Genomic DNA, 72,089 nt, shown 5'->3' on the forward strand with positions numbered 1-72,089 from the left:
GATTTTTCTACCCAAATACTCATTGAAGTGTTCTGCCTCCCCTAAATAAAAGGCCTGACCTGGAATATAGACATTAACATAAATACCAGATCAGAGCAATAGTGGATTTAGCTTGTTAACGTGTTACCAACCACTGGCCAGCGCAAGTTGCTTCAGAAAGTGCAAGAAACATGCTGGTGGACAATTGTGGAATACACTGCTCAGAGAAGAGTTTTCCCTAAAGCTGAACACCTAGTGGTTGACATATGCCCTGAAATTGAATGGTTTATATACCATGTACTTGTTTACAACCTAGAAAAATGTACCTTTGAATAATCTCACTTTCCATATAAATGTCTAATCCAGGAACCGGCAACCTTTGTCACGTGGCCCACCAGGGTAAGCACCCTGAGGAGTCCAGTTCGGTTTGTTTAACTGCCATGTTCACAGGTTTGGCTGATCGCGGCTCCCACTGGCCTTGGTTCACCATCCCGGGCCAATGGGGGCTGCGGGAAGTGGCATGGGCCAAGGGATGTGCTGGCCACCACTTCCTGCAGCCTCCATTGGCCTGGGACACTGAACCGTGGCCAGTGGGAGCCGCAATCAGCCAAACCTGCGGACACAGCAAGCAAACAAACCGGCTGTGTGCCAAAGGTTGCCAGTCCCTTGTCTAATCCCTTTTTTTCCCCGAATGTTACTAAGCCTTCAGTTCAATAATATCTTCCGGCAATGAGTTTTACAGACTAATTTGTTTTGTAATATAGTAAGATAGATAGTTAAGTTAAAAGCTGACTGCAAAGAGTTACAAAGGGAACTCACAAAAACTGGGTATCTAGGCAACAAAGTAGCAAATGAAATTCAAAGTTGATAAAGGCAAAGTAATGAACATTGGAAAACATAATCCTATAAACATACAAAATGATGGGGTCTCAATTCACTGTTACCACTCAAGAAAGATACCTTGGACTTGTGGACCGTTCTCTGAAGATATCTGCACAATGTGCACAGACAATAAAAAAAGTTAATATACCAAAGACATACCAAAAGCTGATGGTTAGAAGTTGAAGCTAGTCAAATTCAGATTGGAAATAAGGCATGAATTTTTAATAGGGAGGATAACTAATCTTTGGAACAATTTACCAATTGTTGTGGTGGATTCTCCATGACTCACTTTTTTTTTTTAAATTAAGATTAGATATTTTTTTTCTAAAAGACATGCTCTAGTTCAAAAAAACATTATTTGGGGGAATTCCTCCAGCCTGTGTTACACAGGAGGTAAGACTGGGTGATTACAGTGATCTTTTCTGACCTTAGAATATATGAATCTTTTCCCCATAGTTCATTAGACATAGGAGTAACACCCCCTTCAAAAAATAACACACCCAAAAAAGAATTTAAAGAGTATAACTAACAATTACTTTTGTTAATAATTGCTCAACTGTCAGTCTATTGTCATGTTATAGTTTCACTAGTTTTCTAGTCATTGTAGAGAGTCTTCTATAAAACAGGGGGAAGGGATTGAGGACAATACAGTAATATAGAAGATATAAAAGGATATGAGTGGACTGCACAGCATTGTACAACCATGTACCGTAATTTATTTTCACATTTATCTCAACATATTTGTTACTTTTACATTCATCCAAAAGTAAACCTGACTACATTATGTTAAGCCAGGGATTAGCAACCTTTGGCATGTTGCTCGCCAAGGTAAGCACCCTGGTGGGCCGGGCCGGTTTGTTTACCTGTCGCGTCCACAGGTTCAGCCGATCACGGCTCCCACTGGCCGCGGTTTGCCGTCCCAAGCCAATGGGGGCTGCAGGAAGCAGCGGCCAGCACATCTCTCAGCCTGTGCTGCTTCCAGCAGCTCCCACTGGCCTGGAATAGTGAATCGTGGCCAGTGGGAGCCACGATCGGCCAAACATGCGGATGCGGCAGGTAAACAAACTAGCCTGGCCCACCAGGATGCTGACTATGGTGGGCCACGTGCCAAAGGTTGACGGTCCCTGTGATAAGCCAACTTCATTACTGTACATAATAGTCAGTACACTTGGCAGGAGTCATTCCACAACACTGAATGATAAAAGATACCACTTTCCAAACAATTATTAAAAAGAATAAACATGTTAAAAGACATGAATTCCCACGTACCATAGAAAAACATAATTATTCAAAAAGAGTATAACAACCTCTATATATCCTGAGGACCTAATTCTCCTATCAGTTAAAAGACAGGGAACAAAGGGTAGGAATTAATGGTAAATTCTCAGAATGGAGAGGGGTAACTAGTGGTGTTCCCCAAGGGCCAGTCCTAGGACCAATCCTATTCAACTTATTCATAAATGATCTGGAGAAAGGGGTAAAGAGTGAGGTGGCAAAGTTTTCAGATGATACTAAACTGCTCAAGATAGTTAAGACCAAAGCAGACTGTGAAGAACTTCAAAAAGATCTCACAAAACTAAGTGATTGGGCAACAAAATGGCAAATGACATTTAATGTGGATAAATGTAAAGTAATGCACATTGGAAAAAATAACCCCAACTATACATACAATATGATGGGGGCTAATTTAGCTACAATGAGTCAGGAAAAAGATCTTGGAGTCATCGTGGATAGTTCTCTGAAGATGTCCACGCAGTGTGCAGAGATGGTCAAAAAAGCAAACAGAATGTTAGGAATCATTGAAAAAGGGATAGAGAATAAGACTGAGAATATATTATTGACCTTATATAAATCCATGGTACGCCCACATCTCGAATACTGTGTACAGATGTGGTCTCCTCACTTCAAAAAAGATATACTGGCACTAGAAAAGGTTCAGAAAAGGGCAACTAAAATGATTAGGGGGTTGGAGAGGGTCCCATATGAGGAAAGATTAAAGAGGCTACGACTCTTCAGCTTGGAAAAGAGGAGACTAAGGGGGGATATGATAGAGATATATAATCATGAGTGATGTGGAGAAAGTGGATAATGAAAAGTTATTTACTTACTCCCATAATACAAGAACTAGGTGTCACCAAATGAAATTAATAGGCAGCAGTTTAAAACAAATAAAAGGAAGTTCTTCTTCACGCAGCGCACAGCCAACTTGTGGAACTCCTTACCTGAGGAGGTTGTGAAAGCTAGGACTATAACAGTGTTTAAAAGAGAATTGGATAAATTCATGGTGGTTAAGGATGGGTGGCCAGGATGGGTAAGGAATGGTGTCCCTAGCCTCAGTTTGTCAGAAGATGGAGATGGATGGCAGTAGAGAGAGAGATCACTTGATCATTGCCTGTTAGGTTCACTCCCTCTGGGGCACCTGGCATTGGCCACTGTCGGTAGACAGATACTGGGCTAGATGGACCTTTGGTCTGACCCGGTACAGCCGTTCTTATGTTCTTATGTTCAGTTTAAAAAGGCCACTCTTTAGGTATATCCCACGAATAGGGTATGCATCTGCACTATCCTTAGTGTAGGCCAGTGGCTAAATCCCAAAATGTGATTCTTTTTTATTTAGTTAGCTTGTGTGGTTTTTAGGTACATATTCAAATACTCAGGGTCTGAGCCAAGGGTTCAGGGAGGTCAATGGCCATCTTTCTGGTAATCAGTGGACTGTAGACCAGAATCCTTGAGTTTTAGGCGTATTTAGAAATAAGCACAAATGAATACATTAAAATGGTAGTTTGTATGTTAAGAATAAGTTTGCTTCATAAAAAACTCTCTTATTTAACTTGGGGTTCTAATGTAATGTGTAGGTTAGGTTTCATTTTTAGGGTTTTAATCTTCTACGTAAGATACTCCTAGGGCTCAACTGTGGCTTTGCCATGAGCCTCACACATAAGGCAATTTGTTAAATCTATTAATGGTGACATCTGAGTGCATAGAAGAGTATGGCAGTGCCTGTTGGGAGGATAATTCAGGTTTATATGTCCTGAACCCTTCTGGTTTATCCTTTCTTTCAGGATAACACGAGAAGGTCACAAGAATTGGAAGTTCACTTCATGGTCTCAGTGGTGTGGCAGCTCAGAGTCAATCTAGATAAAGGGGTGCTCTATGGGGGAGCAAGGGAACGAGTCAGGAGAGGCAATGTTTGAATCTGTAGGCACTGGGACTCAGGCAGGTAACCAGATCCCCATGAATTTCACATTTCTGTCTCAGTGACAAGGTGAGTCTAAGTTGGCAGGGGCAGGGGGCACGCCCTGGGAATAGCTGATGCTTCTCAGACACTTTGTGTCAGCTGTGAAACAACTGAAATTATTACTGCACACTTGGGTGAAAGCTTTGGGAATTTTTAAGGGAGGTGACTTAATCAGGACGAAAAGATTTATGGCAAATCCAGGATACTTTCCCCGGGTTGACTGTAAACACATCAGAAGTAATAGTATGGAGAGGAGCTGCCATGCCTCCACAGGTTGACAAGTCCAGAAGATGTGAGAATCATTGGACACAGAATGGTTATTACCCATCAAAATTATAATCTTGGGTACCCAAGTTATTCAGAGACAAAGGGATACACCTATTTGATAAGGGAACAGATATAATTTTTGACAGTGTTAGAGAGAGAAATGTTAACTACCTGGGAACCCCACTGGATGTATCTATTGGGTTTCCGGAAAATGGGGCGGGCAAAGCCCGCCCCATGCTAACGGATCCCCCCCTCAGCCTAAGGGGAGGATCAACAAGACCTCAGAAACCCACTAATCGCAGGAGACAACTAATAAAAGAACAGGGACAGGAGTGTGGTCAAAGGGTCATAAGAAGGGAGCCTGCCAGGGACACCGAGCAGAGAACCCCAGACAGCGCCCACTGCTCCTCGAAGGCGTCAAGGAAGCCAGCGGACGCCGCCCAGAGGAACTCCACCCGGAGACGTGAACGGACTAAGGATCAGAAAACAAGCCCCACAGTCGCAGGAGTCTCCATTGGCCAACTGCCTCTCCCTGGTCGCGTAGATGGCCATTTTAGCCAGGGCGAGGAGGAGGTTGACCAGGAGGTCCCGCGACTTTGTGGGGCCATGGATAGGGAGTGCGTGGAGAAGGAGGTGAGGGGAAAAGTGCAGCCAGAAATGCAACAGGATGTTGGTGAGGAACTGGTATAGGGACTGCAACCTGGCACACTCCAAGTAAACGTGTGCCAGGGTCTCCCTCATGCCGCAGAAGGGGCAGGTGTCTGGGACAGGGGTAAACCGCACCAAGTACACGCCCGTGCTCACGGCCCCATGGAGGAGCCGCCAACTGATATCCCCGGTGGGCCTCGGGACCAGGGTGGAGTACAGGCTGGCCCACCGGGGCTCCTCACCCTCCAGAGGTGGCAGGAGGTCCCACCACTTGGTGTCGGGGCGGGACACGAGGGTGAGGAAGTGAAGGGTGTGGAGCACGAGCATGTAGAGATGCTTCCTTGGCGCGGTTTGGAAACGGACCAGCTGCAGATCATACAGCCGGCTCGCGGAGAAGGGGCGGGGGGGCCGGTCGGGTCCATGGGGCAGGGGCCCGATGAAAAGATCCGGAGGGCTCGGGGTGGGGGGCGGGCGGGACGTGCCCTCACGCAGGACCCGGTCGAGGTAGGCCCAAGCAGCGGGCGGCAAAGCGGCCTTCACCTCCTGCAGTACGCGCCGGGGAGCACAAGGTCTGGAGAGCCCCATACGCCGAGCGAGCATCAGGGGATCCAGCCAGTCTCCCCGGTTGTAGTCCAGGAGGTCTCCGATCCTGGTAGCTTCTGCCAGGACCAACCTCTGGCACACCGCGGGGGACTCCGCCACCTGCACACGGAGCTGGGGGTTGTGTAGCAGGGGCTCCGCGAGGAGATCCGCCCCCTTGGTGGCCACCACGGACCAGGTCGCAGAGAACAGCTTCCAGGTCCGGAGGAGGTCCTGGTAGAAGACCGGCAGGCCAGGAGGCAGCCAAATTAATTGCTGATGCCTCCTGTGACAGATGTCCAATACAGGTATTTGTTCTATAAGGGGTTGGATTCCTTGATCAACCAGAACTAGAAATGGATTTAGAGGAGAGCATCCCCTAAAGAAATTGGAAAGTAGGACTGAGGTTCCTTTCTCCAATTCCTTCACCCTTATACAGAGGGAGAGTGGTGAGGTCCTAGCAATGGGCTGAGATCAACTGTGGAGGGGTGAGGGGGTTGAGAGCAGCCCTAGATCGGATGGAAATGCTTAAGGAAGGAATCACAACCTGCACCGTTCAAGTTATTACCAAGTAGTTCCCAGACGAGTTAATAAAGTCGCGGCCTAATTAAACCACATCTTTTGCATCTTGCCTTTCTTCTTGCTTCTCTGGAATAAACAAACAAGTGTATATCTCACTAGCGGAATCATTCCTGCGTGTCAAGTCTATTTTATTTCGTTCTAACACAGCAGGCTGTTCAATTAAAGTGTTTGCTTAGGATATTCTGTACTGGATATTGCTGCCTTTTGAAGAGAATTGTTAGGGGGTAGAAGGGTAAGTTGGTGATTATAAGGTTATTTAATGAAGGAGTCTAGTTATTACTTTCATACCAGAGATTGTTGTTTTAAAATGTTGTTTCAAACCAAGTGCTTGAAAACGCCATGATAAAAGTTCAATACGGAGTATAGAGGGAAACACAGTCCAGTTAAATTAAATTCCGAGTATGAAAATTAAACTCAATTTTTTTTTCAAGGAGAACAGGGTTGAGTTTGATGGAAGGGTGGAGAAAGAAGGTCTCTGAACTATGGTTTCACTGAGTGGAGATTTATGTTTGTAGCTTCTTTAGTACACAAATATGCATCAAAGCAGCCATGCCTCAAAGGGCTTGCAAAAATAACATTAATAAGACTCAGTGTAATAACAGCCATTAAGATCTACATTATTGGAAACAGGAGAAAGTAAAGAAGCTTCACGATGAACAAAAGAAAACAGATAGTACAAATTTCACATCTAAAAGGCAGAAATAATTTTATATATTATCCTTTTTAAGAATTTTTAAGAATTGACTTGACAAACACATTTTAAATATATACATCTGTAAAGTCTCATCAGTTTAATTTATAACTACCCAACAACAACAACATTCTAATACTCCAACCTGTCCTTGCAAGTTTCAAGGTTACCTACCAACAGATTACAGCTGTCAAACCTCTATATAATGCTTATAATGTAGTGTTCTGTTAAGGTTGCCTGTGAAACTATTAGCCTTTTCCTTTGACATTTCCTGTTCTGCATGGCTGAGTGTGTTTATGTTACTGTAAACCTCAGATTGCTTCGAAGGTAGTTTTAGTAGTGTTCAGGTTAAATTAGCTGCTAACAAGTGACATTCATTGAATTGCTTTTGTTTACACTACACACACACAAATATTATCCATTGTGGTTTCAAGGTTTCCTTTCAAGTAGTTCCTGTATATGTTTATTAATTATTTTACTCCTAATAGGGCTATTGAAAAACTGAGATCTGGATGCTAAGAATACAGCTACTGAATTAATACATACACATTAGAAAAGGATTTCATTATATTGTTTTAAATTTGTTTCATCTAGATCTTTGGGGTATGGGGCAGGGTGGAAACTCATTTCAAAAACATATTCACAAGAAACATTCTCTAGAAAGCTTCCTGTTGGGATCCTAATAGATGTTAATTTTTAGCATTTTGGAAAGAAAGGAAAATAGAAAGCAAAATACACTTATGAAGGGGGGAGACAGAACATTCAGTTTGTACTGTTGTACATTTTATGTCCACCTGGAATTTGTTTAACTAAATATTTACAATGGAAACATTTTTCTAGCTATAGCTTGAGAAGTGTTTATGTGTATTTCCTATGCATAATAACGGGAAATACTAATGCAACCAGTGGAAACTTTAATAACAATAGGTTTTTTAAGTGTAACTACTGCATTCATTTTAATAAAATAAAACAAACATACAAAAACCTTAAACAGATTTGAAGTTAACACTTAACGTCGTGCCTCTTTAAAAATATATATATATATAGGCCCCAATCTTGCAGTCCTAAATCAGGCAAAACTTGCAGGGACAGATCCTCTGCTGGTGTAAATTGTCATAGCTCCATTGACCTCAATAACAATATGAGAATTTACATTTAGTTAAGCATCTGTGGTGAGATGATTCTCTGGATCAGGAATGCAGGATCAAGTTTACAATATAAGAGAAAGTAAAATAGAATTGTATTAACAAGGTCAGTGGACTTATTCTGACTGGCAACCATTTACTAATAATCTTCATTAACCTAATAAACGAGAAACTCAATATAGTTGTTGCTCTCCTAAAGCTTTATGCTTTACTAGCATACTATTTGTAATTCTTCATGCCTTTTCAAGAGGCCAGTAGGCTTAAGATAAAGAAATCTTCAAGTTTTACACATGCTCTGGCTACATGTCATGATATCAATATTTGCCTCTGTTTCTATTCAGTAGGCAATGATTCAGTGTGGAAAATTACACAATGCATACAGGTTGACACAGTTTAACATAATTGATGAGCTGCTGAGTGGCAGCCTCAGCTGAATTAGATTGCACAGGGAATAGTTCTTGTATCTCAAGGTCAAGCTAAGAACATTTCTGAAACCACAGTATGCAGAGGGTACAATAACTTTGCAGAGAAATTACCACTGTCTTTACCTTCACAATAAGTATCAAGTCTCCTGCATCTATTTTCTGAACAGTTAAGTGGCATAAGACATAAACAAATAAACAAAAACATTTAAATAACTTATTTTATTAAAACATAAAGCTGTCTAGTGAGGCATTAAAGTAGTCATAACAAATTCATAATGTTTCTAAAATATTAAAATATTATTCAGTGATTGGCACCAAAATACCGCAGAAGCTGCAAGAATCAAAGAATATATAGTGCCTTTTGTTCTACATTTTTTCTCAGTAATTATATATCTGCTGTTCATGCATGAGTTCTATACTACATTCATAGTTGTATGTCTTTTGACAGTGCATAAAAATGAAAGGAAAGAAACAATCAAAACCAGAGACACAGGAACTGCAATCATTTGGAAATGTTCTGTCATGTTTTATCCATCTAAATTAGAAAGGGGAAAAAAAACCTTGGGTCTAGGGATTAACAACAATCTATACAGAGACTATCATGGGAAATATGTCAGGAATTATTTAAAATAGCTATTTTTTAACGCAATAGCAAAGTTGAGATGTGTGGTGCCTGTATAAATAGTAAAGGTGGATGAACAGCAAAAAATGACTCATTATTTTTGTGACTGAAATCCTCCAATTCAGTTTGATGTAAAGGCTCATATGAAAAGTGTTAAGGCAGGCATTACCAGAAGGTGCTCTTACATGTAGTCTTATGAATTCTTTTTCTTAGCATGTAAGAAAATGTTCAGTATTAGGAAGACATTATGTGTTATTGCTTTTGGTTGTGCAAGAGTCTGTTTAGAGGAAGTGGAAGGGAGCTGTGCTAGCATTAGTCAAGTATTGTCTTTTCCTAGAGACAATGCTTGAGTCAGAGTCCCTCTCTGCAAACTGGACATAAGCGTTGGGTTGAGATTCCTGGTCGAAGAGATTGTCCTGCATTCTATTTGACCACCTCATTTCAGGATTGGTATATATGTGTAAATAAAACAAGTTATATTTACAGTATACCCAGATGCCATGTCACTGATTTTTCATACACTGGCACACTGACTTGAAAGGCCCCAAACATCTGCTATCTCTTGGGCAAAGAGGTGAGGTGTCAGAACACGATGCTGGTGTCCAAAGATGTTGAAACAAATATTATTTGCAAACATTCTATGTCTTCTGGGTATTCATGGAAATATCCATAAATCTCAGACATTTCATGTAAAAAGAACAGGAGTACTTGTGGCACCTTAGAGACTAAAAAATTTATTTGAGCATAAGCTTTCATGGGCTACAGCCCACTTCATCGGATGCATGCAGTGGAAAATACAGTAGGAAGATATATATACACACAGAGAAAATGAAACAATGGGTGTTACCATACACACTCTAACGAGAATGATCAGTTAAGGTGAGCTATTACCAGCAGGAGAGAAAAAAACTTTTTGCAGTGCTAATGAAAATGGTCCATTTGCAGGGCCACCCAGAGGATTCAGGGGGCCTGGGGTCTTTGGCGGCGGGGGGCCCCCGCTTCGGCAGTAATTCGGCGGTGGAGGGGGTCCTTCCGCTCCGGGACCCGCTGCCGAATTACCGCCGAAGACCCGGCACTTCAGTGGCAGGTCCCACTTCGGCAGTAATTTGGCGGCAGGGGGCCCTTCCGCCCTGGCCACCGAAGACTAGGAGCAGAGGAAGCTCCAGGGGCCCAGGCCCCACGAGAGTTTTCCAGTGCCCCCGGAGCAAGTGAAGGACCCCGCTCCAGGGCCCCCAAAAAACTCTCGAGGGGGCACCCTGCGGGGCCCAGGGCCTGGAGCAAATTGCCCCACTTGCCCCCTCCTTGGGTGGCCCTGTCCATTTGCAGAAGTTGACAAGAAGGTGTGAGGAACAGTGTGTGTGTGTGTCGGGGGGGGGAATAAACATGCTATTTCCCCATGTTTAAAAGCTTATGCTCAAATACATTTATTAGTCTCTAAGGTGCCGCAAGTACTCCTGTTCTTTTTGCAGATACAGACTAAGATGGCTGCTACTCTGAAACAAGACATTTTATGTATAATTCTTCTAATTTAGCTAGAATAAATGGTTAAAGTTTCCTTATTTGTTATTTTCCTGTTTAAAACTTTCTAGTCATCCAATCAGGGAGTGGAAACAATTCCATGCGACTTTGGCAACCAATCATAGATTTTGAATAACTAATAGTCAAAATGATAGTTTATGAATAACATATTGGTTGAAAATTATTCATTAAAATATTATGCACGGACTTTTTTTTTTTTTTGCTTTTGTAAAGAGCTTAACCTGCTTTGTGAAACAGCCAGCATCAGCTTCTCACAACAATGCAGAGTAAACCAAAAGCCAAAACCATACAGGATGAAACCTTGGCCCCACTGAAGCCAGTGGGAAAATTCCCACTGACCTCAATGAGGCCGGGACTTCACCCACAGCATTTTGCTGAAAGTGATTTTTCCTTACTAAGCTTCTGTCTTTTTTGGCATCAGCTTTTATTATTATTTTTTTCTTTTTTTATGGAATTACTAGATTGAGCATTGTGTAGATACCCTATGTTACTGGTCAGGTGGACACTAAAGAATAGGAAATAAAATAATCAGGTCATGCATGTAGGAACAAACAACAAAAGCTTATGCTACAAGCTGGGAGCTCATCAGCTGCAAATGACAGAGGAGAGAGACCTGGATGTATTAGACAATAACAGGGTGAGCATTCTTTGTGATGCAAGTGAGATCCTAGGATGTATCAGGCAACACATTACCACTTGAGACAGAGAAGTATTAATGCCATTGTACAAGACACTGGTAAGACATCATCTGGAATAGTGTGGACAATTCTTAAAACCCATGTTCTAGAAAGATGAATGCAAACTGGAACAGGTGCTGAGAATGGCTACTAAGATGACATGGGGAAGACAGCATCTATTCTATGAGAGTAAAGTAAAAGACCTTGGCTTGTTTAGCCTAGCAAAATGAAGGCTGAGAGGGGATAAGATTACTCTCAATAATTACATCAGAGGGGTAAACACCAGAGAGAGAAAAGAGCTATTTAAGTTAAGGGGAAGTGTTGGCACGGGAACAAATGCTTGTAAACTGCCATGAATAAATGTAGGTTGGAAATCAATAAGTTTCTAACATCAGAGGAGTAAGGGTCTGGAGCAGCATTCCTGTAGGAGTAGTGAGGGAATATAACCTAATTTGTTTTAGGATAGAGATAGATAAATGTGAATAGTGGGATTCTATGATGGGATTGCCTGTGGTGGCAGGAGCTGGGCTCAATGGCCCATGGGGTTCTTTCCAGCCCTATGTCTGTGACTTAAATCTCATGATTCAGGGCTTCAGCTGGTCTCCCTCAGGAGTCAGGAAGAATAGGTTTTCCTCTCCCCCCATGTATTCTGTGTTTTCTTTTTGTTTTTTGTCCTCCTCTGAAGCATCAGAGATGGCCACAGCTGGAGATAGGACACCAAGGGGGTGCTGAAAGGTGATACAGAGGGTTCTCTTTCTTAAATACTTTGCTGGCGGCTCTTGCTTACATGCTCAAAGTAAAACTGATTGCTATTTTCAGCTCAAGAAGGAATGTTCCCTCAGGTCAGATTGGCAGGAACTTTGAGTTTTTTTCCCCTTCCTCTGCGGCATCAGATGTAAGTTGCTTGCTTGTATCATCTGGGTAAAACTCAATTAATCAATTCTCTACTATTTCAGGGGCATTGGTGCACATCAGTTCCTCCTGTTCTCCGCCTGTGGTAGACAATAGTTTAGTCTCCAAAAGGGATGTAATACTTAAGACTATTCCAGGTTATTTCATTCAGTGCAGAGATGGCTGATAGATGCTTAGAAGCCTGTTATATATAGATTACATCTGGTAGTCTCTTCTGGCCTACAGCCTGTGGGCTGCACACAGCCTGTCAGGGTAATCCCCTGGTGCAAGACAGTGTTTACATTGACTGTCCACAGGCACGGTCACCAACATCTTCTAGAGGCCATTGTTCACTGTTCCCAGACAATGGGAACTGAGGGAAGAGGCGGCCAGCACGTCCCTGCTGCCCACACCGTTTCCCACAGCTCCCATTGGCCGGGAACAGTGAACCATGGCCACTGGGAGTTGTGGGACACCATGCCTGCAGATGGTCAATGTAAACAAACCATCCCACGGTCTGCCAGCGGATTGCCCTGACAGGCCGCATGTTGCCCATGGGCAGCAGGTTGTCCATCACTGCTCTACGTGCAGCTTATTAAAATTAAGGTTAAAATTCCTGTGTTTTGACTACATCATGTTTTCTTAAATCAATACCTTTGAATTCTTTTTTTCCCAATTAGGAGAATATGAGTAAAAATACATGACCGAGAAGCTGCAATTCTCATAGATTTAGTTTAAAGAACACGTCTACAGTATATATGTCAGAGTACCTAACTGTTAAATGACCGTTTTGGCTAAACATGATTAAAATGAGTGTAGGAAAACCTAAAAGGACCAAGAGGGAAAAAAAAAGTTAATGGCATGTAACCTAGAGAAACCTAATTCCCAATTAAAATATATGCATGTGTGGCACAACAAGATGATATAATTGTGAATTTCACAATTATTTCTAAATGTATACCTTTATATGCCTAAGTGGTATAATGTTGCTGTTAAATGAGGGACAAAAAAATCAGGTACCCTACACAGTAGATTAAAAAATATATGTTTTTATAGGAGACATCACACTCATAAACAGATATGGATCATAGTCCCAGTGAAATTCAGAGGAGAAACAATTGGTCTAGTACACACAGTACCATTAGCAATACATTTAGGAATGAAAACAACAACAACAAAACAGTAACAATAATTCCCAAATTCTTTTGGACAAAGACCTATGTCTTGTTTAGAACGTCAGCTGACAGCTCCTGTACAACCCAGGCAATCCAAAGAGTGTATGATTCATTTGCCTCTGGTAGGGTGCTGTTTTGGGACATGACCTTAGAAGTAGTCAGACTTCAGAAAGAAGTGTAAATGGCAATTACTCCATCCTAATTATTAGTGATCATACCACTAAGTTATGCAGAAGCAATGTCCCGATGAACTTTAAGGGCCAAATCAATAGCAGAGACTTCCATCCACATTTTCAGAACTATGAGATTATTCAAGTATATTGTAAGAGATTTAGGAACTAATCTCCTGCTATGGGAATATTATTAATTTGTAGTAATTGCATTTCTTATAAAATTTTCCCTACAACAGCAAACTCCTGAGTTAGCTGAACTATTAATTAGAATAAGTAACAAGTTAATGAAATTTACCCAACAAAATCTAAAGCAATTAAATCACTTGTTGCCATACTTAATATCTGTATCCTAGGAGTACGACTGCTCCCCCATCAGAGGTACTACCCCTCCCTGACAACCCCATACACCCCATGTGATATGATATGATGTCGAGACTTGCGCGTGAATTGGATTAAAGTGAGGGAGAGTTGCATGACGTCAACCTCACTCTCTTCCCAGTTCCTATCTGTATCCAGTGGCAGGACAAGAGTCGAGACGGCTGGAGATAGGGCAGGGCGCAGTGGATGACCAGGACGCCTATGTGTCTTGTCGTGTTCTTGAGCATTCCACAATGCTTGCTGTCACCGCCTTCCTGACTGTTGAACCAGGTTTCCTCAGTCAGCTGGATCCAGCCTTCGCATGCAAGGGGTAGACAGGCCCTAACTCACCGAGGGTCTCAGACTCATCGGCTACCCTCACCTGGTTTAGCCCACCAGTCAAGACGGTTTCCAGGGTGTGGCCGCTGTCGCATGCTGACAGCTACTTGGAGCCACAGGTGAGAGCTGAGTGTCAAGTGGGGACCAAAGTGGATGAGTTTCTCCAGCACCCAGACAAAGTGAGCAGCTGCAAGATGAGGTAATACTACCAAATGGATACAGCAGATAGTTCTATAAGATTCTGGCCCTGAGTCCTTACTATTACTTTTCCTCCTTTATTTTGAACCATTGGATTCTCAAATCTTCTCCACTTGTAGGTGAATTGAATTGGAACTAGATGCTATACCACTAGATATTTCCACAGGAAATGTATCTTTCTTATTACCCTGTCAGTAGGTTTGGTTAGTTCCCAGTGTATTAGTGGTAGACAAGGAAAGTGGAGAGAAGGCTTTTAGTATTGTTCAATAGCATGGTTGGTCTTTTTGAGGTTTGCTGCCAACTCTGAGACTGTTTATCATCGGGGATATTCTTGTGATTAACAGTACTCCAGTGACAGTGAAAAGAGCAAGAGTAGAGTTTGACCCACTAACAGAGCCTGAATAACCCAGGATAGTCTGACTTAAAGGAGTAGCCAACTTTCTTTTATGTTATTTTATCCTTTTTTCCCAAGCTAGTAGATTATGGCCATAAGTGAGGAATATATGGCTGCACTGATCCCATACAAAGTAATAGGCAAACTGTGGACCAAAAGAGATTTCAAAGCCAGCTAGTTAAGCCATATCCCACTATATTCTCTGCTTTTAAACACCATTCTCTTTTTTTTTTAACATGACTATGCTAGTTGCCTCTACCACTGACCTTGCTAGAGCATTCTGCTAATTCACGACACAGAATATAAGAAGTGGTCACATTTTTGCCAACATTACTTTAATTTTTAATCCTAGGTTTAAGAACTCAACTTGATTAGCTAAAGCAATTTAGCAAATCCAAAACAGCAGTCTTTCAGAATCTTATGAAAAAATACTTTTATAAAGCCTTAATATTTAAGCTTTGTAAAAAATCAAATATTCAGCTTGTTTCCTTTCCCTTCTCTGCCCCTCCCAACAGCACCATACACACAGTGGACAGAGAAGTAACTTATTTGAAGTTGTAATGGGATTTGCACCTGGGTATTCAGGCCCTGGACCTCCCTCTTCAATGAGTCAGGGACACTTCAATCTGGTGCACCACCCAGGCTCTTTATTCACAAAAGGTTTCCCACCACCAGTTCCCAACTATATACAGGCTTCACAGCTACTTTGCCTACAACAGGCCTGGCCAATAACAGCCTAGAAGGCTCCCACATCCTTATATACCTGACCTTTCTATTTTCCCCTTTCTCTGGCTTCCTCCAAGCCTTTATAGCTCTGGGTTAATAAGACTGGCAGGTGCAGCCAGTTTCCAGACAGGTACAGGGCTATTCACCCAGCCCCAATCCATTCCCCTTCATTGGGGCTGAAGTGGCAGGAGCTGACAAAGGGATCCTCAGCCAGCACCCTGCTACAGAAATCAATGAGGTTACATTAGTGTAAAAATATTACAAGGAAAGGATCAGTCTCATCTGTCTTAGACTCAGAGACAGACTGAAAGATTTTTCCCTGTGTGCAAAGCTAGGCACTCATGGAGTGAACATATGGTTGAAGTTTAATATGAATGGTTCTAATGATGGTTCAAATAGGAATTAGTTTTCAGATACTACACAGACACTTTATGCAAGTGCATTTCCCCACAGCCTTCCCACACATACAAAAAAAAAATAATCTGTGAAACAGTCTTTCACAGATATGAAAGGCTTTTTAATCATTATGCAAAAAATATATGTAAGTCTAGTGGCTGTAATACCATTGTTAAGATAAGCATTGAATTTTTATTATGTTTTATTATTATTAAATAAAATTAAGCTATGGACACTCTGAAGTCTATGCTGGCACATTTTGCCTTAAGCACAACCTAGAAGCAAAAATCAATTTCAATAGCTTAGTGATTAACAACCTTGAAAAATTCAGGAACTGGAGCAGCAGCAGCAGCATCAGAAAGGGCCACTCTTGTCCTTTCTTCTCCTTAGCAAATTATGGACATACCACGACTGAGACTTGATTTAAAGCTAACAACTTGCAAAAAATTGCAACTAAACAATTTGTAAAAAATTGCAAACGATTTGCAGCACCACCTGTGCTTGCCTTATTCCAGGAACAAACAATCTCCTCCTCAAGAGCCTCAGCTGTGGAGACCTTACAATGACTTAGCACCACCGGGAACAGTGAGGGCATCATCTCTGATTTGAGCACTAAAGCTATTGTGGATGAAGTTTATTAACATAATCTAGATAGAGTGTTAAAAAATCTGTAGAGATACAGCACAGTGGTCTGGGGACAAAGCCATTATAGGTGTGAAATATATGGAGTGTTAACTGAGTAGAGGATAAGATTAAATAAGCTGCCCAGCAGCTGTGCACTTTGGTGTTTTGTTTTGTTCATTTGTTTCTGTCAGAGCAGTGCAAATGCCATAATCAGAAAGACAGGTTCAACTTTATAGTTCCATGCTGCACTCTTTGTTTCAATTAGTGCCAGATGAGCACCCTTGTCAACTAATGTGGGAGAATCTCCCTCCAGACATATCTAGCTAGTGAGTTCAGAGTCACAGAAGTGGGTGGCAAATTATACATGGCTCCACATTGGCATGACTGATACAGGTTCATTTGCAAAACACACCACAGGTCACATGAGTAGGTTGGGCGGGAGACCCAAAGGGGGGAAAAGCCTATATATAATTAAGAAATAACCAGCTGAGCACATTTGTTTTCTACCTTAATGTTTTTCCACTTAAAATGAATCTCTGGTGAGCTGAATCTTTCCATAACTATCTGAGCAAGAGCTACCTGAATAATTCAGAATGAGTGAGTTATTTGATGAATTCTACCTCTTTTTCAGTTTGTACATTTTCTGTGATCATAGTGCAGTTTCTAAAATGGATTTGCTATTTGAAATTATTCACTGGATCTTTTTGACAAATTATTCTTGGTGTCCCCTTTATGATTACCAAGAATTATTTTCAGAAATGGTCCAGTGAATAATCATTGTGAATATTTGAAATTTGAAATTCAAGCTGTTTTCATTGATCATAGAGGTCATGATAATGTATTTCTCTGTTCCTGGAAAGGACAGGGGTAACTCTAGAATGTAATTTCTAGGGTGCCTGCTCAGATTTACCAATTCAGAAATTCATCTTATTGTTATTTATTTGTATTATGGCAGCACCTATGAGTCCCAGTCATGGACCAGGACCTCATTGTGCTAGGTGCTGTACAAACACAGAACAAAAAGATTATCCTCATCCCAAATAACTTACTTTCTGTGAATATTACGAAATATTTACATACAATTTACTATTTCATCAAACACATTTTCTAGAATAGACATGGTGAAGAAACGTAACAGGGAAATGGACACAGCCAAAGTGCTTTTTATTTAAAATATGTGCATATTTGAGCAGAAAATCCTTTGCCGTATTAACTCTGCTGTGTGTGAGTAAGATAAATAGAAAAGGCTCTTCTAAAGTAATGTTGCTTTGTCGAGAAAATTTTACCTTAAGGGTAGATTGGCTGGCTCACAAGCCAGAATGTGCAGACCAGAGGGTGTGTGCTTCTTTTTCCAGTTCAGGAATTCACCCATACGAAGTGCTTGTCCTGGATGCTGGTGTTTAGCAATATTGGGATTCAGATACACATTGTGAGGTAGTGGCCACTGATATAAAAGTGCTGTAAATTGAGGTAAGTGATGGGCTTTTGGATGATATCTTGAAACTCATTAAGAATGAGTCTTGGAACAAACAGGACATCTGAGATAATGTAGTAGTTCCCAAGGCATCCAGAGTTAAAATGTCCCTCAGATAAAAACAAAATGAAACAACAACAAATAAAAGTATTGGCAGAAAAGACTAGAAACCTGAGATGTTACTTAGGTTCAACCTCTGATTGAGTGAGAGGGACAGTGGGCAATTCATCTCTGATTTAAGTAATGTAAATGGAGGGGAAAGGTGAATGCAAGAACTTTCTAAAAAAAAGTAAAAATAGATGCTGTATCAGAACTGAGATTTGGCAGGTGAAGTTATACCATTAAAATGTACTACTAGTACTACTGAAAAAAAAAAAAAAAAAAAAAAAATCTATTAAAAAAAAATATGTATAAAACAACTAAAAAAAAAAAAATTTTAATTTTTGGCATTTGAGAAAAGAAAAAACAAAAAAAAAATCTTCAGATATGGATTACTAAACTTTGGCTTCTTAGTCTTCATTTATGTCAGTCAATGAGATCTCTTTGAAAATCAGGCTGCTCATTTGGTGTGGAGATATTAATAGTCCAGCTGGGTGTTGCTAGTCTGGAGAAGATATGAGACTAATTGAAATGCAAAGTCTAATTTTGTTAATGATTTATTTTGTTTTTAATATTTGTGCTTTGTTGTACATACATTCAAAGCCTTGATACATATGTTAAAAAAACCTAAATAAATAAAAAACAAACAGTTACACTCTCACTTCCAGCCAGGACTCACTTTACAGCTTGGAATCCCCAGGTCTTTGATACACAAGCTAAAATTCCCTTTAGAATGGGTCCAGCACCCCAGTTCAGTCTTTGTTCCTCCGGTGTTTCTATGAGTCTTCTTATGTGGGGAGTGAAGAACAAGAGATGATGTCACTCCCTGCCTTATGTAGCTTTAGCCTTTATTTCAAAATTTGGTTCCCAGACTGGTGTGTGGAAAAAATACTGACATCCAAAGATGGAGTCCAGAATTATGTGGACTGGTCACATATCTTTATAGAGTCATAGCAGCCATTACTTACAGGCTGTCTGGGGTGTTCTCGGGAAGGCTAACCAGGTGGCAGATAAACTTCTCCTAAGGCCTATTGTTTTCTCTAATGGCTCAATGCCATAAACAGGCCCTTCCTAACAAACTATCTAGCCTGAAATCATCTTGTCCAGTGGACATTACCCAGGTGTAACTACATTTGAAGTACAGAGACAGTCAGTATTTATAACTTCAGATACAAAAGTGATACATGCATACCAATAGGATAATCATATTCAGCAAATCATAACTTTTCCAATGACACCTCACATGACTTATCTTGTATGAAATGCATCATAATTATGCCATAACGATATAATAATAATATTACTATGATGAATATGGGGTGCAGTATCATAAGCTGTTTATTTGTGAATAACCCCAAGACTAGAATTGTTTGCTCTTCACGGGGATGAGCCTAGGATCAAGGGGAATCCTAAATTTAAGAAAAAAAATGCTGGCTTTGGGAAGGAGGAGTTGGGGCATGACTTGTTAGCCTATGGACGTGACATACAGATTGACAGAAACAAGGGATCATGCTGTAAGCAGGACTGGCTGGCTCTTTCTTTCATTGTGTTAATTCATTTTTCCTAAGTGCTTTGGGGAACGAATAAGTAACGCTTTCTTTTGAAGATACCATTTTTGTCATGCAAATGTATGCTGTCCCCGACTCCCAAAGGTAAACTCTTACAGATTCCAGAAACAGATTGGGCCTGTGTTTTTAGCATGATTCAGACTAGAAATCCAATCTGACAGTGCTTGGAAGGTGAGTTTCCATCCAGAGAAAGGTGCAGAAAGCCCATCTTGTCACTCAAAAAGGACTAAAAGGAGTCTAAGAACAGGTTTCAGAGTAGCAGCCGTGTTAGTCTGTATCTGCAAAAAGAACAGGAGTACTTGTGGTACCTTAGAGACTAACAAATTTATTTCAGCATGAGCTTTCGTGAGCTACATCCGAAGAAGTGAGCTGTAGCTCATGAAAGCTCATGCTGAAATAAATTCTTGGGCATCTAAATGAAGACATAAGGTCTACATTTTCAGGTGCTTAGACTCCTAATCCCATACCTAGCCACCAAGTGAGAAAATTTCAAAAGCACCCAGGAGACTGTGAAACACAAGATTTTCAGTTGGATTCATGTTTGTAAATCCTCGTAAATTAGGTATTTTGGAAAGTACTGTACCTAAGGGTATGTCTACACTACGAAATTAGGTCGAATTTATAGAAGTCAATTCTTTAGAAATGGATTTTATACAGTCAATAGTGTGTGTCCCCACTTAAGACCATTAAGTTGTTGGAGTGCTTCCACACTACCAAGGCTAGTGTCAACTTTTGCAGCACTGCACTGTGGGTAGCTTTCCCACAGTTTCCACTGCCCATTGGAATTCTGGGTTGAGCTCCCAATGCCTGATGGGGCAAAAACATTGTTGTGGGTGGTTCTGGGTAAATGTCATCAGCCCCTCCGTGAAAGCAACGGCAATAAATCATTTCTCATCTTTTTTCCTGGGTTACCCACACAGAAGACATACCACAGCAAGTATGGAGCCCGCTCAGCTCACTGTCACCATACATCTCCTGGATGCTGCTGCCAGACGCGGTACTGCATTGCTACACAGCAGAAGCTCATTGCCTTTTGGCAGCACACAGTGCATTACAACTTGTAGCCGTCGTCATCTCCTGGGTGCTCTTTTAGCCGACCTCAGTGAGGTTGGTCGGGGGCTCTTGGGAAGACGTGTACTCCTGGCTGGCCTTGGTGAGGTCGGTCAGTGGCACCTGGACATAAATGGGAGACGATGATGGCCAGCGGTCATACTGCACCGTCTTCTGGCGAGCAGCCAGGAGACGACAATGGCTAGCAGTTGTACTGTACCATCTGCTGCCAGCCTAAGATGTATAAGAGAGATGGAGTGGATCAAAACAAGAACGAGACCAGATTTGTTTTGTATTCATTTGCTCCCTCCTCCCCCCATTAATAGTGAGGGGAGGGATAGCTCAGTGGTTTGAGCATTGGCCTGCTAAGCCCAGGATTTTGAGCTCAATCCTTGAGGGGGCCATTCTGTGTGACAATCCTGTAAGCCAGCGGTCAGCAACCTCTGGCACAAGCCTTACCAGAGTAAGCACCCTGGCGGGCTGGGCCAGTTTGCTTACCTGCTGCGTCAGCAGGTTTGGCTGACCGCCACTCCCACTGGCCACGGGTCGCCGTCCCAAGCCAATGGGGGAGGCAGGAAGTGGCGTGGGCAAGGGATGTGCTGGCCAAGGCTTCCCCCCATTGGACTGGGACGGCAAACTGCGGCCAGTGGGAGCCGCAATCGGCCAAACCTGCCAATGTGGCAGGTAAACATACTGGCCCGGCCCGCCAGGGTGCTTACCCTGGCGAGCCGCGGGCCAAAGGTTGCCAACCCCTGCTGTAAGCCATGTCGTCAGTCACCCCTCCCTCCTTCAGAGCAACAGCAGACAATTGTTTCACGCCTTTTTTCAGCACAGACGCCATAGTATGGCAAGCATGGAGCCCACTCAGATCACCACCACAATTATGAGCACTGTAAACACCACGCACATTATCCTGCAATATATGCAGAACCAGAACTTGCAAAAGCAAAACCAGGTGAGGAGGCGACGGCAGCGTGGTGACGAGCGTGATGAGGACATGGGCACAAACTTCCCTCCAAGCACGGGTCCCGGCAATGTGGACATCATGGTGTTAATGGGGCAGATTCATGCCGTGGAACGCTGATTCTAGCCCAGGAAACAAGCACAGACTGGAGGGACCGCATAGTGTTGCATGTCTGGGACGATTCCCCTTCTAATCTTCTCTAGCCTCTGGGAAGGAGAAGATAGCGTGAGCGTTGAAACATCTCTGCTAATATTAATATTTGTTTTGGGGTGTGGCTGGATCAAAAGATCAATCTTGTTTTGTGCTAGTCTCTCTTGGTAACAAAAATATTCATCTTCCATTCATGCACTGGAGGCACAAGCCATAACAGTATGAATTAGTATAGAATAATTATTTTATAACCTAATGCTATTGCCTTGGATGAAGCAGTTTCCATACTATTATGATAACCACTTTCACACAAGCAGACTTGAGACTTACCCTTTAAAAAACATGACCCTTATGTCATTGCATTTAGACATTTGTGTGTCATAATGAATAAAGACTTAATAGTGACTACCTTTTTTTCCTCCTTAATTAACAACATCACAAAGTTCAGGATTTATAATGTAGAGAGATTGTTTTTAACCTTTTTAAAAATAGGCTGCACATATTGTGTATGCTATCTTCAATGTCACGTTACAGAATTAAATACTGTTATGTTCATTTCAGTGAATTTACCACTGTCCCATAAATTAATAGATAAAGAATTTATATGGTAAAATAGCATCAACATAATTAAAGCATGGAATTTATAATTTCAGATGACATTTTGATAAATTGAAATTCTAATTACTTTAACTTTTTGGACATAACTGATATTGGGCAGAAACCATGTCTTCCTCGATACAGAAACTACCTCTTTACGTTAGCTCTGCAGAAGAGGGAAGGTTATTATTTGGCAGGTTAGAAGAGGTAGAACAGCATACTTACCTTTCACTAGTTCTTTTTATCAGAGTAAAAATTCAATACCACTGCAAAAAAGTTAAAGTGAGATCAGTATCTGACATAAGCGATAAACATGTCAGTGTAGGTGAAAGAAATTACATTTCTGATCTTGGCTGGATTTCTCCTGACAGATCTACATTATTTGTCAAGACAGCCCGTAATAAGTTTAGCATTGTCCTGGTTCCATTTTTTTCTATTTGCTATTTCATGTCATGTTCAGAATGCCGTTTAGTGTTTAATGAGCAAATATTAGGATTTATAATCCTCTGCCAAAATTTTGTAAGGTCATAAAGAACAAAATCAATAAAAATGGCATATGTAACTTAAATTTATCTATTGCTGAAATAAATTCCTTCATGCTGTCTTAAACGGGTTCTTTTTAAAACCAGTATGCACCAATTTAACACAATGCAATTCTTGCTTTTGGGAATAAAGAGGAGGGTGAGAAGAGTAGAATTCAGCATAATAAGCTTGTTTTAGAAAATGTGGTTCGACATTTTTGCAATGAGAAAAATATATTTTTCCACACACCTATGCCTCATTTTGCTCAATCTTTCAAATCAAAATGATTTTGGGCAAAGTCCAAGGATGGAGCATTTCAGCTCCAAAAGTCAGTTTCAGAAAGTTGTCAGTATATGGAAACTAATAGAGGATGTACAATGGAAACTGTTTTGCAACCTTAGTTTTAGTGCTTGCCGTTTCTTCATTACCTTGTACTATACACATTTTGAGCAGCTTTTTGCTTCAGAAATATCTCTGAAGCAGAAATGAATAACAGCAAAGCTTGTATGTTTACTTTTTTAATTTCGGCAGATTGCCAAATTGCAATCTGGTGTGTAACCAACAAAAGCCATAGAATTCAGACCATCTATATCTCACTGCATTGTGTTTTGTGGTGATACAGAGCCCCAGCAGCAGCTCTTGGAAGCACTTTTCCTGAGGGTATGGCCTGGTCTACACTACGCATTTAAACCAGTTTTAGGAGCATTAAACTGATTTAATGCCACACCCGTCCACACTAAGAGGCCCTTTATATCGCTATAAAGGGCTCTTTAAACTGGTTTCTGTACTCCTCCCCAACGAGAGGAGTAGCGCTAATATCGGTATTGCCATATCAGTTTAGGGTTAGTGTGGCCACAAATAGACGGTATTGGCCTCCGGGCGGTATCCCACACTGCACCACTGACCGCTCTGGACAGCAATCAGATCAGAACTCGGATGCAGTGGCCAGGTAGACAGGAAAAGCCCCGCAAACTTTTGAATATCATTTCCTGTTTGCCCAGCGTGGAGCTCTGATCAGCACGGGTGGCGATGCAGTCCGAAATCAAAATCCAAAAAGAGCTCCAGCGTGAACCGTATGGATGTGATCGCTGTATGGGCAGGCAAATCTGTTCTATCAGAGCTCTGTTACAGAAGACGAAATTCCAAAGCATTTTTAAAAAATCTCCAGACAGCGGCCACAGCAGGGACTCAGAACGCTGCTGCGTGACAAACGTAACGGAAAGCCAAAGAATCAAATGGACGCTCATGGAGGGAGGGAGGGAGGGGGGACTGAGGACTCAAGCTATCCCACAGTTCCTGCAGTCTCTGAAAAGCATTTGCATTCTTGGCTGAGCTCCCACTGGCTGTAGTGTCAAACACATTGTCCGCGGTGGTTCAGGGCATAGCTCGTCAATTTACCCCCCTCACCCACTCCCAGAAGTAAAAGGGAAAAAAATCCTCTCTTGACTCTTTTAAATGACACCCTATGTTTACTGAATGCTGCTGATAGATGCGATGCTGCAGCAGTCAATGGCAGCATCCTTGCCCCCCCCCATGGGTGGCTGATGGTACAATATGGCTGATATCCATCGTCATCATCAGCCTTGTGGCAGATGGTGCAGTACAAAAGGACTGGTATCTGTCCTCATCATCAGCCCGTGAGTGCTCCTGGCTGGCCTCCGGTGAGGTCGGCCAGGGGCACCTGGGTAAAAAACTCCTGATCATTCCCGGTAGATGGTGCAGTACGGCTGGTAACCATCTTCATCATAGCAACAGGGGGCTGAGCTCCATCAGCCCCCGCCCTTCATGTGTAAAGAAAAGATTCTGTTCTGCCTGGACTATCATAGCAGCGGGATGCTGGGCTCCTCTCCCCCACACTGCTTAATGTCCTGTCTGGACTATCATAGCAGCTGGAGGCTGCCTTCCCCTCATATCTCACTAACAAGTCACTGTTTCTTATTCCTGCATTCTTTATTACTTCATCACACAAATGGGGGGACACTGCAATGGTAGCCCAGGAAGGCTGGGGGAGGAGGGAATCAACAGGTGGGGTTGTTGCAGGGGCACTCCCTGTGAATGGCATATAGCTCATCATTTCTGCGGGATCTGACACGGAGCGGTTGTGCTCTCTGGTTCTCTGATACACTGGTTCTCTAGTACACTTGCCCCATATTCTAGGCAGGACTGATTCTATTTTTAGATACCGTAAAGGAGGGATTGACTCGGGGAGTCATTCCCATTTTTGTCTTTTGCTCCCCCAGCCGATCTCAGCCAGGGGCACCTATGACAGAAGCAGATGGTGCAGCACAAAAGGACTGGTAACCATCATCTCATTGCCAATTTACAATGGCATGGTAGATGGTACAGTACGGCTGATAACCATCTCTGCTATCATGCAAAAGCAAATGAATGCTACTGTGTAGCACTGCTGAATCGCCTCTGTCAGCGGCATCTAGTACACATACGGTGACAGTGACAAGAGGCAAAACAGGCTCCATGGTTGCCATGATATGGCGTCTGCCAGGGCAATCCAGGGAAAAAGGGCGCGAAATGATTGTCTGCCGTTGCTTCCCCGGAGGAAGAAATGACTGACGACATTTACCCATAACCACCCCCGACAATGATTTTTGCCCCATCAGGCACTGGGATCTCAACCAGAATTCCAAGGGGCGAGGGAGACTGCAGGAACTATGAGATAGCTACGGAATAGCTACCCACAGTGCAATGCTCCAGAAATTGACGCTAGCCTCGGACCGTGGATGCACACCACCGATTTAATGTGCTTAGTGTGGCCGCGTGCACTCGATTTTATATAATCTGTTTTACTAAACCGGTTTATGTAAATTCGGAATAATCCTGTAGTGTAGACGTACCCTATGTCTCCATTACAAGCTGCACTGCAGCTACATTGCTATAGTACAGACACTTACTAGCGACAGAAGGATTTTCCCCATCACAGTAGAAAATCCACCCCCTCAACAGGTGGTAGCTTGGTTGATGGAAGAATTATTCTACAATGTGGGTTAGGTCAACCTAACTACCTAGCACAGGGAGTGAAATTGTTCACAGCCCTGAGCAATACACTGAAGACAACCTAAGATTTAGGTGTAAACCAGGCCTGAAACACTCATAGTGCCCTCAGAGCTCTATGGAACCCTGATAGTGCTGCAACTTTAGGACAGTCCACCCTTAAAAGGTAGATTGAGAAAGCAATCTCAGAGGTGTGAACACCCTGACAAACATAGCTATGCTGACCTAACCAACAGTGTTAATGGACAAAAGCTTCTGTCAATGTAGATACTATTGTGCCCGGGAGGGGGTGCGGAGTGCAGGAGGGGGCTCAGGGCAGGGGATTGAGGTGCAGGAGGGGTATGGCAGGGGCTCAAGGTAGGTAGTAAGGGGTCTCAGGGAAGGAGGTTGCTGTGCAGGATGTAGTAGTGGGTCGGGGTGCGGGATCCGGCCCGGTACTACTTACCTCGAGCGGCTCCGAGGTGGTAGCAGTGTGCAGTAGGGCTAAGGCAGGCTCTGTGCATGCCCTGACCCCATGCCGCTCCCAAAAGTGGCCAGCATGTCCAGCAATGGCTCCTGGGGGTGGGGTGGGGCAGGCGGGTCCACCGCATGCTGCCCTCACCTACAGGTACCACCCTTGAACCTCCCATTGGCCATGCTTCCCTGTTACTGGCCAATGGGACCTGTTGGTGGTGGTGCCTACAGGCGAGGACTGTGCATAAAGCCCTCCTCCTTCCCTCCCCCAGGGGACACAGGAACATGGTGCTGGCTGCGTCCAGGAGCAGCACGGGGCCAGGGCAGGCAGGGACCCTGCCTTAGCCCTGCTGTGCCATGGGGCTGGCAATCCTGCAGGCCAGATTGAAAGCCTTGATGGGCTGGATCTGGCCCACGGGCTGTAGTTTGCCCTCCCCTGCTCTAGGAGAAGGGGCGATGTGAAGTCTTCTGAGACGAAGGCCCCACTTTGACACTCCCTCACAGATGCAACAGTGAGAGATTTGAAAAGTAAGATGAGTCTGAGGAGCAGGCTAGGGAGGATTTATCCCACATTATTGGTTATTGGGTAGGAACCCTGTAACCACACACTGGACCTGGTTAAATATCCAGTACATTTGTTGCAGGGGTGAATATAGCACCCATCCCAAGTGATAAGTTAATTAAGTTGTGGCCTGCCACTTGAATCCAACCCTGTGTAGGTCTTCATTCTCTTGTGTATCCCTATCAACATGTCCTTGCGCTGACGGGAGTATGAGCACTGCTGTGTTGCTTTGCTTCCTCTACATACAAGTATCAGAGGGGTAGCTGTGTTAGTCTGGTTCTGTAAAAGCAGCAAAGAATCCTGTGGCACCTTATAGACTAACAGACGTTTTGCAGCATGAGCTTTCGTGGGTGAAAACCCACTTCTACAGATGCAAGTGGTGGCTTGCATCTCTACATACAGATTCCCAGTCTCCCACCCTCTTGAAAACCTGTACAGCACTGGACATAATAGAGTGCATAATATTTTTATTTCACCAAGTGTTGTGAAACAGATGGCATAAAACTCAGCAGCAGGAGAAGCTAAGGATGGAAGGCCACCATTAGCCTGGAAATAACTCTCTTTAGTTAGTATAAGTTAGAACCTTAAAATTTTAATGTAAGTTTCATATTTAATTATGTAAAACCTTTATGGAGTGTGTGGATTTCTTCTCTGTTTCAGGGAACACATATCATCTTTATTTGATAATGTTTGTAGTCAAGCCTTGGTGAAATGCTTGCAATACAGATCTGGACACTTTTTCTCATATTCATAATTGATTTTCTGCTTCTGTATCAAGTATCATCAGACCTCTTCCATTGGTAGCAAGTCTCTTTTTTGAGGTTAAAAGCATAAGACAATGCATAAAGTCAAGTGAAAAAGAGAACACATTTTGATATTACAGTATTATTTTCTACAACATGCAATTTCATAGGTGAAAGTAAATGAGTTAAAATGATGCCTTTGATATAACCTGAAAGAAGCTTTCATAGTCATATAATTAACTGTAGATGTACTTTTGATTTCTCATTCCTCAGTCATCCTTTCCTCTATCTTCACTGTTCTTCTGGAGTAAATATATCTAGTACTACTACACTTTAGTTAGAGAACACACACACACACACAAGCTATTATACACACAAAAAAGTTGTTCTATGAATTAACAATAAGATCCTTTCAGATGATGAAACAACTAGTGTTTGGGGGAGGGGAAATTTTTTTTTTCCTTTCTCCACCTCTTTTTTTCAAGTAGTCTTTTCCAACTTTTAAGGCAGATAGTGCCAAATGATAAAGGTGGAGTTGCCATAGCAAAAAACAGCCCTTGTCGGCAGATTGACTTTACAAGTTGAACATCACATAATTTATTATGGATAACTCATTATGTGAATGAAGCAAACTCCTAGGTGCAATTCTTGGAGATGAATTGTTTGTCCACACAGCAGTCATGGGAATGCAGATGGATACCATCAATAAATCACAGGTGTAAAACAACTCATGACAAATGGAAATCAACCACAGAATTAAATACATGGCATCTCAATCATCAGTGGATTTTTGTTTGACTGTTTATTAAAAGACTTTAGGCTGTGCCAATTTATTGTGCCAATGATTAGTAGCTCAGGTTTAAAGTAAACAATAACAAATGAAACAGTCTTAGAAAGTAAATTTGGGTGATATACTCCCCTTCATGCTGAAAACTACATGGAAGGGAGTATAGGCCTCCTGAGATACACTGGTCTTGAAAGCTTCTAGTCCATTACTTTGTACCCTCAGGGCTGGTGGTATGCAATGCAAGAGGTGCTATGCAAAGTGGCAGAGGCTCAAATCTATGGGAATACATAGGCAAGACCCTATGAATCTCCAGCTACAGGAAGTATCCCACTTTTCTGTCTCCTTCACTCATGTGAAGAAAAGATCTCCTTCTTGGAGGGAGACAGGCAGCTATTAGATGGTGATATTAGCTGCCCTGAACTTCTGCACAGTCCACCCTTCCCATCTGAGATTAGGGCCTTTCTGTTCCCCTCTATGCTGCATAACCAGAGTGGAGCATCTGGCTCCATTCGAAAGCATCTGTGTTTAAATGAAATTTATTGCCCTTTCATTTTCCCTGACAGTCAATTATATTTTACATTACAGTTTGTCTTTTTTCATGATTGCAATGATGATGATTCGAATCAATAATAAATACTACACTCTCGGTTTTATTACACTGCTTATACTACACCAAGCTCTCATAGGAGTCTTACTGTTGACGCCTCTTTTTCCCTAGATTTCTAGAAAATATTGCCTGCCTAATGAACAAGCTTCCAATGAACTCTCACAGGAGATGCATGCACATATGGGATGGAATTCAACCCATCAGTACAAAAGCCCCTTAATACCCCTGCCCCCATCCTGGAACACACACACCTTTCTTGTTTTTCATTCTGTTGGTCAGCACATGATTCTGCATGAGAAATATTAGAGGGAAAACATGTTTTTTGCATAAATTTGCTCTCCTTTACCTCTGTCTATTGTACATGTGTATTTCATGTTATGACTCTTTTCTATTGGCTGTTAAAAATGATAGGTTGTTTAGAATAGTGAAAAGGAATTTCTATAGACACCCCCAACTAAGCGTTAAAAGAGGAACAGCCTATTGTGATTTTGGAGTCTGTCACAGAGACTTAGCGGTGAGACAGCTTGTAAAGAAAACAGGGGCCCCAGTTCAGACAGCAAAATAATTTGCATTTATTAGCCCTCTCTGTCTTGTGGGGAAAGGATGAATTGTGACTATCTGCATCACAGTTTCTCTCCTTCTCCAAGGAGGGAAGTAAATTACCTCTCTCTTTTGGGATTGCAACTTACACCCTACTCATGCACCCAGACTGCTACTCATCATCATCAGATGATGAGGCAGGCAGGGCAAATGCTCTTCCCTCTCTCTAACCACTTGATATATGAAAGAATATCAGGTAGCCAGAGTAATAAACTTGACTGAGCAGTTGGGCCCATTACTCAGCTGTTTAGCCAAACAATGGCTAGGGACACTCTCTAGACCAAGGGTCGGCAACTTCTGGCATGCGGCTTGCCAGGGTAAGAACCCTGCCGGGCCAGGTCAGTTTGTTTACCTGCCGCACTGGCAGGTTCGGCCAATTGCAGCTCCCACTGGCCACAGTTCGCTGTCCCAGGCCAATGGGGGCTGTGGGAAGCAGCGCGGGCTGAGGGATGTGCTGCCTGTGGCAGGTAAACAAACTGGGTCGGCCCGCCAGGCTTACCCTGGCGAGCCGCGTGCCAGAGGTTGCCAACCCCTGTACTAGATCCATGTGTTCTGATGACTCAATGAAATATGTTTGACTATTTTGGAATGTTTATTAAGCTCTTAAATTGTACAAGGTACACATATCACCCCAGCAGTGTCAATAGAAATTATGTGCATAATAGAATCATAGAAGATTAGGGTTGGTAGAGATCTCAAGAGGTCATGTAGTCCAACCCCCTGCTCAAAGCCGGACCAACACCAACTAAATCATCTCCATCAGGGCTTTTTCAAGTCAGGCCTTAAAAATCCCTAAGGATGGAGATTCCACCACCTCCATAGGTAACCCATTCCAGTGCTTCACTGCCCTCCTAGTGAAATAGTGTTTCCTAATATCCAACCTAGACCTCCCCCACTACAACTTGAGACCATTGCTCCTTGTTCTGTCATCTGCCATCACTGAGAACAGCTGAGCTCCATCCTCTTTGGAACACCCCGTCGGGTAGTTGAAGACTCCTTTTAACCCCCACCTCACTCTTCTCTTCTGCAGACAAAACAAGCCCAGTTCCCTCAGCCTCTCATCGTAAGTCATGTGCCCCAATCCCCTGGTAATTTCCGTAGCCCTCCACTGGACTCTATCCAATTTGTTCACATCCTTTCTGGGAGGGAAGGAGGAGGAACTGGATGCAATATTCCAGATGTAGCCTCACCAGTGCCGAATAGAGGGGAATAATCACTTCCGTCAATCTGCTGGCAATGCTCCTACTAATGCGGCCCAGTATGTCGTTAGCCTTCTTGGCAACAAGGGTACACTGCTGACTTATATCCAGCTTCTCGTCCACTTTAATCCCCAGGTCCTTTTCTGCAGAACTGCTACTTAGCCAGTCGGTCCCCAGCCTGTAGCAGTGCATGGGATTCTTCCTTCCTAAGTGCAGGATTCTGCACTTGTCCTTGCTGAACCGCATCAGATTTCTTTTGGCCCAATCCTCCAATTTGTCTTGGTCACTCTGGACCCTATCCCTACCCTCCAGCATATCTACCTCTCCTCCCAGCTTAGTGTCATACACAAATTTGCTGAGGGTGCAATCTATTAGTTATTGTTCAAATCATTAATAAAGATGTTCAACAAAACCAGCCCCAGGACCGACCCCTTGGGCACTTCGCTTTATACCGGCTGCCAACTAGACATTGAGTCATTGATCACTACCCGTTGAGCCCAACAATTTAGCAAGATTTCTATCCACCTTATAGATGGGGGAATGGCAAACCACCACCAAGCTGCAGGCAGCCAGGCCTGCAGACGGTCAATGTAAACACTGTCTCGCAGCCCGCCAGCAGATTACCCTGATGGGCCGCATGCAGCCCACGGGCCGCAGGTTGCCCACCACTGCTTTAAAGGGAATTTCCAACCACAGAAACATGAGTCCAATGACAAGACCACCATGGCAATGAATTGATGTATATGATAATAAGCTGAGATCATTGATATGCTAACGTATAGGAGAAGGACACTTCAACATTAGTGAGGAAATACAAATAAGGAAAAAAGGGGAAAAACCCACTGAATATGCATCAGACATAGTGGCAGCAGTATAACATATTATGAAAGTTGCATCACAGCCTATGGGCAATAGGAGAGAGAGAGAGAGATGAATCCCTTAGGAGGTGCCAGAATGATGACCACTGGTGATGTGGGGGAAGGTGATGAGGAAGACAATGGCTAACATTTCAGGTTGTTTTGCAAGGGGTGGTGTGAATATATAGATGTGCAGATGTACATTCTGTAGTATCTCTATCTACCTTACTGAGTTGGCATGTTTCTCACCATGCTAAATGTATTAATAAACCATTTGTAAATATAGGAGAGATCCTATAGCGTAAGTCTTGCATCTGTGCACATCGGGGTTCTCAACTATAATTTGAATAATAGTGGGCCTGATCTTGGGACAAGAATCTGTCAATCCTCAAAGTGATAATTGGGAAATCTTAGGTAATCAATATAATTAATACATAATCTATAGATCATCCCTCCAAGCATATCCTTTGTAAGGGAAAAGGCCAGAACATCCACAGAACCACTGATGTTTGAGGCCCAACTCTCCTCTTTACCCTGACTCAGTTTACTCTCCTAATCCCACTGCGTAATTTCATAATGGAAGCTGCCACAAAAATTGTGCTTTCTGTGTTTCCACCAGAACTGTGGTGTTAATTATTCCTAATTTACCCTAATTGTGAGTTCAACTATAAAGAGTGAGGGGAAGTTTGTAAAATGTCACAACAACCTCTAACAACAGATGCTGATGGGAAAAGGTACAAAAGGGAGACAAAAAGGCCTGCTGATATAATTTATGGACTGTGTTAAGATCATGACTTGTAAACAAGAGAAGTGTGGGAGCAGAAATCAATGAACCAAAATTGGTGTGTCAAAGATTAGGCCTCATTGGTGATCAAAATAATGAAGTGATTGACTTTTCCACCCACCACTCCCTTTGGGAATCCTTAAAAAAAATATCTTTGGGGAGAAAATCCGATATGGATGCTGACTGGCTGACTGAAAATGGGGGAAGGAGCAAGCTTTCCATTATGGATGCTACCCCCTCTGTCTCCTGGATCCTTGGAACTACTGCAACACCATCAGACCTTCTTCGTGCTAATCTTGAGATATGTTCTGACCAGACCAGGCCAGAGAGAGGAACCCAGATTACATCTCCAATGGCTTTTGTTAAATCTCAAAGCTTACCTGGGATGCAGAGTCTTGGTGCGTCCTTTTCCTTCCCCACATTATTTCTTCCCTTTCCTGCTCCTTTTGCCTTCTGTCTAATAAGGATCTGGCTCAGCTGGCTAAGACTGTATGTTTTGCAATACTACTGTAAGTCGGTGTCCAGAAAGGCAGATACAAGCAATGCCCAAAACAGTGGAGTGGCTGATAAAACCATGTACTGTGGTTGTATTTTTCCAGCAGTAAGATTGCAAGTGCGAGTCAACGCTAGGAACAAAATTTGCATTTTGAAGCTTTGCTATTCTTTTCTCTTCCTTTTTTTATGTGTTTGTCTTATTTTGTCTTCTAGGAAATGGGATTAGACTCGAACAACAGCAGCAGTAACAACAGGTCCAGCCTATTTCAACGTACTTCTTCCTTTTCCCACAAAATGGACAGTTATTAACATCGAAGAGACTGTTAAACTGGGTGTGGGGAGGAGCTTCTAAAAACTCTCTCCACTAAATGGAAAGGGAGCACAAAATGCCATTAAAATGTAACCCTTGTTTAATACTTTATTTTCAAATGCTTTAACTATTTTTTTCTTCTTCTTCTGTATATTTAATAACAAGTTTAAAATAATTTTAATGGTGTTTGGTATGACACTCAGCAGGACAAGTTTCCTATATACCAAACCCTGAACCTTACTTAATCTTGTTTAAAGTTGGATAGTGACTGTGTCATGTTGTCACCTTTGCCTCTGTGCCCATTTATTGATATAACAGAACTGCAGCATTTCCCCTGCCAGAGAGCACTCCATACTCATGGAGGAGTAGGCAGAACTTACCCCTAATGGTCAAATCGTACAGTATTATGCAGTTCTTACTCAGGAGAGATACCTGTTCCAGTCTGTGGAACTCTAGCCAGAATGAGGACTGCAAAATTTGGCCCTAAAAGAAGAGCAGACCACTTTGACACTACTATATTGGCACCACTTTAAATTAAGTGGGACCCATTAAGCTGTAAATGTTCTAATGAGAACAAAACTACATTATACATTTTATGTAATTACATGGATAGATTAACTTTACTCCTGTTACATAAATGAACCATGTAATTATACTTCCCGGTCTCACATTTCAGGATAAATTAAGAATAAACGTGTAATTGTGTATGTGCCTAACTAAATTCTTACAGACACTGAATGGCCTCACACATGCACGGACCCAGAGGCATTGACATATATAAGTGTGTGTGTGCATGCTAAGCTCGTAAAATATCATGGATGACAGTTTACATTCCCTAGTTTATACCACACCTTGCAGAGCTCTTGCTATCACTAATGGCAGGTTTACACTACTGTTTAAGTCGATCTAACTTCCATCACTCAGGGTGTGAAAAAGCTCCCCCCAAAGTGACTCAAATTTCACACTGTCCACACTAGCACTATGTCCACGGGAGACACTCTCCCACCGACATAGCTTATGCTTCTCACCAAGGTGGAGTAATTATGCCAATGGGAGAGTGCTTGGATATTAGGAAAAACTCTTTCACTAGGAGGGTGGTGAAGTACTGGAATGGGTTACCTAGGGAGGTGGTGGAATCTCCATCCTTAGAGGTTTTTAAGGCCCTGCTTGACAAAGCCCTGGCTGGGATGATCTAGTTGGGGTTGGTCCTGCTTTGAGCAGCGAATTGGACTAGATGACCTCCTGAGGTCTCTTCCAACCCTAATCTTCTATGATTCTATGTTTTTCTGTTCTTCACAAAGAACTGAGGAGGAGGAACCCATGTCCCCCAGTATCCTACTAGTTAGAGCACTAGTTAGGACATAGAAGACCCAGGTTTAAATCCACCCTCTGGATAAGAGGAGCAGGGACTTGAATCCAGGTCTTCTTTGTCCCAGGGGAAGGTCCTAACCATCACTGCATAGAGTCATTCTTACACTTTTTGGCCCTATGAATATTTAAGTATTTCATACAAAGTGGGACTGCTTCAGCAGGAGAGATTGAGAGAGCTTCTCCCACAATACCGCATAGCCCAGCAGTTAGGGTATTTCCCTGGGAGTTAGGTGACCTGGATTCAAGTGCTTGCTCCTCTCAAACAGAGCTGGGATTTGAAGCTGGGATACTGGTTGGCTATACTAGTTTCTCCTCCTTGGGCTATGTTTTGTGCAGGGCCCAATCTCTTAGGCATGCCGTAAGCACACCTACCGACTCAGGTGATAGGAATGGGAATACCTAATCTGAGATCACCAATGGGGTTTAGGAGCTAGATGATGGGAATCAGGTTTTAGGCAGCTATGCTCATGCTCAATGGCAGATTTTTAGGTGCCTAGGGTATAGGGTGACCAGACAGTAAATGTGAAAAATGGGGACAGGGGTGGAGGGGTAATAGGAGCCTATATAAGAAAAAGACCCCAAAATCAGGACTGTCTCTATAAAATTGGGACATCTGGTCACCCTACTAGGGTATTTTACCAGCGGAAACTTAGGGCTCCTAGGGAATTTAGGAGCCTATGCTGATAGATGGCAACTGAGTGCAAGTTTTGAGGCCCTAATTTTTGTATTTAGTTACCTAGAGTGGCAGTTAGGCACCTAAATCAATTTGTAGATCAAGTGCTCAGGTCCTTCCTTCACCAAAATGAAATAAATAATTACCAGTGAAGGGACAAGCACATTGTTGCTACAGTAACTCCTCACTTATCATCTTCCCGCTTAACATTGTTTCAAAGTTACGTCGCTGCTCCATTAGGGAACATATTCATTTAAATTGTACAATGCTCCCTTATAACGTCGATTGGCTGACTTTACAAGGGAGCATTGCACAAGTTCCTCTTCTCCGCCTCCTCTCCCTCTCTTCCTCCCTCTCTCTCAGTGCTTCCCCCACCGCCAAACAGCTGTTTGGTGGCACTTAGGACTTCCTGGGAGGGAGTGAGTGAGTGGGGAAGCTGCCCCTCCCGGCAGGCAGGGCAACCCAAAATGCAGGGGCTTTAGGAGCTGCAGGGCCCTGGACTAAGGAGTCACCAGGGCCCTGGCCTGCAGCTCTAAAGCTCCTTTTGGAATGTGGCCCTGCAAGCATGGGCCGGAGGACTCAGGAGGAACAGAGGCAGCCGCACAGCCAGAGAGAAGCGGCGCTTTCATCTTCAAAGCCGGCCGGAGAGAAGCGGCCCTTTGAAGGGGAAAGCGCCGCTTCTCTCTAGCCATTGGCTGTGCAGATGCCCCTGCTCCTCTTGAGTCCTCCAGCCCATCTCGCAGGGCCACATTCCAAAAGGGGCTTTAGATCTGCAGGCCAGGGCCCCAGGGCCCCCTTAGAACAGGGATCTGCAGCCCCTAAAGCCCCTGCATTCCAGGTGGCCCTGCCTGCCATGGGCAGGGTGGGCACAGCTCCCAGAATCATGGCTCCGAGAATTGCAGCCATGGGGGCGGTGCCGCGCTGCGCAGAGCCACCTGCACACCCCTGCAAACAGGAGCTGCCCCAGGTAAGTGCTCTGCACTTCCTGCCTGCCCTAGCCCTGAGCCTGCTCCCGCATCCCCACCCTGAGCACCCTAACTCCCTCCCAGACTCCGCACCCCCACCCTGAGCACCCTCACTCACTCCAACTCCCTCCCAGACCCTGCACCCCCAGCTCTGAGCCCCAGGGGTAAGCCAGCAGCACTTCCCCACCACAGTACAGTACTGTACAGTATAAAATGCCTTTTGTCTGCTCCCAAAAATTTTCCTTGGAACCTAACCCCCCACATTTACATTAAATCTTATCTGAAAATTGAATTCCATTAACAGTGCTTCACTTAAAGTTGCATTTTTTAGGAACATATCTACAACGTTAAGTGAGGAGTTACTGTACTAAGTTACATATAGGTAAAATTGCAAAGGAATGTATTCAAGAGAGGGGTTGAGGCTGGTACTGAAAGTTGGTAGTTTGTGCAGTACTTATCTGCTGTTTATACTCTTCTGCTGTCAGCCAGTAGTTTATGCATCCATGCCTCTTTCATCCACAGAAAGAATCTATGCATAGATTATAAAACAAATATACACAACTGGAGCTCCAGATAATTAACAATTATCTGGATCGAGTCCTTGAGGTGTTTTTGTGTGTGTGTGTGTGCCAGTTAAACTCTTTCCCATGTGGGAATTGCTTTGGACTAGGATATCATCTTTTAAATCACTAGTCTAATTTATTGTTAGTGATCCCTAAAATTGTTTTGGAACTCTGGGATTTTCTCTATGGGCACTGCTCTGTTTCTTCACAGAGTTGACAATTCAGACCAACAAAATGAAACCTATTTTCTTCTGACTGGTCTTCCAATTTCTACAATATCTCACCCTCAATCAGTGCGGAATGACTAATTCTGGAGTTATTCTAGACATCATCACTATATTATACCTGTACTGTACACTTCACTGAGTTCCAATCAAATACAGAATCGCATTTAAGATCCTCTTTATAATATGTCATGCTTACTTTGGTTGAAATTTGGCTTTTATTTCAAATAATATAACTATTGTCTATTCCCAAAATCTGTCTGAAATCTCACAGCTAAAAGGGGAGAATTTTACCAGATCTTTTATGTGATGTCACTGATATAGACAAACATCTATAAATTATTAATCTTAGCCTCCTGGTGTACTTTGTTATTAATGGTTGTAGTATCATTAAATATATACCATCCATAGAGTTGTATGTACCTTAAGAAAAGGAGCTGGTCTTTTGCCAGTTGAAATTTTGCATTGGGTTTACCATGTGCAACAAAAATGTACAAACCCTTAAAACTATCCAAGGACATAATATATAACCCACAAGTTAAGTGGCTGGATGAAGAATGCAGAAGTTCTTTCTATTCAAGTTTTTGCCCACGGGGAAGCTTCTGAGTTACTACAGAGAATTCTTTTCCAGGTATCTGCCTGGTGTGTCTTACACATGTGCTCAGGGTCTAACTGATCACCATATTTGGGCTCAGGAAGGAATTTTCCCTTGAGTCAGATCGGCAGAGACCCTATGGGGGTTGCCTTCCTCTGCAACATGTGGCACCAGGTTTACACTAATATGAATGGTGAATTCTCTGTAACTTGAAGTATTTAAATCATGATATGAGGACTTCAGTAACTGAGCCAGAGGTTATGGGTCTATTACAGATAGGGGTAGGTGAGAGTCTATGGCCTACGATGTGCAGGAGGTCAGACTAGATGATCAAAATGTTCCTTTCTAGCCTTAAAGTCTATGAGTATAAACTGAGAAGGAAATTAGTTTAATTAATTTGCTTTATTCAAGGTATTTTGAAATTCTACTATCAACACAGGCCTTGTGTTGTTCAGGAGTTTTTTTGAGTATGTTTATGGATTTTAGTGCTAATGGCAACAAATGTCTGCAAACATTTATTTACATTCCAGTTGGTTTGATTCAATGATGGTTTTTATTCAGTATTTTTTTATCATTCTTGTCAGTGTTTCTGTTGACATGAACATATTAGAAATAGCTATTCTTTATACCAATACATGTATTTGCATGAACAAAAGTATTGTCTATATATTATTCACGATTTGACATTTTGCCATTTCTTAAACTGCTATTTAAAAGTTTCTGTCACACAAACAAAAATCAGAAACAATACCATGTGACCTAAAAGACCAACAATACCAAGAATAACAAATAGTCAAAGATAAGGCTTTTAAAAGTTCAGACCATCTATTTTAGGGGGTCATTATGAATTTAGGAGTCGAACTTGGATAGCCATTTTTGAAAATCTTGGCAAAAGTAATCAGTTCTCAAATAACCCATAGTTTGAAAATTGTTCATATAAATCATTTTTCAGATACAGAACATTTAGATAAATCAGGATAAATTCAAAAGAGGTTCAAAAACAGAATAAAGAGCTAATTAATTAAGAATTTATTCACAAAATTGTACTTAACAAGTAGCAATTTGTTCACAATTACTAATATAGCCATGGCTTTCCTTGAGTTGGGGATTTAAGTAAGTGCCTGGAGTTCAATATTTATGTGTGAACTAACAAAGCCTGAAGACAGCTAATGAAAATTATTTGCAACTATTGTGCAAGACAATGGTCATGATAAAGGAACTAAACAGAAAGAAATGAGTTATCACCTATCTGCACTGCATAGTATCTGCTTTGCTGGTAAATCTAATAAATTAAAAGCTTTAAGAACTTCATTTTAAGAGCCCACTGATTAGAACCCATCCTGTTGTAAAGATTTCAAGGATCAGAATAGACTGTAGTTTTATCATGCTGTTGTTTTTTTAATGGGTTTGTTGACCATCTGCAGTAAAGAAGAAACATTTGGGGTTTTGGAATAATAGACTAAGGGAAATTTTGAACTTCTGCATTGGAAATGTTACTTTCAAATTTGAATGTACAGTGCAAATATATATATTTTTCTTGTGCCTTACTTTGTATTATGGTCCAAATTCAAGGGAGTCACTCAAACATAATTTTATATTTTACATTAAAAGGAAATATTTACAAGTAGACAGAAATACCTGCATGGTCACAATGCATGGAGACCCATGTAACAAGTTGGTCACCTTTGTTGTCCTTATGTAATTTTTATTGGGGCAAACTAAGAACCATGTATATATGTGTACTTATATTTATTTCAGGTATCACTGCATACTTCATCTTCAGCCTCATTCTGCAACCATTATCTATGTGAGTTACTTCTGATTTACACTAGGGTAAGTGAGTTCAGAATCAACTCCAATGTCCAAAGGCCAATTCAAGTGCAAATAACGTTATTTGTGCCCATAAGTAACAGTGGTATAGTTGGGTACTCCAAATTAGTTTTGCTCACTAGATCTCATACTAAAAGAAAAAATGTTTTCTGGAAAGTTGTAGTAAAATTATATATATATATATATATATATATATATATATATATATATATATATATATATATATATATATATATATATATAAATAAATAAATAAATAAATAAATATATAATCTTTCATGAAAAACTTTTGAGATATGAAATTTTTTGAATAGCTCTTGATATTCCCAAATAGAGATGCTCTACATTTGATGGATATTGTAAGGGAGGTACAAGTTTTGTTTTGGAAATATTGACACATGGTTGTTCTGAAACTAAATTTGATCCCTGATACTGGCAGTTGTTTGGTGAAAATGACATTCTTCAGTTTCTATGCTGCTATTGCCTTGGGAGTCAGTCAGCCTAGTTAACTAGTTAGCCTGAGAGTCTAGAAGCCCCAGGGGTCTTGGCCTTGTGTCAGTCTTTATGGCTTTGTGGAAACACATCCGAGGACCTACAGGCTTCCAGTTACATGGTGGTAAGTCTGGAAACATTAAGAGACCTCAGGATTTCCAGACTCTCTGCTATGGAGATGAACGCCTAGACTCTGAGACCATTCATTAGATCCAGGTCTCCTAGGGCTTCCAGACTGCCTGACATGGAGCTGGGAGTCAAGCCCCAGCTACAGTTGTGGCGCCCAGAATTCCCAGGCTTCCTGCCAGCAGCCTTGCAACCTGAAAGTCCTAAAAGCTCAAGCTTGGTCTTCCAAGGCTTTCAGGACTGCCAGACTCTCAGCTCTACCAGAGGAAGCCTGGAAGTCCTGAGAGATCCCTGGGCTTCCAAGCTTCTGACTCCACAGCACGAAGCCAGGAAACCCTGGAAGCATCATGCCTCTTATCCCAGTAAAGTTCACATGATGGGCTGCCCCAGATCCACAGACTATAGAAAACTGGCGTCCCCAGCATCAGGGCAGTCCACATCATGGGCTCTCCAGCAGCCAACCTGGATTGCTGGAAAGTTTGTAACAAAAATCTGCCTGCCAGCTAGGGTTCCATCAGAATCTTTTGAGGCAGAGTTCTGCTGGAACCCTGCCTGTCGTTCAGCAAAATTTTATCAAACCCAGCTTTCTTTCATGACAAATTTCTGGTTTGGTGAACTGGCATTTTCCAATTCAACTCTGTTCAGTTCCTGCTCTTCAACCCCTCATCTGAAGGAAAATGATATCAGTGAAAAAAGCTAAATCTACTAAAATCTCCTAAAACTGTAAAAGCAAAGTGACTTTTGTGTCCCATGTCTACATAACAATTCTTCCCTTTTCTCATTTAAAGTGTCCATCACTGTACAATTTAAGCTCCAGTTTTGATACACCTATTAAAGTTCAACTGTTGCCCCATTTTATGTGGAGGAAGTACTTATTAAGTGCATTTCCAAGAGGATTTATAGAGCTCTCTAGTTTTAGAGCTCTCCAGAGTTATCTGAAACAATTAGTAAGAAAAACAAGTGTAATATTTAGTAGATATGAGGCTCCAGTAATCAGGAGTCCAGGAAAGATGTTGCTATGACAGCTATGTGTGGAGGACAGTAATGCATAGTCAAGCACCAAACAGACTCTGTACTCCCTTTAAATAATAAATATTAGATTTTTTAAATCAATATGATCTTTGCAGCACTTGATAAGTGAAGTTTATTTTTAAAAGTATTGTGTGCCACCATTATAGATAAATTATAAGCTTTCTCTTCCTACACTTCAGTGCTAACAAGGGTGTGGGGGGTTTTGTTTTTGTTTTTGTGTTTTTGGTGTGCACAAATAACCAATGGCATGTCATCAATTTATCTTGTTACAAAAATAAAGAACTGTTTCTATGGAGACAAATTGTCTTGTAAATGTATTCAAATTTCTGGAGTAGAACATGGTATTCACAGTAGAATGGAAATTAGTGTATGTAGATAAATTCACCATTGAAGGTGATATTTTAATATTTTAGCTATCCAAGTGCACATGATAATGAAGTAAGGTATTTAAGCTTCACACAGCTTTATTCAATTTTCTCAGTATATAGTAAACAGAAAATATCAATGTTAAACTGTTTATCAGTCATTACTTCCAAGGAACATCTAGATTTTTCATGTGAGTGGAGAGTAGAAAACCTTCCCTTTGAGTCAGTGTTGAGCTAATGACTCAATATAGCATGGTGGAGTACTGTGCTGGTGTAGAGTGCTGTCTATCAGACAATATGTAAAATTGGGTTCCCAGCTAAATTCCAGCTCAATCAATTCTACTGTATATACATAAGCCCCCTTGGGGCAAGGACAGTCTTTTTTGTTGTTTGTACATCCTCTAGCACAATGAGATCTAGGTCCATGACATTGGCACTATGCAAATAATAAAAATAATAACAATAAATCCCTCACTCACTCTTCTTTTTAATTAGGAAAAGCTAGCACAGTATGTCTCCGAAGTACTTGCACTTCAGTGTAGGTGAGGTGATGTCTGTTCTACATAATCTATACCTAACACAAAGGGATTCTGTGCAGTTGTATTAGTTAATATTTGTACAGTGTTTGAGACACTCAGATGAAAGGCTCTGTAAAAGAGCCAAGTATTAATTCTCTTTGGAGAATTCATTTATATAACCATGTTTCTGAACAATTCACTCCAATATGGTGCAGCACAATCTGATATTTATGAAATGCCAAATTTCAGTAGAAGGCTTGTCAATTATCAACAGAACTATATTATTTACCATCGTGTGAATTTTAACAGATCAAAATGTCTTTTTTTGTTAAAACTAAAAAAACCCAAAACTTAAATTCTTCTTATAATCCCATTGATGGGTCATGCCCTTGATATTATGTTAATATAGTTATTTGGATTTATTTTCTTCATGTATATAATACTTTAGTGGGTATGGGACATTTGCAATCCCATGCTACTAACAGGAAATGAGATAAATAGTGCAACTGGCATCCCAAATGCTCCTTTGAAGATTCATACAATGTAAACACATGGAACACTGCACACCTGTCAATGATATGGTATTATCCACATAGATCTCAATGAACTACTTTCTCATGTGTGCAAGTGGGAGTTGCAGGCTGAATTGCTTTCTTGCCCATTGTGTGGAATCATTTTTTCTTTAAAATGCTGCCAATACTAGTGTGGTGTTTCTCCATTGCAGCATTACTTGCTTCCAGAGCTGGACATGTAGTAGGAAAAAGGATTCACAAATATTTTTGCAAAATCCAATTCATGTCAGAACATATTCTTTGTTTTGCTTTCCCACAAATATTTGTATAACCATTTTTAATTCACACAAATCTGGGGGGAAGCATTGTTTTGTGAGAATATGGATATCTGTGTGTGAACACCTGTATTTGTCCTGGAAATGGTCATCCTAGTAAAGAGTGTTTTCAATTCATTTACTCTCTCAGACAGAAATAACAGCAACATCAGCAGAAGCAATGAGGAAGACAGGAGAACAAGAATGAGGGATACTCAAACAGCAGAAGGATCCCTACACATGACCCAACCTCAGGTCTCTATAGTGTAATCAGATATTCTGCCACGCACAGGACCTAATAATATATGGGGGGGACAGGACACAATGGAGAATGGGGCAAGTGCCCAGGCTCCCCCTCAGCTCCTGATTGGGCCAAATTTGAATGGCATTGCAACCATGTGAGCCACATCACAACACAACTCACTCAAGATTGGCCCATTGTGATGGAAGGGAGGCTGAGAAAAATGTGAATGGTGTTTTAATCTCATGTGACACTTCGGCAGCCCTTCCAGAGTCCATGGGCAGTGGGCTCCTCCAAACTCTGGGGAGAAGTAGAGCAAGGGACAGTGGGAACCCTCTCCCACCAGTCATCAAGTGGTGTGAGTACTGGATCCAGGCTTTAGTGTTTTCTGGGGAAGAGAAGAAGCAAGAGGAGAGGATGGGGCCTGAGGCTCCCAGTACTACCTACCTCCTGGTGTGGATAATGCTCTTCAGTCTGACCACCTCTCTGAGTAAGAGCTCGGTGGTGGGTGTGGGAAAACAAGACTGTGGGGCTGCATTCAGAAGGGAAAGCTTGGAGCTGGATGCTGGGCAATGTGGCGGGAAGAGTGCAGCAGTAAGGGAGTTTGTGTGGAGCTGGGTGCAGAGGCAGCAAGAGATAGCTCAGGACTCGGTATGGGGGGAAGTGGCAGGGGAAGAGCTTGTGGCTGGGTGCAGGGCATCAGAGGGATAGCTCCAAGCCTTCTCTTTAGAATATTTTGGGTTACTGGCAGCAAGGGTGAACAGTGTGGTATTCCCCTTATTAAAACATGTGCAATCTGTATTAAAAATTTATATTATTTGTATATCTATATTATATATAAAACAGCAGAAAGAGCCCAACGTAAACTTCATCAGGCCACAGTCCTTTCCCTGATCAGTGCAAGCCAGAGACCCACCTTCCAAAATGGAGTCTAATTTTTGGTCTCCATAGCCACCCCCACCACATTCATATAACAATACGAGCTGCCCCAGTGGTGGGTGTTGCCCAGGGACCATTGATTGGGAGTGTCATGGCCAACCAGTTCAGCTGGCTGCCTCTAATTCTGAACACTTATTTTTTTAATGTGAATAGTTAATTCACCACAAAAAATATTTTTTGGTCAAATGAAACTGTTTGTGAAATTGAGTCAAATTCAATACACAGTTTTGTATGAATAAAAATGTTGGCTTTTTTAAAGTCAAAATGGTTCATGTCAATATTTTCTGAACTAAATGTTTCTACTTTTCATTTCAAAATGATGTTTTATTTCTAAAGCTAGCTAGAGTTGTAAATAATAGACAGATTAAAAGGGTTACAAAACCACACCCCACACAATAGAAAAATGAAACAATGAAATGTTTAATTCAACCCCCAAACAACTTTTCAATTTATTTTATTTTATTTTATTTTATTTTATTTGGTCACCAAACTGAAATCTCAGTTCTTTGCTCAGCTCCCCCAAACCCTCCAATTACACCACAGGGAACAAAGATAACACCAACCTAAACCAAAACCTTTGCAGTGACTATGCCACTCTTCTTAGCCACACATTGAGCCCCCAGGAAAAAGGGACCATGCTAGCATGAAGAGGGAGAAATATCCCTTCGTGACTCACCACAGTCCAGCTGTCAGTATTAAGTGCCTGCAGTTAGTCTGTTTACATGCCAGTTTAGCACCCAGGCAGTCTAACCAGTTCCTGGTTAAACTGCCTGACTGGCCAAAGCACACAGCTAGCTGAGGGGCTCAGCAAACCTGCTCCTAAGACCAGCAGCAGTAGCAGGGCATTGGCTGTTCAAAGCATTTCCCAAGGGCTGTGTTAGCTCCTATACCTGCTGGTTGTCAGCCCTCCTCATGTCCTGGACCCAACTTTGCTCCTACTTTGCTTCACTCTAGGTAACCCAGCTCTGGCCTCTGACTCAGGTTCTGAAGCTGGGATCTGATTCCTGGCTACTGATTCCTGTTCTAACCACTCGTCCTGTCTCCTGCTCTGATCATTGTTTGTGATCCCTGCTCTAACTACTGCCCATGTCCTGGACCTCTGACACTGTAGGAACCCCCAGGGAGTCCCCTTCATTCTACGAGTCCAGTCAAATTCTCTTGTTACCCCAGACAGCTGGGGTCATTGCTTTATAAATGCTACTGTCTGGGAAATGTATAAATAAACATGTCAGACAGTGGTGGAGAATCACTGGCCATCATCTTAAAATCCTACAGAAAGGTTCTTCATTAGTAAACATTAACTTTTCCTAATTATGTTGTAAGGCAATTTTGAGTATCAGTTTATGATCCAGAACATTACTGGGCTGGAAACGACAATAATAATGAATCAATGAATGACACTTGCTATTACTAGCAGGACATGATCTAAACAACTTGTTTAAAATTTCTCATTAATAAACTAAATCAGTCTAGGTCCAAGTCCTTCCAATTATTATGCAACTTTAGTTCAGTTCCTACTGTGGATTAAGAACAGAACTTTCTGTGTTTGAATTGTGAGTGGTGGAGGTAAAGGTTTTTGACAAATCTGAGCTCTTGCAGATAAAAAGCTCACATATAACTATTTTCCTGTGAAATGTTAATAATATGAACATCTAAACAGATTTCAATATGCAGCAGATGATACAACAGAAGTCATTTTATGCATCTGGGGCCCCTACTCAAATGGTCATGGTATACAATTAAATATAAAGACCCAGATTCACTATCTGTTTCTTCAAGGAAGATCAGTAAGCCCATTTACTTCCTTTTAGGTCTTGAGGGGCACTTTCCCATCTCTGTTCATCAGAAAGCCATGCATGCTTCTGTCTATTCAAGAATTTATAGTTTCTATCACTGTGCTGCCTGGCCAACAATGTGTGTATTCTCACAGCATCCCTTTGAGGTACGACATTCCCACTTTCCAGATGTGGTGCTTGGATATAGTGAAATTAAGGGATTCGGTCAAGATCACATAGGAAGTCTGTGGCAGAGCTAGGAACTGAATATGCATCTCTATAGTCCCAGGTCAATGACTTAAACCCAAGAATAGCCTTCCTTTTTGGTTCATCCTCTTTGTCACTCTTCTGGAAGTTTGAGGTTTTCTCATCTCCTTAAGGGTCTCCCCTGTATTCTCTGTTTAATTTGTTTGTGCTCCTTGCCCATTTCCCAATATCACCTATATGTTCTTCATGCCCAGTAAATCAGTCCCCACAAAAATATTTCAGTTTTGTCTCCCAAAGCTCACCTTGTATTTGGAAATTCAGGTATTGATGTAACACGCTCAACACGCCCCATCCTTTGCAAAACCTTTGAATTTTACACTGATGTATGGTGGACTACCATATTTTCTACCTCTTCCTTTTCCCCCACAAAATCTACCCCAACCATCTCAGTTGTCTTCAAATGCCAACTTGGATAGGTAGGCTTTGTAGTGTTCCCTGCGGGTCAACAAATTCTGGCTATTTCTGCCCAAGGTGGGAGTGAATAAACTTGATCAGAAATTCCATGCCTGGCTAAAACACATTTCAGAAGATGAATCTCTTTTTCACTCAGCTTATCCTATAGGACACTCAACTCTGAGTAGCTGCAATATGAATCCACTACTGATAAAAATTGTATTTGCCTTCAAAGTAAAATAGGTCAAGTCAATCAATATATTTTGCCAAGGTCACTCTGGTGCTTGCTGAGGATGTAATGTTTCTCTAGGCTGTTGTTGTCGATACATCTGTCACACTGAATGTTTCATAACTATACCATCAATCTGTTTGTTCATATGAGGCCTGTAAAGTATTTCTCTGTCTTTTCTTTTGCATAATTCCCATGCACAGATGTCCTTCAAAAATGTGACATGGCATTTCTTTCCTCATGCTCTATGGAATTACATTTTTTTCTTTATGAATTGCATTACCAATAGCTGTTAACTGATTGCAAACGGACTAACAATGATGAACTGGATATTTGACCTCTGTCTTTGCCTCACACCATCTTTCAAGTATATCTGCAACTCTCTGTTTATCAGTAAAGCTTGTAATTGGCACATGCACTTGTGCCTTTATATCATGTTCCATAGTAAATGTGCTCTAGATAGTTGCACCAAATGTACTAAATTGTTATCTGACACATGGTTCAGGTTAAACTGGTACTTTTGTAATCTCAGCAGTACTATTTCTATTCTGGAGGCTGGTCTAAATCAATGGCTATTTAACAATGGCTTTTAAGGTTTATGGTCAGTTTCTATCTCAAATTCTTTACCCTACACATACTAATGATACCCAATTAAGCCAAATACTACAGCTAACATCTCCCCCACCCTCCACACTACCAATTGGGTATACACATTATCAGAGTGAGCCATTGTTTTGGAAGCAAAAGCACTATCCTACACTGAATCAATGCTCAGTACACGTGTTAGATATTAAAAGTCTATTGATTTATATCAATTTAAATATAGTGAAATGGAAAAAAAGAAAACATCTCCTGGGCTCCAGTCACCCTTGCCATCAACTAAATAGAATACAAAACCCATTACAAAACCAGAACAGCAGCATACACCGAAACCCACACCCGCATCAATAGATACCGCAAATCTATTTTTTTCTGCCTCTCATTTTTCCCCCACAAAGTCTACCCCAATCATCTCAGTCATCTTCAAATGCCAACTTGGATAGGTAGGTTTTGTAGCGTGTCCTGCAGATCAACAAATTCTCGCTATTTCAGCCCAAGGTGGGAGTGAATTCCAAAACTATTAGAAAATGTTCTGCCAGCAGCAGCCTTTCTTTCCTAGCAATGGAGGTCCAGCTTGAGAGCCTCTGCTGATGTCAGCTGTGGCAGTATAGCACTGAGAGAGAGGCCAAATTTCCCAAGGCATTCAAAGCTTTAGAAATTAAAATCAACACCTTAAATTCTATCCAGGAGCCAAAGCGCTGCAAGTAGAGATTGCCATATGCCGGTGTTGTGTGTTCACAGTGAAATATGTCACTTAACAAGCAAGCTGCCACTTCTGAATGCAAGTCAGTTGCATAAGCTTATGCTTATAAATAGTTTTAAGCTGTGGTCCTCATGTAGAATATTTTGCAGTAGTCTAAGACAAAGTAATAAGTCACAGGGGCAATGTCCGGCTCCTTTGGAAAAGCTTGCACCTCAGCTGGGTGAATACATGATTTTTTGGTTGGCTGACAGTTGCAAAAAGGGAAAAAAAAAGTTCTGGCTGAACCAAAACTGAAAATTCTAAAACAAAACAAAACCGGTCAGTGAGAAAAGTCTACAGACATTTTGTTTCAGATTGAACAAAACATTTCATTTGACCTGAATCAAAATGTGTACTTGCACTTGGGGGCATTTTTAAACTAAAAGTGAAGAAAATGAAGGTCTCGATTCACAAAATGGACAGAGGTGATGTGGTGCTGCTGCTTATATAATCTTCAGTCCAGTGGTTGGGGCATTCACCTGGGGTGTGGAAGATCCAAGATGAAGTTCCTGATTTAATGGTTGTTTATACAAAGTGGAACAGCTCTAACCGAAGGGATTGGAATACAATTTCACAAAACCCAGTGGTTAGATCACTGTCTTGAGATGTTGGGGGGGAAAAACCTCAAACCCCTACACCAGGGATCAGCAATCTCTGGCGCGCGGCTCACCAGCACATCCCTCGGCCTGTGCCACTTCCTGCAGCTCCCATTGGCCCAGAGCAGCGATCCGCGGCCAGTGGGAGCCGCGATTGGCCGGACCTGCAGATGGGGCAGGTAAACACACCAGCCGGGCCCGCAAGGGGCTTTCCCTACACAAGTGACGACCCCTGTTTGAGAATCCCTGAGCTAAAGGTTGTAAAGGAGGCTCCACCTACTCCTCTACCCTTTTTGTGAATGGCATCCAAGTCCCTCCCCAACAAATAAATAAATAAATCAGGCACAGACTATTCAGCACATTCATGTCAAATTCTTGAATAATTTCAGGTTGACCAAAACAGTTTTGTTTTTTTTCATCAAATAAACTATTTGTGTGAAAAATTTAATTCAGCTCTACTTGCAATCTCTAGGTAAGATGCAGATGGAAAAAAAATCACTGCTCTACTGCTAAGTGATCATCTAAAAGCAGTTGGGAATCCTACCAGACTTCTGAGATATGACACTTGGTAATGAATGATGGCTGCATATCCCATGGCAGGGATGTCATATAACTTCCACCAGTTCTTCTGATTATTTTCCCAAACAACTATAATAACTCAGTCTCCACCACCTAACTCTTACTGAAGCCTCAGTCTTGCCCTGACACAGAAAGGGACACTTGACCTCACTGTGCTGGATGAGATGATGTTATAAAAATACAGCTAAAGGTTACATTACATTCCTCTTTACCCTGTAAAGAGTTAATTCCTTCTTTACCTGTAAAGGGTTAAGAAGCTCAGGTAACCTAGCTGACACCTAACCAAAAGAACCAATAACGGGACAAAATACTTTCAAATTTGGGGTGGGCGTAGGAGGGAAGGAAGGCTTTGTCTGTCTGTTTTGTGTGCTTGCCGGAGACAGATCAAGCAAGGAAGCAATCCAACTCCATTAGTATTAGTAAGTACTAGTGAAGGAATGTGTTAGCTTACTTTTATTTTGGCTTGTAATTTCCTTTGTAAGAGGAGGGAAGTTTATCCCTGGTTTTGTACTTTGAGGTTTTGCCTAGACCGTTGGGTGTATGCAGCAACAGCAGCTCAAGGAGCTGTGCACTAGCTACGCGCCAATATTCTCAGCCACACCAGAACATACCACTCCATTAACACAGGTAATGCTCATCCAATTAAAGCCCAACCTTACAGGGTGTCTCCTCAAGCTAAAATGGCTATAAAATGGAAAATCCAAAATATGCTACAGATGGGTGAAATCCACCCCTCTGACAGTGCATGGGCATCTCCAGTGGTTCTAGTTCCCAAACCAGATGGGAAAATACGTTTTTGCGTAAACTACCGTAAGCTAAATGCTGTAGCTCGCCCAGACAACTATCCAATGCCAAGCACAAATAAGCTATTGAAGAAACTGGGACGTGCCCAGTTCTTCTCTACCTTAAACTTAATCAGTGGGGTACTGGCAGGTACCGCTAAATAAATCCTTCAAAAAAAGGTCAACCTTCATCATCCATGTCAGGCTGTATAAATTTAATGTGCTCCCTTTCGGGCTGCAAAATGCACCCGCCACCTTCCAAAAACTTGTAAATGGTCTCCTAGTGGAATTGGAAAAATATGCAGTTGCCTACCTTGACAATGTGGCCATTTTTTTTGAATTCATGGGCAAAACACCTGAAGCATCTGCAAAAAGTCCTCAAGCGCATAAGGGAGGCAGGACTAACTGTTAAGGCTAAAACATGTCAAATCGGCCTAAACGAAGTAACTTAACTTAAACACCAGGTGGGTCAAGGAACTATCAACCCCCTACAGGTCAAAGTAAATGCTATCCAAAAGTGGCCTGTCCCAAAGTCAAAGAAACAGGTCCAATCCTTCTTAGGCCCTGGCCGGATATTACAGACAATTTGTACCGCATTACAGCCAAATAGCCACCCCACTAACAAACCTAACCAAAAATACAAAAAAACAAAACAGCCAAATGAAGTTCAGTAAACTAAAAAGTATCAAAAGGCCTTTAACCAGCTTAAAGCAACACCCATGTCTGACCCTGTGCTAAGGGCCCCAAACTTTAACAAACCATTCCTAGTAACCACAGATATGTCCAAGCGTGATGTGGGAGCAGGTTTAATGCAGAAAAAAAAACGAATCAGAAATTTCATCCTGTCATATTTCTCAGCAAAAAACTGTCTAAAAGGAAAAGCCACTGGTCGATCAGCAAAAAAAAAATGTTACACCGTTGTATATGCACTAAAAAAGCTTCGCCCATATGTTTGGGGACGGCGTTTCTACCTGCAAACCAACCATGCTGCGCTAAAGTGGCTTCATACCTTCAAGTTCAAAAACAAAAATCTTCTTCGGTAAAGTTTAGCTCTCCAATATTTTAATACGACACATTCCAAAAGCTTCTAACAAAGTGGCTAATGCACTCTCCCGTAAAAGTTTCCCAAAATCAACTGGTTAAAATATTGTTAATTTTTACATAATCAGTAGTATATCTAAAGGTACATGTGTCTTATTAATTCTGTTTTCTCCTAAAGGTCCAAAATAAATAAATAAATAAATCAGAGCCAGTGTGAAGCAGGCTGTCCAGCACTGTCTATAATTTGGGCTGCATGTCATAAACATACAGCTACGGGTAGCATCAAATCCCTCTTTAGCCTGTAAAGGGTTAATTCCTCTTTTACCTGTAAAGGGTTAAGAAGTTCAGGTAACCTAGCTGACACCTGACCAAAAGAACCAATAAGGGGATAAAATATGTTCAAATCGGGAGGAGGGGTAAGGAGGGAGAAGGCTTTGTCTGTCTGTTCTGTGTGCTTTCCGGAGACAGATCAAGAAAGCAAGCAATCCAACTCCATTAGTGTTAATAAGTACTAGCGAAGGAATGCGTTCGCTTACTTTTATTTTGGCTTGTAATTTCCTTAGTAGGAGGAGGGAGGTTTATTCCTGGTTTTGTACTTTAAGGTTTTGCCTAGCGGGGAGATCCTCTATGTTCTTAAGTCTTTTGTTATTCTGTAAAGTACTTACCATCCCTATTTTACAAAGGTGATTCCTTTACATTTTCTTTAATTAAAATTCATCTATTAAGAATCTGATTAATTTGTCATTGTTTTAAGATCCAAGACTTTGGGTCTGTGTTCACCTGTACCAATTGGTGAAGGGATCATTCTCAAGCCTGCCCAGGAAAAGGAATGTAAGGGCTTGGGGGGATATTTGGGGAAGGTAGGGCTCCAAGTGACCCTCCATAAATGTTTGTTTAAATCACTTGGTGGTGGCAGTGTTACTTAATCCAAGGTATATAAAAAAATTGTGCCTTGGGGAGTTTTTAACCTAAGCTGGTAAAAATAAGCTTAGGGGGTCTTCATGCAGGTCCTCAAATCTGTACCCTAAAGTTCAGAGTGGTGAAGAAACCCTAACAGATGATTATACAAATCTGCTTTCAGTATGCTATTGACATACTGAAAGCACTTCACCCAATATTTCCTTGCTATCTTCCCTAGTGACCTCACATACCCATAGAATAAGAGAGGTGGCAATTGACCTTGTGCAACTGACCATTAGAGAGCCTTCATTACTACTTTATCCATAATCTGAACCAGAAATAGAAGATTAGCGACCGAACAATATCTGTGTGGATTGTCAGTGGGAAGAGATCACTTTCTGAGCAGAGGCCGAAAAGCATCCTTCAAAACAATGAACACCTTATCCTTCTTTAGCCAAGCACTCAGTATTCTTCCATTGACCTTCACCACCCAGGGAGAAAAAAGATCCTAAACTTAGGTTGTAGCACAAATTTATGCCACTGCACTGGGAACCTTCTTATGCAACACTGGTTGAAACAGTGAAAAACACCCATCCCCTGATAATCAGGATATTTCAAAGTGTCTCACATTGGAAACGGAAAAACTGAGGCACCAAAAATCATTAGTGACTTTTGAAAATCTTGGCTTTGATCAAACATAATGCTTCAAAGTTTAGCTGCTAAAAGAGGCTGAGATTCCAGTACTTTGATAATCCAATTACTTGTAATTTCTTTCCACCGTATGTTGACATTAATTTAACTTTGGTTTTCTATTCCCAGTTGTCTACATTTTCTATTAATACCTTTTCTTCAGCTCCTATATCATATTTAAATGTTACAGAATCTTCCTTTAGTTACACACTATTGGATTCTTTACGTATACCTTACTCCAGGGGGGATTCTGTGGGATTGCATGCCTGCAGAAAATGCCCCCTGCTCCAGATTTCCTGTGTTTCCCTGCGGGGCAGGAGTTGTGGGGGGTGACCATGAGCACAGTTTTTTGGGGGGTTGCCCCCCTCCAAAGTGGTGAGGCATGTTGGTGCACATGGACTTACATGTCACTGCTTCTCCCCTCTTTCCGCAAGCGCAGAGCTTCTGCAAGAGCAGATCTGCCCAGCCGAATGCCACCTCCTGAGTCCTAGTTCCAGTTGTTCTCCCCTTCTGTGTGCTGGGAGCCTTCCTGTTTTCTGTTCTCTGCAACAGTGAGTGCCCGTGGCGGGGATAGGTAAGAGGGAGTGGGGGAATGAGAGAAGGGGGTGAGGGGGTTGGGGATGAGGCAGTGGGGAAGAAGTGAAGTGGAATAGGGCAGGGGAATGTGGGAGTGAGGGGAGGAGGATGAAGAAGAAAAGGAATAGGAGAATCATGGGGTGAAGTGGGAGCCCAGCATGTGGCATCCCCTCAGCAGCAGCTGGAGCTCCCCCATTAAGCAGGGCCATCAATCCCTCACTCTGACAAGCCCTACCCTCTAAATCTGGACCCCCCAATGAAGACCCCACCTCTAAACCCCCACCCCACTGATCCCAAACCAGCTGCACCTGTACCCGGAAACCCCTAAAGAGCCCCCATGCATCCAGATCTCCCACTGAGATGCCTACACTGAGAGATTGCTCTCACCTGGATCCCCCCACACTAAACCCCTCCACACTTGAATCCTGCTGGGCTGAGCCTGCCCACCCACAAAGTGGCACAAAGTGGCAGGGGCCCAGGCTGTTTCTGTGGCAGGCCCATCCCTTGCATTGTGTCAAGGTCAGGTACAGCCTCACTGCTGAGACCCTGTATCGGGGGAGGTGGGGATTCAGGGTGATTGTGATGTTCCCCTCTGGTGTTGTCTGGACTTGAGATCTGCTAGGTCACTCCAATCTTTGACTCTGGGAGCCAGCCTTACTCTGCTTTGCTGTGAGACCCCCCAGTCCTGGGCTGTCCATGCATAGACTCTGGCATGTTAGCTGCTTGGATTGTGAAACCGAATGACACTAGCCAATATCTCCACTCCCAGACACAACCATAGGGACCTCCATCTCGCAGTGTCCAGTTATGCCCGCTGAATGCTGAAAGCTTATATGAGCTTGTCGATTTAACAAAGCAATTGATATGAACCAGGATTGTTATTCCAAGGGGAGTCTCTGACGTTCTTCAAACCAAACACATTGCTTCAGGTAAAATAAACAAAGAAATTATTAACTTCAAAGATAGAATTTAAGTGATTATAAGTCAAAGCACAGCAAGTCGTATTTGGTCAAATGAAATAAAAGCAAAACACATTTTAAGCTGATGTTAACACTTTCAGTGCCCTTACAAACTTAGATGCTTCTTACCACAGGTTGGCTGGTTGCCCTTCAGCCAAGCTCTCCCCTTTGATCAGCTCATTAGTCTTTTTGTGGTGATGTCTGTAGATGGAGGAGGAAGAGAGAGGAAGAGCATAGCAAACGTCTCTCCCTTTTATCATGTTCTTTCTTCCCTCTTGGATTTGCCCCCCCTTTTCAAAGTCAGGTGAGCATTACCTCACCAGAGTCCCAAACTGACCAAAGGAAAGAGGGTGACACACTCCAGAGTCCAACAGATCCTTTGTTGCTGCCTAGATCAGTGTCCTTTGTTCCTGTGAGGGTGGGCTGTGTTTGTTCCATATATGCCCTGATGAGATGTGAACTGCCCTTCTGCTCTTGGAGAGTTTTGCCTGGGCCTGTTTTAAGCAATCATAACTATATACATGAAATTACAACCTATAACATTACTGAAACAACAATTACTATAATATCACTATGAAATTTTGCAGAATTTTGCAGAATTTTGAAATATTATGCACACATTTTTTAATTTTTTTGGCACAGAATTCCCTCAGGAGTGCTTTATTTCTCCTTGGTTATAACCACAGAACTCCATTCCAATTAACAGTTTATCTAATACTGCAGTTACATCATCAGATTCTGTGATTAAAGGCACATTGCTTGTTTTATGTTGTTTTGTTTTGTTTTTGTAAAATGATCCCATAACACTTACTAGATTACACAAATGTGCAGGTGTACTACATCTCCACAGCCTCGCTTTAGCCTTAGTTTACTGCTCACAGTCACTCTTGAAAACACTATTCCTATGAACTATTTTTGCTAAACAACATCCACTCCAGTCACTTCTTTATTTTCTTCCTGGTATTTGTTTGTGATGTAATACGTTCTTCAGCTTAGCAGATATCTGGTGATTTCAGAACTGATTGGATAACTTGTAACTAACAGTTTTGGTGTTGTTTGGCATTTGTTCATGGATTTTTTTTCACTGTTCCACAAGCTCTGTCAGCCTTAGGCCATGTCTACCCTAGAGACTACAGCAGCATAGCTGTACCAATGCAGCTAAGCCACTGTAAGATCTCTCATGTAATAGCTCTATGCCAACAGGAGAGAGCTCTCCTGTCAGCATAATTAAACCACCCCCCATGAGTGGTGGTAGCTATGTCGGTGGGAGAAGCTCTCATGCCGATAGCACTGTGCACACTACCAGTTATGCTGGCTACATTTACGTCGCTCAGGGGGATGTTTTCTTCACGATCCCAGGCGACATAAGTTTTGCCAACAGAACTGGTAATGTAGACATGGCCTTAGTCTAGTACACAGGGACTCTAACACATGTTGGTGAACAATGACTCTGAGGAGTAATTCCAGTCAAATCAACACTAAGGAAGGGTGGCACAATCAGACCTCTAGCAAACCCTCCTCCAAAGAGCAGTCATTCATGCCACAAACAACACCTTCCATCAGAGGATCATTGTGTATGTTCATCTTTTACATGAAATTGTGCTATACATTTGTAAGTGCGAAAGTGGATCAGTTTATGAATTTGCCAGTGTGCCAATTAAATTTTACAGATGAAATCTATCAGACTATGTTTGCCAATATATAATAGACTCCAACAGGACAATCCCTTTGTATTGAGTCCAGGGAGTGTTAGCTTACTAGGTTAATGCTGGATTCTTGATAGGTCTACTTGTAACTTGAACGGTATTTTTCAAATCTGGGCACTTGCTTATTCTTAACCAACAATTTATTAATTTACCCAGACCACATTAATATAGAATCAACAATTCAGCACTCAAATGTAGACACAACAAATTGTGGGTACTACACACACAGTATAGTCTTGCAAGCAATTATCACAGACTACAGTTGAGGCTCAGCAGTTATACCAAGGAACAATGCAAATTACCAAGGTTTCTTATTACATTTACCTATGATCAACAATTCTCAAATTTTTAGTAGCGGACACATTTATCACTCTTCCAAAGATGCACTTGTTTTAGTGGCACTTTGAAGCGTGTGGTTACGTCTCTTTGACTAGATTCATCCAAAAGGGACAAGTTTAGACTATTAACAGTTATATTTTAAAACATTTTTTTTCCAATTTCTCTTTGGCCAATTTGCTTGGACTAATGAAGGAGTTAAAATCTAAAATATAGTTACTCGAGATCTCACTAGCAAATGTAGACTCAGCAAATTAATCTGCTGTTATTTATATTAAAGCAAAGACGAGGAAATGCAATCTCTGAATTAAAATCTCATCAATTCTTCTTTTCCACCTAACCCTGGGATAGCAGAGAGGTCTTTCCATCTTACTGGTCCAGGCATCTGTCAGATTAAGATTTAGCAGCTTCTTGTTGGGTTCAGTCAATTCTCCTAAGGATATGGTGATTTAAGATTATATGCCCTTGTTTCATGACTTGTAGGATAGGGCAATCTCTTATTCCCATTAGACACATGCAAGATGAGTACTTAGGTTTTAGTTATTTGAGTTTTTTTGATGCTTCCATTGGTATCTACTAAATGGCAATGGTATATATATGAAATTTCTTCAATCATTTTCTTATCAGAGGCTTCTGAAGTTTGCTTATTTAGCAATCTTGAAATGAATGAATCTTGGAAATGTTGGCAGTTATCTTTGAGAACTCAGGGCGGATGGGTGAGGTCCTAGAGGGCTGAAGAAGAGCAAACATAGTACCTATTTTAAAAAGGAGAATAAAGAGGACCAAAGAATTATAGATCAGTTATCCTAAACTTAATACCTGGAAAGATACTGAAACAAATTATTACAAATTAATTTGCACCATCTAGAGAATAATAGGGTTGTAAGTAATAGCTAGTGTGCATTTGTCAAGAACAAATTATGCCAAACCAACCTAATTTCTTTCTTTGAAAGGGTTACTGGCCTAGTGGCTGGGGGGAAGAAGTAGATGTGAAATATCTTCATTTTAGTAAGACTTTTGATATAGTCCCACATGACATTCTCATAAGCAAACTAGGAAAATGTGTTCTAGATGAAATTACCGTAAAATAGGTGCACAGCTGGTTAAAAGACCATACTCAAAGTGTAATTAGCAATGCTTTGTGCTTTGTAACACTGGGAAGGCAAATCTAGTGGGCTCCTGCAGAGGTTTCTCCTGGGTCCGGTACAAGTCAATATTTTCATTAATGACTTGGTTAATGAAGTGGAGAGTGTGATTATAAAATGTGCAGATGACACCATGCTCGGAAGGTTGCAAGCACTTTGGAAAACATGATTAAATTAAAAGTGACATTGACAAATTAGACATTTGGTCTGAAATCAACAGGAAGAAATTCAATAAAGAAAAGTGCAAAGTACTACACTTAGGAAGATAATATCTCTCCTCGCACAAATACAAAATGGGAAATAAGTGGGTAGATGGTAGTACCACTGAAAATGTTCTGGGGGTTTTAGTGGATTACAAGTTGTCTATGAGTCAACAATATAATGCAGTTGCAAAAGAGGCTAATATCATTTCGGGGTTTATTAACAGGAATGTTACATGTAAGGCATGGAATCTCTCAGGCACTGGAGAGGCCTGAGCTGGAATATAGTTTCCAGTTCTGGGAACCCCATTTAAAGAAAGATGTAGACAACTTGGAGATAGTCCAGAGCAGGGATCGGCAACCTTTGGCATGTGACCCGTCAAGAAAATCTGCTGGCGGGACAGGACAGTTTGTTTACCTGCAGCGTCAGCAGGTTTGGCCGATTGCAGCTCCCACTGCCCGTGATTCATCGTTCCAGGCCAAGGGGGGCTTCCTGCAGCCCCCCTTGGCCTGGAACAGAGAACCGCGGCCAGTGGGAGCTGCGATCAGCCGAACCTCAGGATGATGCAGGTAAACAAACTGCCCCGGCCCGCCAGCGGATTTCCCTGATGGGTCACATACCAAAGATTGCCGATCCCTGGTTCAGAGTATACCAAAAAGAATGACAAAAGATTTGATAAACTTGACATACAACTAAAGGTTAACAAATTTGGACATGTTTAGTGTTGAGAAAAGAATACTGAGGGCGGATGTGACAAAACTTCAAATATGTTAAGGCTTTTTATAAAGAGGATGGTGATCAATTGTTCTCCATGTCCAGTGAAGGTAGGATAAGATGTAAACAGCTCAATCTGCAGCAAGATTTAGGTTACATATTAGAAACAACTTTCTAACCCTAAGGATATTTAAACACTGGAATAGGCTTTCAAGGAAGTTGTGGAATCCCCGTCATTGGAGGCTTCTCAGAACAGATTAGATAAACACCTATCAGGAATGGCCTGTGATTACTTGGTCCTGCTTTGGGGTGGCAGGAGAGGTGCGCGGGGGAGAGCGGTAGCTTAATTTGTTGACTTCTCAAGGCCCTTCCAGCTGTACATTTCCCTGATTATTTGCCCCTACTATCAATTGGGATCCCCACCCCACCCCAAGCAATTTCTTAATATCCCAAAACTATAGCCTGGTTTATATTTTTTAACGTTTCTTTTTCTTGTACCAGACAATTCCTGTTACTTCTAGAGTGCAATAATTATTTACAATGAAAACCAATAAAATCCTTATAATCTTCTCAATTTGGAGGAAATACTCCATACATTTTTTGATTGTACCTAATCATTTAATCTTATTTAGGACTTACAATAGAACAAGAGATATTTCCCATGTATGGAAGGATGTAGACCTGACTCACAATGCAAACAAATGTTCAGATTCTAATTTGAAGTGAAAGATTTTTCACAGTATATTTGATTTACAAAGAACACAATGTATAGTTTATACCTTGGGATGAAAACTCTGAATAGAAAAGCAGCATGTGACCCTTGCTTGGCAACTTGGAGTTCTTTTCAGCTAGGCTGGGAAGGAGAAAGATGTTATATAGAATATGCGTATATACGGAGAGATTCTTGCCTAGGTGACTAATTATAATCTCATTTAGTTAGATTAGTTTCAATTGGGGAATAGGAACTCCTGACCATGGCTGATCTGTGGACCTGAGACAAAGTATCTTACATAATGTGAACCTTTTCAAAACATGTTTTAAATTGTCTTTACTTCTTTGGTGGATCCTATTTGGGGATAAACAGAGGTAGATAGCTTTTCTAATTGTATGATGGCCAGAAGGAATCAATAGTTATTAATCATTCAAGTCATATCTGTCCCATATGCCCCTTACATATCGATCTATTCTTTCATCTGCCTGTTGTCTACAAATGAAGAACTATCACCTTTCCTATGTTATATTATTTTTTGTGGTATAGAGTTCATCAAGTTTCTGTAAAAATATGCCCAGATAATTTCTTTCAACCTCATTCTAAATGGCGAATTTTTTACAAACTTTCAATGCTGATCCTTACACCATGTATACCACAAGTGCACATATTTATCAGTATTCTCTTTTATATTTGTAGCCATCTGAAATAACTGTTTAATTCCCTTCATTGTTCAGCAACATTTCTGAGAGTTCTAGCTTTGAAGGTTCATTAAGCTGCCATTTTGGGTCACTCTTTATTAGGCAACATGTGGGTTAAGCCACAAGTATTTATGAAATACTATAATTCTATAATTACAATTACAGTGTGTTTTTATCACAATAAGTATTAGCATAAAATATTGAATTATGCTACTTATCATTACATTAAAGGAGGGCTTTAAACTAGGTTCACCGGGGGAAGGAGACCAAAGCCCCGAGGTAAGTGGGGAAGTGGGATATCGGGAGAAAGCACAAGTAGGTGAGTGCAAGAGGGGAGGGCTCCTGCCCCATACTAGGACAGCAGGACGATCAGGGAGTTATCTTACATGCCTATACACAAATGCAAGAAGCCTGGGGAACAAGCAGGGAGAACTAGAAGTCCTGGCACAGTCAAGGAATTATGATGTAATTGGAATAACAGAGACTTGGTGGGATAGCTCACATGATTGGAGTACTGTCATGGATGGATATAAACTGTTCAGGAAGGATAGGCAGGGCAGGAAAGGTGGGGGAGTTGTGTTGTATGTAAGAGAGCAGTATGGGGGATGAGGTGGACGAGGTGGACGAGGCTTTCTTCCAGCAACTAACAGAAGTTGCTAGATCGCAGGCCCTGGTTCTCATGGGTGACTTTAATCACCACGATATCTGCTGGGAGAGCAATACAGCAATGCACAGACAATCCAGGAAGTTTCTGGAAAGTGTAGGGGACAATTTCCTGGTGCAAGTGCTGGAGGAACCAACTAGGGGAAAAGCTCTTCTTGACCTGCTGTTCACAAACAGAGAAGAAATAGTAGAGGAAGCAATAGTGGATGGGAACCTGGGAGGCAGTGACCATGAGATGGTCGAGTTCAGGATCCTGACACAAGGAAGAAAGGAGAGCAGTAGAACAGAGATCCTGGACTTCAGAAAAGCAGACTTCGACTCCCTCAAGGAACTGATGGGCAAGGTCCCCTGGGAGAATAACATGACAGGGAAAGGAGTCGAGGAAAGCTGGCTATATTTTAAAGAATCCTTATTGAGGTTGCAGGAACAAACCATCCCGATGTGTAGGAAGAAAAGTAAATATGGCAGGCGACCAGCTTGGCTTAACAGTGAAATCCTTGCTCATCTTAAACACAAAAAAACAGCTTACAAAATGTGGAAGATTGGACAAATAACCAGGGAGGAGTATAAAAGTATTGCTCAGGCATGCAGGAGTGAAATTAGGAAGGCCAAATCACACTTGGAGTTGCAACTAGCCGGAGATGTTAGGAGTAACAAGAAGGGTTTTTTTCAGGTATGTTAGCAACAAGAAGAAAGTCAAGGAAAGTGTGGGCCCCTTGCTGAATGAGGGAGGGACCCTAGTGACAGAGGATGTGGAGAAAGCTAGTGTACTCAATGCTTTTTTTGCCTCTGTCTTCACGGACAAGGTCAGCTCCCAGACAGCTGCACTCTGCAGCACGGTATGGGGAGGAGGTGACCAACTCTCTGTGGAGAAAGAATTAGTTTGGGACTATATAGAAAAGCTGGATGAGCACAAGTCCATGGGGCCGGATGCACTGCATCCGAGGGTGCTAAAGGAGTTGGCCGATGAGATTGCAGAGCCATTGGCCATTATCTTTGAAAAATCATGGCGATCGGGGGAGGTCCCGGATGACTAGAAAAAAGCTAATGTAGTGCCCATCTTTAAAAAAGGGAAGAAAGAAGATCCAGGGAACTACAGGCCACTCAGTCTCACCTCAGTCCCTGGAAAAATCATGGAACAGGTCCTCAAGGAATCAATTCTGAACAATTTAAAGGAGGGGAAAGTGATCAGGAACAGTCAGCATGGATTCACCAAGGGCAAATCATGCCTGACTAACCTAATTGCCTTCTATGATGAGATAACCGGCTCTGTGGATGAGGGGAAAGCAGTGGATGTGCTATTACTGGACTTTAGCAAAGCTTTTGATACAGTCTCCCACAGTATTCTTGCCAGCAAGTTAAAGAAGTATGGGCTGGATGAATGGACGGTAAGGTGGATAGAAAACTGGCTAGATGGTCGGGCTCAACGGGTAGTGATCAATGGTTCCATGTCTAGTTGGCAGCTGGTATCAAGTGGAGTGCCCCAAGGGTTGGTGCTGGGGCCGGTTTTGTTCAATATCTTCATTAACGATCTGGAGGATGGTGTGGACTGCACCCTTAGCAAGTTTGCAGATGACACTAAACTGGGAGGAGTGGTTGATATGCTGGAGGGTAGGGATAGGATACAGAGGGACCTAGACAAATTAGAGGATTGGGCCAAAAGAAATATGATGAGGTTCAACAAGGACAAGTGCAGAGTCCTGCACTTAGGACGGAAGAATCCCATGCACAGTTACAGACTAGGGACCGAATGGCTGGGCAGCAGTTCTGCAGAAAAGGACCTAGGGGTTACGGTGGATGAAAAGCTGAATATGAGTCAACAGTGTGCCCTTGTTGCCAAGAAGGCTAATGGCATTTTGGGTTGTATAAGTAGGGGCATTTCCAGCAGATCGAGGGATGTGATCATTCCCCTCTATTCAGCACTGGTGAGGCCTCATTTGGAGTACTGTGTCCAGTTTTGGGCCCCACATTACAAGAAGGATGTGGATAAATTGGAGAGAGTCCAGCGGAGGGCAACAAAAATGATTAGGGGGCTGGAGCACATGACTTATGAGGAGAGGCTGAGGGAACTGGGATTGTTTAGCCTGCAGAAGAGAAGAATGAGGGGGGATTTGATAGCTGCTTTCAACTACCTGAAAGGGGGTTCCAAAGAGGATGGATCTAGACTGTTCTCAGTGGTAGAAGATGACAGAACAAGGAGTAATGGTTTCAAGTTGCACAGGGGGAGGTTTAGGTTGGACATTAGGAAAAACTTTTTCACTAGTAGGGTGGTGAAGAACTGGAAAGGGTTACCTAGGGAGGTGGTGAAATCTCCTTCCTTAGAGGTTTTTAAGGTCAGGCTTGACAAAGCCCTGGCTTGGATGATTTAGTTGGGTTTGGTCCTGCTTTGAGCAGGGGGTTGGACTAGATGACCTCCTGAGGTCCCTTCCAACCCTGAGATTCTATGATTCTATGATTACAGTTCTCAGGGGAGTGTTGGCTATAGATGTTTAAATCATATGGTTCAAATCCATATGGAAAGCTCCTTGGGGCAAGGACCATCTCTTTTTCCTGCATTTGTACATTGCCTAGTACAATGGGGCCTGGTCCATGACCATTATTCAAATAGATTATAATAATCATTACTTTGGATCTGAATGTATTTGATCTGTTTTCTTTCCATAGGTAGCACAATGTATATTTATGTCAAAACATGCCTAAATCACATGACTAGACCTGGTTGGAAAATTTCTGATGAAACTTACTTTTGTTGGAAAATGTCAATTCAGTACAGGGAAATGTTTCATCAGCTTTATTACAGATTCAACAAATCTTCCATTGAAACACAGGAGGGTTTCCTGATTTTCCCCTCTGCTTGGGGAATCACTAGCACTTCTTCAGCTTACGGAGCTCGGAGGGCAGTGGAGTAGTAGATCACCTGAGCAGCAGCCATTGGGAAAACAAAAACTTCCAGTCTGGTTCCCCTGAATTGGAATTTTTCTTTAAAACTATTTGCAGAAAGTGATTTAAAAATCTCATGTTTTTGTCGTTTCATCCCACTACAGGACAAAACTTATTTTTAAAAACTTGAACATTTTTTTGTGGAAAGGGATTCTCTTTTTCTGGCCAGCTTTACACATGCCAGGGTCACCTTCTTTCAACTTCTCCTGTTCATTTATCACAAAAGAGAATCGTGGCAGCCCATGATTTTGCAACTTCCAGACTTGACTATGGTGACTCACTCTAACAGGGTCAGGTGTAATTGGAACAAAAGGCTGAAGATGGAGTGCACATCACCATGCCTCATAAGCAACATCTGACTTGCAACTTTGGTGATTCCCTATTGAAATCTGAACAGAATTCAAAGCCCTATGGCCAGATTCTTGGCTGGCGTAAAACCACATAATTTCATTGAAGCTTGATTATTTAAATGACGTAAATGGACTTTGCCCCTAATCCTTTGTACAAGGCATGTAAAACCAGATCGTCCCACTGATTTCAATAGGAGTTAGACTCCTAAATCCCCATGAGGAGCTGGGCATTGGGGCCCTATTCATAGAATCATAGAAGATTAGGGTTGGAAAAGACCTCAGGAGGTCATCTAGTCCAATCCCCTGCTCAAAGCAGGACCAACCCCAACTAAATCACCCCAGCCAGGGCTTTGTCAAGCCGGGCCTTAAAACCACTAAAGATGGAGATTCCACCACCTCCATAGGTAACTCATTGTCAATTGGAGTAAATAATATTCATCCCATTGACTTAAATGGGCTCTGATCAGTCCCTTAATGAACTGGGACTTATCTAACTCAGGCTACTTTACCCTCTATTATCCCACAAAACAACTACACCGCACAAGATTCAAAGCCACTGGATAGTCTCAAATTCTGATTATCAGCAACTGGGAACAAAGTGGTAGGACTCAAGCTATGAAACTCCTTGTCTGAAGAGAACAGATAAAGCCTAAGCCAGATGGGATACAGATGAAGATGTAGATCAGGGGTTGACAACTTCTGGCACACGGTTCACCAGGGTAAGCACCCTTGCGGACCGGGCCAGTTTGTTTATTTACTGCATTGGCAGGTTTGGCCGATCACGGCTCCCACTGGCCGTGGTTCGCCATCCCAGGCCAATGGGGGCGGCGGGATGCCGTGGCCAGCACATCCCTCGTCCGCGCTGCTTCCCGCAGCCTCCATTGGCCTGGGACGGCGAACCGTGGCCAGTGGGAGCTGCAATCGGCCAAACCTGCTGACGCGGCAAGTAACAAACTGGCCCAGCCCCAGGGTGCTTACCCTGGCAAGCCACGTCTGAGAGGTTGCCAACCCCTGATGTAGATGATGGACTTTTTTTAAATTAAACCTTCACCCAGAATTCCCGCTCTTTAAATTAAATAATTAATCAAACCCTGCACACAAAATTACACTTCTCTGCTTGGAAGACCGGAGAGAGAAAAATTGCTCTTTTATCCCTGCTATATTTATTTATTTGACTTTTATGAGTAAAAAGACAGACAGAAAGGCAGATATGGATAGTGTTATACTGAAGAATACAATAGTAAGGCTATAGTATAGTAGTACAATATATTGTGTTACATTCTATATAGTCACTCATTCTGTAGAAATAGCATGTTATCTTGTATGTATTATATGTAACTGAAAAATCTGATACAACATAAATTATTAGTTTTTGGCCTTAGAGAGAAATCCATCTAAACTCATAACATTCTACTAGGAACAGGCAATTAAACTAAATAATCTAATTTTCACAAAAACATGATCAGTTCACATAATTTTAATCATGCAGTGTCATTAAAATTCAAGCTATTATAATTTAGCAATATTCAAGGAACTTATACAGAGCTCAAATGCTAGTTCAGTTATATTAAAAGAAAACATTTCTGTGGTATTTAAACCAGTCAACAATGACTGTTTTTGGCCATTAAAATACTTTTAAAAAGAAAACAAACTGTTTTGTCAGCTAGCTGATGATGTGAATGTTAATTGTTTCACTAAATTTATTTTATTTTTATTTCATGGACTTAGTTTAGGTATTTAATTATGGAAAGAAAGCTCAAAAGAAAAGAACTGTGATGCTACAGTTTAATTTTCTCCTCTCCCTGTATAATTTCTTCTTCTTCCTTCCATATTTGTCCTGTAATAGCCTCATAATAGCAAAACACAATTGCACATAGCCTGAATTAATCAGCTTTAGAAATGAACTTCAATAATGTCACAATCCCTAAATATTGGCAATTGTTTTATATAACATATTTAAACGGCTAATTAACCCCTATGCCCTCTCACAGTGCATCTTTCTTATTCTCTTTCAATATAAACAACAACAAAATCCCAGAATGAAATGTATTAACTTTAAATACCATTGTTATCAACAGCATTATTTCTGATGGGTGTGAAATGCTCTGGATTAAGACCACATTATTATTGTCATGGCAGCTGTTTTTTGTTAGACAGCAAAATGCACACTTCAATTAAATGGCAAATATTAACATCTTAGCAAGATGGGAGAGAATCCCATTCACTGAAACTATGTATGAAGTATTAAAAATTGAGGTATAGAGTAGCTATGATCTTGACCTATCTGATATTATGTAATTTGTATTGTAATTGCAGTAGCTATGCCGTTTGAAAAAAAGATTCTTCATTTCTTAAGTCTTTTTTCAGAATCATGTATGTATAACATATCCACAGAAATTTTATAAAAGGATGAACATCACAGTAGTCTGATGGATATAAAGGTCAAAAATGAAATAGATTTTAGTGGCCTTGATGCAAGCTTTATCAACAATCTCATGTGGCACAAGAAAATAATGAGCAGAAATATTTTGCTAGTATGAGCAGTTTGGCTGCTGATGCGAATTAATGGACTCTTAAAAAGAAGTCACATTTTGGTCAAGGCAAAATAGTAGTCTGTGTAATCTGTCTTTGATATTAACTTTGGGAGTGCAAAATATTAACAGAGACACAGAAGCAGATATAAGAGCACAGCTATTAGACAGGCCAGCTCCATGAAATCACAACCTTTGCCACCGGTCAGCCACTAGAAAAGGGACTTTTTTTAATGATTACTGGAGAGAGTTCCTGCTCTTATTTCAACTTTTATCATTCAGCATATACATTGAGTGCTAAGTGCTCTTTTATGAGGGATTTTTTCTTGTCATATTCCCAGACAGTTAAATGATACTGTTGAAAGACAGGTTTGTGACTATGCACAGCTCTGAGCACCCAGTATTGTGTAAGCTGCACTACCTCAAGGGTATCCCCGGGAGACAATGTGACTACTAGATGAAACTCTGGCTTACAGTTCCTTCCCTACTTCTTTCTTGCTCTTAGGCTGGGTTGGGAGAAGGAGAGTAGGCTTGATAAGTGGAAGAAGGAAGGAAGGAGGAGCTAGTAATTTTCTGCTGGGCTACACCAACATAAACTTTGACACCACTGTACTGGTTCAGCTGCACTGGTTTGTGAATAAAAGGAACAGAGCCAAGGCTCTACCCATTCTCTGTCCCACCTTTGCCCATTTCCTGCTCACTTGCTTCAGGATGGGGGAAGAGACTAAGAAATTAGGCAAACTTCCACGAAGGGACTTAGGCATTACAACACCTATATCCCAGATTTAGGTACCAATGCAATCCATAAAACCTCTGCTCAGGTGCTGCCTAACCCTGTTGGCACCTAAAGTTCTGTTGTAAAAGTTTCCTAAGTGCTTAATTTTCTGCCTCTGGACATGTCTCAGGCAGGAACCCAGATGCCTATCTCACGGCTAAGCCCCAGCATCCCGGTGATCCTCAGAAAAGGTGAAGATAAGTAAGGCAATGCCTATGTCACCTGCAGGGCCATATCCAATAGGTATACTCTGAGCATGCCTCATTCCACACAAGACAGCCAGGGTTGGGGTGAGGCACTGGTGCCTAAGTCCCTTTGTGGATGTGGGCTGTAGCCCTTATTGAGATGTTAGCAATCCCCCTTCCTCCCTAGTGTGAGTGTATAGCCAAGTCACAGTTTAGGCCCATGTTATCTGGCACCCTTCTTTAAGTAAGCTGAGCACAACTATTTCTAACAAAAACAAAATCTATACTATTACTTTGGTTATTTTTAAGAAAATGTAACTACACTGTCATATGTGGGTTTTTCAAATCAAGGATGGTTTCCACTTTCGGACTCTCTTTTAATCTTTAAAATGTATGGTGATGTGAAACTTAGCTTTACTTTGTTGATCCACTGTTGGGATATACTATCTCTGCCTCATTGTGAAAGAAATGCTAGACAAGTAGTGTTCATAGTGGTTTTGTATGTTAACTAGGGTGAATTTGAGAAGTTAAACACCCTTGGTAAGATCTGAAAGATAATTTTGGGCCTGATTCTGTGACATTGAATTGGAACTTACCTCCTGAGTAACCTCAATGATTTGAATGAGTAAGATACCATCAGTCTGAGTAAAAGGTGGAATCTGGTCGTGAAACAAAAAGACATATGGATGTGTAAATTAAAACATCTTTTAAACTCTTATATCAACAGTGACACATACGTGAGACTGTAAAGCTACACGTAACCCAGGTATTCAGAATGGCTGTGAATTGTTGTTCAATCTACATCCAAGGCTAGAACAAGAATAGGTTTGTTTGTTTGTTAGTTTGTTTTCTTCTCCTCTTTCTTTTTGGTAATTGTTCTTAGGCTTATTTTACCTTTATAATGATTGCACCCATGAACATTTATTTTTTATCTTATTGCTTATATTGATGAAGCTGAATGGGGAGTTAGGCCCAGGCCTCCCACATCCTACACAGTTGCACTGGGCTAGAAGATGTAAGAATGAGCAAGGAAAGCAACATCATCATCATCATCATCATCATCATCACCTCTTCCTCCTTCAACAAGATTTTCTAATTGGACCCAATCTAATAGGCGTGCTCTGAGCACACCTACTGGATCAGGTCCCATAAGCAAGGAAATGCCTTTCTTCCCTTGCTTTGTGGGTCATAGTGGGTGCCTTTCTTCCCTTGCTTTGTGTGTCAGACAGGGGATTAGGCAAGAGATGGATGCATCCAGCAAAGCAGCAGTGCATACTCCCAAAGGGAGAAACTTAGGTGGCAAGGGATTTTTTACTGCAAAAACTTAGGCATTGATTGAGTTTAGATGCCTACAAGGTTTAGAAGTCTAAGTTCTTTTGTGTATCTGGGCCCAAGAGCCCAATCCTGCCATTCAAACTCACTTGACTCATCTTTACTCATGCAGTGTCAGTGAATAAGGATTTGTGGGACTGGACTTAAAACAGAAGCCCTGACTAATAATGTAAACTTGTGGATAACAGCAAGCCATGAGAAGTTTCCAGCACTTTGGGGAAGAGGATTACAATTCAAAATTATCTTGAAAATCTGGAGAATTGATTTGAAATCAATACGATGAAATTCAATAAAGCCAAATTCAAAATACTTCATTTAAAAAGGAAAAATCAAATACACAAATACAAAATGGGAAATACTTGTCCAGGCAGTAGTACTGCAGAAAAGGATCTGGGGGCTATAGTGGATCACATAGTGAATGTGAGTCAACAGTGTGATGCTGAGGCAAAAAGAAAATGTCATTCTGAAATGTATTAACACAAGTGTCATACACAAGACATGGGAGGAAACCGTTCCACTCTACTTGGCACTGATGAGGGCTCAGCTGGAATACTATAACGAGTTTTGGCACTGCATTTTAAGAAAGATGTGAAAAAAATGGAGACAGTCCAGATAAGAGCAACAAAAATGGTAAGTGATTTAGAAAACTTTACCTATGAGGAAAGGTTGAAATAATTGGGCATTTTTAGTTTAGAGAAGAGAAAGCTGAGAGGGAGACATGATACCAGTATTCAAATATATAAAAGGTTGTTATGAAGAGGATGGTGATCAATTGTTCTTAGACTTGGCAAAATTCTATTTTTAATGTTTTATAAGTTTGAAAGATAATATTGGTGTTTATTTTTAAACATTTGTAGTTTATTTTTATTTCTTTAATTTTTTATAATTGCAGGAAATTAAGGAAGGAGTCAGACAACAGCAATTTAATGACAGTAGACATTGATTAAAAAGCTAAAGATTTATAACTGTTCAAACAGAAATTGTCAACATCACGTCAAGTTATACAAAGTAAATATCCTTAAATCAAATTATAATAAGTTTTCAAGCAGCATTTTTCTTACTTTGCCTACCTGTACATTTAAAGTATTATCAGTGGAAAGATTTTTTTTTCCACTGGATTGTGCACATATAGCGGAAATTGACATTTATTGATATTTAAATCAGGGAGCATGGGAGAGATATTAGGAAGAACTTTCTAAGGATAGTTAATCATTGGAACAGGTTACTAAGAAAGGGTGTACAATCCACATCAATGGAGGGTTTTAAAACAGGTTAGAGATACACTTCTCAGGGATGGTATATTTATATCTGGTCCTGCTTCGGTGTTGGTGAATGGGCTAGATGACCTCTTGAGATCCTTTCCAGGCCTACATGCCTATGATTCCATGGTTCATTGGGGAACACAGTCTCTGACCTTGGTTAATGGCCTCACCATGTATAAACTAGCTACTTGAAAGAAGTGGCAGAGGAGCAGGTAAGAACTAGAACTGTGGGCTCACTCCCATCTTCTGCAGTATCCAGTGCAGCAGAATGAATCTACAACTTCTTCAGAATGCTAGAGCTACCAGTCTGGCATGCAGTCAGATGAAATTCCCCCTAGGGACTTCAACCACGATGTAGCTCATAAACACCCATCTCCAGTGTGCCTGAAGGACAGTATCTTGTCCTATTTACTACAAAACTGTCAGCTGAAAAAAGGAGAATGTGGATTCATCATCAGAACTGTAAAAAACACCAACTATTAAATGAAGGTCAGTTGTGGAGCTAACAATCCTGAATGTTTCTTTTAAACTGCTAAACATTTAAGGCCATAAATATGCCACAGTTGTACCAATGAATCCTTCACATGAGACTTTTATAACTTTGTTCCAGTTTGGATTGGATTGGAGGAAACACAATAACTACCAGATAATGAAAATGTCACCTCAAATTCTTCATATGTACTCAAGTCCAATTCTTTCCAATGCCACTAAATTGCAGTTAGATATATTTCATCAGATTCATTATCAGTTTATTTCTGGGATCAAAATTGGGATTACTAAGGAATGGAATGTGAAAAAAGTTGATTGGAAATTCGAATTATTCTCTAATCTTAAAAATCATTTTGAGTCTCAGTAGGCTATCAAATAGCAAGCAGCAAGCCTGTGTATAATAATAAGACAAACATTATAGTATAATTAAAATAGGAAAATAGATTATTCCTTAGACATCTGCCATAATCCTTCAATTTCTGTTAACTGATGAATTATTATTCCAAAGGAAACCTAAAATGTATGAGAAAATACTCTTTTGACTCAACACAATTGAAGAAATATACATATTAAGTATTAAAATCTTTCTTATGAAACTATAACATTATACTAAAAGAAAGTCTTAAAAATTTAATAACTCATATCTAACTAATGTCTTGGATTATATTCCCTGGGAGAATAATCTCTTTTCATAACAAAAATTATGAAAAACTGATTGTGAATTTAGAACTTCTCTTCAACAGAAACATAATGCTATTATTTATGTCTTTAGTTTAGTACAGAATATATGTTTTCATAATTAATATTTTTACTTTACAGATTCATTTCAATTGTTGTAGTTGCTCACTTTAACTGTTCAATTACTGAACAACCAAAAACAATATAAATAAATGACAAAAAGAGAGCATGAAAATTAAATACAATATTTAAACTATCTGGCAATATACCATATTACAAATGCAAGAACATAACAACCATCATATTAGATCCGTTGTCCATCTAGTCTAATCCAATACTAGCTACTTCAGATGCAGGTTAAAAAAATCTGATAATAGACAGTTTTGGAATAAGAAATCTATAGGAAAAGTTTCTGCCTCAGGCTCATCAGTTAGTGATTAGTTTGTGCCTGAAAATATTAGCTTTTATATCTCTATTTTTTTTATCCTGCCTAATGTAACTGTGGCTATTCTCATTATCTATATAATTGTCTAATCCTCTTTCGAATCTTACTGCATTTTTAAATTAGAAAATGTATTTTAAATTATTTAGAAGACACTTATCAATTATTGTTCACAGATGAGTGCTGCTAAGAGCCTTGAATGAGTTTGCATTTATTCCCTTCTGGCCCAGCATAAAATGAGATTATCAAGTAGATATATAAAAATAAGGGTTGCCCTTTTCATAAGGGAGATGGGATCTATAAATTCAGCCCCTTTGGGAGGAGACCTCAACTAAAGAGTGTAAAAGACCATTGAGAACGAAGCTAGAAATGGAGCATAATCTCCCTCTTTATCAAATTGGCATTGGTGGATAGTTGGGACTACAATAAACCAATGGAGCTAAAACTACTCTCCTGGTTAGCTGAAGTATAGAGGAGCCAGTCCAGAACTATCATACATTTTTAAACATCTTGCAAGGAAATATAGGGTTACAGTTGTCACTGGCCTCTATTCTACATATGATGGACACTGAAAACTTATTTTAAACTTTTAATCTGTAATGTGTGGTGTCTGACCAATAATGAGAGATAACAAAGGAAGAGAAGTAGAGTTGGTTGAAAATTT

At 41.4% G+C, this 72,089-nt stretch overlaps 2 long non-coding RNA genes across 2 annotated transcripts in view; one reads left to right on the plus strand and one right to left on the minus strand.

Moving 5' to 3' along the window:
- Positions 1 to 17,081: 17,081 nt before the first annotated feature.
- On the plus strand, positions 17,082 to 44,183 carry LOC120395648. Its single transcript, XR_005592728.1, has 5 exons — positions 17,082 to 17,144; positions 17,903 to 18,017; positions 33,281 to 33,466; positions 39,527 to 39,601; positions 43,109 to 44,183. It is a non-coding gene; the product is annotated as an uncharacterized LOC120395648 (long non-coding RNA).
- A 12,806-nt stretch (positions 44,184 to 56,989) lies between these two features.
- The window catches only part of LOC120400991, a 16,620-nt gene continuing 1,520 nt past the window's right edge, over positions 56,990 to 72,089 (minus strand). The window contains exons 2-4 of the long non-coding RNA XR_005596220.1: positions 67,819 to 67,881; positions 59,148 to 59,221; positions 56,990 to 57,040 (exon numbers count right to left, since the gene is read on the minus strand). This is a non-coding gene — a long non-coding RNA (uncharacterized LOC120400991). The remainder of the gene's footprint in view (positions 57,041 to 59,147; positions 59,222 to 67,818; positions 67,882 to 72,089) is intronic.

This window comes from Mauremys reevesii, linkage group 1 (genome assembly GCF_016161935.1).
Source record: "Mauremys reevesii isolate NIE-2019 linkage group 1, ASM1616193v1, whole genome shotgun sequence".
Taxonomy (NCBI): Eukaryota; Metazoa; Chordata; order Testudines; family Geoemydidae; genus Mauremys; species Mauremys reevesii.